General features: G+C 35.6%; 2 protein-coding genes and 1 long non-coding RNA gene across 3 annotated transcripts; 1 reads left to right on the top strand and 2 right to left on the bottom strand.

The window, feature by feature from the left end:
• Positions 1–36,088: 36,088 nt before the first annotated feature.
• On the bottom strand, positions 36,089–37,343 carry LOC110693144. The gene is made up of 2 exons (XR_002505560.1): positions 36,902–37,343; positions 36,089–36,277 (listed from the first exon to the last, which is right to left on the bottom strand). It is a non-coding gene; the product is annotated as an uncharacterized LOC110693144 (long non-coding RNA).
• Positions 37,344–48,734: 11,391 nt separating this feature from the next.
• LOC110729705 lies at positions 48,735–50,021 on the bottom strand. Its single transcript, XM_021909519.1, has 3 exons — positions 49,746–50,021; positions 49,356–49,667; positions 48,735–48,953 (listed from the first exon to the last, which is right to left on the bottom strand). The coding sequence occupies exons 1-3, from the start codon at positions 50,019–50,021 to the stop codon at positions 48,735–48,737; spliced, it is 807 nt and encodes a 268-aa protein (XP_021765211.1).
• A 12,948-nt stretch (positions 50,022–62,969) lies between these two features.
• Positions 62,970–66,291, top strand: LOC110718978 (transcription factor MYB62-like). Its single transcript, XM_021897918.1, has 3 exons — positions 62,970–63,463; positions 63,864–63,993; positions 65,330–66,291. The coding sequence occupies exons 1-3, from the start codon at positions 63,286–63,288 to the stop codon at positions 65,904–65,906; spliced, it is 885 nt and encodes a 294-aa protein (XP_021753610.1). The 5' UTR covers positions 62,970–63,285; the 3' UTR covers positions 65,907–66,291.
• Positions 66,292–72,089: the final 5,798 nt, after the last annotated feature.

The raw sequence follows: 72,089 nt of genomic DNA, 5'->3' as shown, positions 1-72,089 counted from the left end.
AACAAAACATCCCACGGCTGGGAATATTTGACGAGCAATTAAGCCTTGGCAACCGGGGTAAATTGGCGAAGAGAGCTGCACCTACAACCGGATTTAATTTGATGGAGAAAGCTTCCCTTTGCTTGATTCACGAGAATGAGCTCTTCAAATGATGACAAGCGGGTATGAGATCTCCAAAAAGCTTTCAGCTCGAGAAATGGGTTTGCTCTGATCACACATGCGGCTTTCTATGCCGTCCGACCCTTGCTTAGGTAGGCTGCCGCTTGAGCAAGCTTACAATCGAGCTCTTGCTAGCTCACTTTACAGCCGGCTTTGAGGATGAACAAAGCAGCCCCATGCGGCCCTCCAATGAAGATTGTCCGCCTCTCGTACCATAACAAACTCATGCAAATAATTAGGCTTGGCAATGATGAGTATAACAGCCATTGCAAAGAACTTAATTGAAGAACAAAGCCCCTTCAGCCGCCTGACATTTCAAGCCGTTTGAGTGATTGTATACCGAATAACCGAGCTCAGGAAATGAATTTGCTTACTGATTACACAGATAGCTATTTTTGTTGTTTGTACAAGAGCTCAGCTCCTGCATTAGGATGAGTATGTCTGTTATGGCACGCGGATATTCCCACAAGGTGACTTAGCTTACTCATCTCGTGCCGGTTGACCCCTTTGATGATATATTCATTCAAATATAATTCTTGGTGTTCGATCAACATGGAGGAGCCTTAGCTTAATCATAAGATAGCGCTTGCATGGGCTTTGATGCCGCATGACTGGTGTCATAGCAGCTTGAGGCCAAGAACTCAAGTTTTCTAATAACTTTTTTTTTTTTTTTTTTTTTTTTTTTTTGTAATCATAATAATGATTGTTTTTTGCATAAATCAATCATAATCATAATAATGAATATTATGATTAATAATGATGATGTTGATCAGACCAGCCGGAGGTATCAATGAACAAGGCAGCCCTTCATCAAGCTCAATGAGCCAAGGATACCTTCGGACTTAATGAAGAACGAGGCAGCCCCTACGGCTGTGGTTGAGAATGAACTAAGCAGCCCACAGCCGGGCCTAATAGAGGCACAAAGCAGCCGTGCAGGCTAGCTTAGTTGGTGAGTAAGGCTGCCCTTACAGCCGGGATAAATTGAAGCGTAATGCAGCCATGGCAGCCGTTTTATCGATGAACCGTTCATGGCTCTGACCGGCAGCCACCGTTGTGAGCAATCACCGGCTAACAACATTGGAGCAAAACTGACCCATGCCACCTGCATTTGGCTGCCGCCTGAACTTACTTTCAATCGGGCTCTTACTATCAAGCGCAACCCGGCTGACACCATTGAGGCATTGATAATGGTAACCGGCTGTTATGATACGAGTCGGCATATTCGCCGCTTGTATCTTATGCTTATAAGAGAGTTGTTGGATGACAATAGGTACCAAGCAACCCCGGCTCACGCACATGAACCAACCGACTTGACATTGGAGCCGCTTGAGTACGGCTGGGCATGGTACCGCCTGATCGTTGTACCCCAAGGAATCTCTTGAATGATTGCCAGTTGAGATAGTGATGTTCCACGTACATGAAAGAGCGACTTTTGCTCTCACAAATAAGTGCTCATATAGCCGCCTATCTCCACTTATGCATGTGAGCTTCAAGATATGGTATTAAATAAATACCGCCTGAGTCGACTATAAAGCCGCCTATATCATTCTCTTGAGGCAATGCAAGAGTAGAATATGGAGTTTAATAAATTAAACTTGAGGGCTGTCAAAAATTTGGGTGTGGAAATGCATGAGTACACTTGCCGCATGCATATACCCCACTAATTACAAGAGTTTTCTCTTGAAAAGCAATTGTATAATATTATGAAAATAATAATACAATTGGTGTGATGTTGATAGTATCAAACTATCAATCAAAGATAGCATGAAGGCCGGTTGTATGATCCGGCTGTACGCACTTGTAGCTCAATGCCAGCTTGTTGATTACATAGGCCGGTTGCAGTACTTGTGTAAAATACCAGCCGTATGTATATTATTGTTACTCATGAGAATAACTAAAGGCAAACTCAATATAATAGCAGCAGAGCAGCTCAATGGTGTCGCTTGATCGATCGGTCTAAGTGCCGGTAGTTAATACCGCTTGAATCGACTATAGAGCCGTTTGCGTTTGCTGCACTTACCCACACATGCGACATTCACCATCTTCATGATCATCCGGCCATCAAGTGCCATCTGACCCCATTGATAACAACAACACTCATAGCCGCCTATGCTATTTTATAGCCAACTTCCGACTGTTTTTCTGCAAAAACTATTATATATTGCTAGGCCACCTCCTTTTTCTTAATTAGGATGCTTCCTAATTCAGAGATAAGCTTACTACAACAAGCATTTATTCATGCCGCTTGAGTAGAGCTTAAACTTGTTCTCACCTTTATAATTATAAAAGTAAGACTTTTATAATTATAATATAAGTAATATGAATATAAAATTGTGGTTTGGTGGGCATGTACTCATGCGGCACATGAGAATGCCGTTTGGCAGCTACTTGAGTGTAAAAAGATTGCCACTTGTATTTATACAAGTTGCGGCTTCCTCATCATTCATGGATAATGAAGAAGGATTGCTCAGGTTTTGCCGCATGCATTTGATAGTGCTTAACAACACTATTGGTTTAATTAAAAAACCTACTCTTTTATTTATCTTTTTTACAATAGATAAATAAGCTTGTTCCATTAGTTGTCAAAACTAGTGGAATCTATAGATAGAGTAGAATGTCGGCTGTATGCATCCGGCTGCGTAGCATGCGGCCAACTCATTAAATGAGTTGGTTTAAAATAGTGGAGTTGGCCAATTTAGCCGTCTCAGTCCTAATGAATCATCCCCCAACTTAGATCAAACGACATTACATTTGAACCCTCAATTGTAAGAATAAAAAATGCATGACTTAGTCTGACAGGCCTTTTTGGCCGCCTGACTCTCGACATTCAGCCTCATGACGCCTGTTGTACTTGACATCTGGCCTCATGACGCCTGCTGCCTCCCGAAGGAGGCTCCCCTCTTGAGTCGGTGATCCACAACCGTTGTGTCATTACTGATGTGTCTCCCCACAGACGGCGCCAAATGTTTTGGGGTTTTTTGTACGTACCCGAATGGAGGGTGTGTACGTCCCTCGGGAGACAGATCCGCAATGTAACACTCGAACGGCCCGGACACCTGCAAAACAACGGACCCCGGGGGGGCCGGAGGTCCGCCTCCGACGATCAAGTCAGTGATCGAAATAATGTATTTTAGAGAGAGAAGGGAGAGTAATTGTGGGGGGGCATTGCCCTTGGAGAGAGAATTGGATCCCTTGAAACTGATGTAAAGATCAGTATTTATAGAGCATTGGGATATGTGCCTCTTAGGTTATTTAACCTAAGTAGATTGGCTTCCCATCATTTTACGGTTTCTAGGGTTGTGTGCTTAGAGCCCATTTTCACCCTTCTATCATTGAGTGACACGTGTCATGCTCTAATTGGCTCATTGAGCGCTGAGCTTGCGGACAGGTGTCGAGGTGGCATTGGTCCACATAAAGGGGGTATTTTTACCCCAAACACACCCTGCTTCACATTTACTACCGCTTTAATTTTTTATTTTATTTTACTATCACCCAAATCCCAAAATTTTAGATATCACTACCATTTGCCTGATGCCAATACTATTTCCGTTAGTGGAGCCCATCCACCGTCCAACCACTTCACCGCCACCGCTCCATCTTCAACCACCCTTATTGTCACCATCCAATCTCCATTTCCCATCAACGTCAGCGCCCAAAGAAGGCAACGGCAGCCGCGACCTCCACAAGCACCCCACGATAGTCGTGAACTCCACCAGCAGCCCACCTCCTTCCCAAATGCCACCAACATCTCTTCACCTTCACACAACCACCAACAATGCACCCATCCTTCCACCACGCGAACAGCCGCAATCACCTCGCCACCAATCCCCCCAACCGAAAACGACCCCGGTCCCCTTCCGCCAACCTGAATCGACCCCCTCCCCTTCTCCCACCCAAAAACCGCTACCAATAACCTAAACCCATTCCGCAAAACCAACAAAATTAGGTTTTTAGGGTTTCGTTTTCACCCGTTTATGGTGGTTTCGGGCAGCGTGGAGTTTGGGAAATGGTGGAGGTGGTGGTTTTGGTGGGTGGTGGTTTGGGTTCGTGGGTGGTGGTGGTTTGGGTTTGGGGGTTAGGGTGGTGTCGTGGTGGTGGTATAGGGCGTCGCCGGGTTTTGGGGGTTACGTTGGTGTCGGTGTTGGTGGTCTAGGGGTTCGCCGGCGTCAGGGGAATGTTTGGGCACCGACAAGGGGAAGGGGTAAGGTGGTTGTTTGGTGGTTTCGGTGGTTGGGGATTTTTTTAATTTATTTTTAAGTTTTTTTTTAAAATAAATTAAATTATTATTTAATGAAATATTGGGCCCCATTTAACGGAACCTTAACGGAATTCGTTAAGTGGTAGTGATTTCTAACAAACACTGAATTAGGTGGTAGTAACATAAAAAAAAAAAAAAAAAAAGTTAAAGCGGTAGTAAATGTGAAGCAGCAGGGTGCTTTCGCTGGTAGCAAATGTGAAAACAACCTAAAAAAAATTAAAAAAAAAATTCATAGTTCATATACATAAATTATAATACATGAAAACTATAATACAACAATATTTAACATAGCAACCCAGGGCATCGCCCGAGTTATTAAACTATTAGTGTTTGAGACAACTCTAACAAGTATCCACATAAACTACGATTTTCTTATGTATAAATCACTAACATTAGTAAGAATGGAAGTATACATTTTTTTTTTGGAAAATAGAAGTTTCTCACAAAGATACGTTTATCTCTTCCATCAATGTAAATAAGAAGTGGAAAAGCAACTAAAAAAATCTATTTTATCCCGTTCTTTATAGTTGCAACACTCTCCTAAAATGAAAATGTCATTAACTCATTATAGCTGCAACACACCATAAAAGGAAGATTTTTCCGTTGAAAATTGTATTGTTACATTTATTTAAAACACATGGCCCACTTGATTATAATCCTATAAACCTATTAACCTCATTTTAAGTGTATTATATCATGTGAGGTCCACTTTTCTTAAATACCGTGATAAAGTCTGTGATGCAACTATAAAGAAACGAAGGAAGTATTTTGGTAGATAATGGGACAGTTGGCATGTACTAGTATCCACTTAACAAATTAAGCGTGGAGTGAAAAAAATTCAGAACTGCTTCCCATTTAAATGTGCAATGGGAAGCCCCCCAAGCTCAAGCGATTCAAAACCGCTTCCAATTAGGGGCTTTGAACAGCTTGTCATTAACGTTTTTCTACTAGTGTATGCTCCTTTAGTGAGACGGTTGGTGACCACTTAACAATCTAATTCAACGATCACCTTGTCACAACTAAAAGTTTTGCTCAATTTCAAAGCCAACAACATCGCTTTAGCTTCAGCGACTTCTATTTTCCACCAAGTCTTCTATCTTATACACGGAGAAAACATCACTTTACCTAGAAAATCTCAAGCCACAATCCCAACCCAACCCATCCTTCATAAGTTAAAGACACGTCGGTGTTGATTTTAATCCAACTTTCATCAGGGGGCACCCAAATCTTCGCAATGGGGTGTGAGGAAATAACATGAGAGGCGAAAATTGACTTCTTGTACTTCTCATTTTTCCTCCACCCAATTTTGAACACGAGCAACCAACACTAATTTTGAAGTAGTTTTGTCTTGGAACACTTTCACATTCCTGTCAAGTCAAATGCCTCATATGTCAAATAACCACCAAGGATTTTCTTCTCAGCTGAAACTTCATTTAACTTTCAACTAAATCACATGCTAAATACATTCAGCTCGCTGCAGTTAATGTCAGACCATAACCCCTGTACTCTGCCCCTCTAAATTTCTAATGTTTTTATATAACATTTGTGCTAACTTTAGTACTTTTAAGTTTGTGAATGCATCGGATATTTGAAATAAAATATGAAACGTTACGTGAAACAAATTACAGACTAAAATATGTTACATGGAATTAAACAAATTACAGGATGAAATTGTATATCAATTACTCATGAAATTGTGTTATATTTATTAAGTGATATTGTTATGTGGGTTGACTTTACATAAGTTAACTAAAACATAAAATAAATTTAATTATTCAGATTCATGAGTCTAGGTTTAGTCCTGAGTTGGGGTTTGGGTCTAGAATTAGGCTAGAGTTGGGGTTATGGTCTAAACTTAGGCTTAGGTTTGGGTTTGGGTCTAGACTTAGGCCTTGGTCGGGGTTTGGACTTAGGCTTGGGTCTAGGTATGGTCTAGTTTGGACTTAGGCTTGGGTATACTAGATCAGGATCTGGACGTAGGCTTGGGTCTACTAGGTCTAGGTCTATACTTAGGCTTGGGTCTGTGTCTGGATTTGTGTCTAGGCCTTCTTCTGGTTTTGGGTTAGGGACTAGGCCTAGGTCTGGGTTTGAGTCTAGACCTGGGTCTAGGTCATGATCTAGGCCTGATGCCATCAACGAAAGCGCGCAGGTATACATTCTTATCTTTGTAAATTTTTGTGATTTTATTAGTGATTTGATGTTGGTAATATTCTTGTTTAATTTGTCATCAATAGTTTGATTGTTGTTGGTAATTTTTTTATTTGAATTATTGTTAGTTTATTTTATTTAAGGGTATTTCTCATTTGTAACTATAAAGAATTGTAAATTATATATGGTAGCAAAATTTCTCATTTGTAGCCATTATCTAAGTCTTGGTTTAGGCCTGGGTCTAGGGTTAGGCTTGACTCAGGGTCCGGGCTAGGCCTATGCCTGAGCATGAGTCTAAATAAGGTGTGGGTCAGAGCCTAGGTTTGTGCTTATACCTTGCTTTGGTTTTGGGTCTTTGTCCGAGTTTGGGCCTAGACTTGGGTCTGGGTCAGGAAAAGGGTCTAGGGCTGATATTGTCGATGAAAGAGCGTGCATGTATACATTCTTGTCTCTTTGTCATTATTGGTGATTTTTTTGTGATTTGTTTTTGGTAATATTCAGGTTTGATTTGTCATCAATACTTTGATTTGTTATTGTTAAATTTCTGGTTTGAATTATTGTTAGATTAGTTTATATATGTGCGATTTTTTAATTTTCTATTATCGGTGATTTTCAATTATTCTTTGTGGGTTGTACTTAGAGTTCCTGAATAATATAGCATTAGTTTTACATAACCATTTCATATGATAGTTATCCACTAGATCCCATTCAAGGTCTATAGTGGTTTCTTTTTACTAGTATAATATTTAAGATGTTAACCTAGCTGAAAATATTGAAACTGGAAGTATTGAAATACTACTGGTGCGAAATGCAATATTTTAAGGATAGATGTTTGAAGTGAGTCATGCCAATATAGCCATAAATCTGCCAAGATTGTGAGAAATCTATGGAAGAAAAGTTTATAAACCTCTTGTATTATCGAGACACATTAAATGAGCCTGAATCATTAAAATATTAATCCCCTTCTCAAGTATCGGATTATCACAGCAGGTGGATTAGAAATATTAGAGGTGAGAACAATATTCCCAAGTCAAAATCAGGATTTAGCTTAGGTTGACTTCATCTTTGTTATTACTTTAAGAAACCCTGAGTTGTGCATTATGAACAAGATATCAATCTAATTGTGTATGAACAAAATTGTGTAATACATCTTTTGCATAATTTAATTAAGTAATTGATTAAACTTTTCTGTGTGTTTTGGGCTGTAAACCTTAATAATGTGAGGGATAATGACACCACAAATCTTGAGAAGACCATCAAAGTTCCTTGGCAGAGAAGGGCGACTTTGAAGACACCATCACCATTGTCTGAGTCTAGGTTATGGCCTAGATTTGGGTCTAGACTTAGGCTTGGGTTAGGTTCTAAGTTTGATATTGTCGATGAAAGGGCGTGCACGTATATAATCTTGTCTCTTTTCAATTTTTGGTGATTTTTTTGGTGATTTGTAGTTGGTAATATTCTAGTTTGATTTTTCATCAACACTTTGATTTGTGTTGGTAATTTTCTGGTTTGAATTGTTGTTATTTTAATTTCATTTTAAGTGCAATTTATTAATTTTATATTATTGGTGGCTTTTAATTATTCTTTGTGGGTTACATAAAGAGTTCTTGAATAAAGCATTAATTATGTGTAGTCATTTAACTCATAGGATGATATTGTCATTTTCTAGGTTTTTTAATTAAACTTTATGGCGTGATTTGGATTGCAGTCTTTTCTGGCATGTAAGGGGTGATGGTATTAGTGGTTTGGAGTGGGATCCTGTGTAAAACTATTCTACTTCATCATATGATTCTTCTAATACTTTTTTGATTTAAATTGTTGATAATTTTTTGGTTTGAATTGTTGTTAGTTTAGTTTTAATTATATTTGTGATTTTTAATCTTTAGTTATTTGTGATTTTTTAATAATATTCTTTATGTTGCACTCAAAGTTCCTGAATAATGAATAGGGCATTAGTTTTGGATAACCAACTGGCCCAAAGGATAATAACAAAACCAACTAATTTTCTTGTTCTACACATATAAATATAACACATATGTTGTTTCATGTAATTTGTTAATTTATAAATAGTTGTAATTTAAATTTGATTTAATTTGAACACACATATATAAAATGCTAGATTCATCCCTTGAGTAGATGATGTGCAAATTTTGATATTTTTTAGTTTGTCTGACTGTATACATGAATGGGAAGTATAAATAGATTTTTCAATTTATTTTCTCTTTGAAAATTTTTAGGTTATATTTAAACTTTGTGGTCTTTTATTTTAGGTAAACATTATTGAATTAGTTCATCATATCAACATAACATAGTTTAGTGAAGAGGTTTTAGTAGATTAAGAAATAATTTTTTCATGAACTATTATAATCGTGTAAAATGTATGTTTAATAATTTCCTTAACTAGGGTTTATTATGTGTTGAAAATGCTGCTTAATTTTAATAATTAGGTTTATTAGATTGTAATGGTAGATGCTTGGGTGCGAAATTAAGATCGATGGTTTGCCCTTCTATCTCCGTTGTCATCACTGCCCTTCAAGACACCGTTTCAGGAAAAGAAGCGTATAGACAATTTGAATTTGTCCCCGACAAATCGCGTTGGCCACCATAACAATGCTCTTTATGGTTTGTTTCCATTTTCTATTAAACCCTAGTTTTAAAATTTCCCCATTTCATCAATGTAAGTGATCTTATTTTCTGCAATTAATTCAGAGGTAATACTAAACCAAATTATCTACAATTGAATGCTAGTACTTTTATCTCATCTTTTTCATTGAGTGTTTTTGTTTATGGTGTCGATTTTTGCATTATCATTATACTTGTTTTTTTTTTGGAATATAATCGTTTAATTACAAATTTGTCTATGCTTTATAATCAATTGTTTTTTCAATAGATTATTGAAGTATATTTTCACTATTAATTTGGGTAAATGTTGAGTTTTTAGGAGTCACAATAGTGAACCTAGAATTGTTCTTCCATTGCTAATATAGTGGTTTTATTATTATTGATTTTGGGCAAATGTCAAAGACTTTATAGCAAGACTCATATAGTTGTATGTTTATATATATTAATGCTGCTAAAATCTAGACTCCAAACTAGTTATATCTAATACTTATGGAGTATTTGTAAAACAACACCTTATTGTCCTTTTATAGGTTTTCTAAGGATATAATGGTGTGATTGAAAAAGCAGTCTGATTCCCATCTTATGATCCTACTAATGACCTACTAGAACCACCCATTAAATCATCTGGTATTCGTTGCGCCGAGAGGTACTCTTTGTAATTCTCTTATGCTTCTATGAGCTGGTTAAATTTTATCTGCCCAATTGGTTTTCAAATGTTTATATTTTTATTTGTTGTCATTGATGTGAATGCTATCATATCTGTACACTTGTCCAGGCTATATGTCTATACTCTAACTCTTTCTGTTTGATTGTTGTGTGTAATGAGTATAGCTGCTACATTGCTTATCTCAATTATAAATCCTTACTTTTGTAGTATGAATGAAGTTCCTTGATCTTTCTACGACCTACATCCTTAACTGTCTTATAACATCCTTAATTGTCTTATAACATCCTTAATCCTCCATTTCATTAGTTTATTGAAAGGTTCCAAGATTTCTCATTGATTTTTCTATTTACTTTGATATTATGTGACACATATACTGTAAATTTCGTAGTTTGTCTTAAGTCTTTACTACTTGCACTGATCTTATGCAAGTACAGATTAATTAGTATGAAGAAAAGATAATTGTGGTGTTGTAAAATTTGAGGAAATATTGGTATGTAACAGAATGAAAAAAATAGCTAATGATTATCATTGGGGTGACATCAAACTATCATAGGGTGGAATATTAAACTAGCTATATATATTTGTGCAAAGCTTGTAAGATTAGGTGGTATATCACTATTGATGACACACTAAGGAGGTTCCAGGTGGTATACCAGCTTTAAGGTCATTTTACTATGTGGTTCCGAGTTTAAGGAATGAGTTTATTGCTAGTATATGGTTGGCAATGGTACCAATGGAGCAGTTATTATTTTTCTTAGCCCACAAAGCATACAATCGAGACCCCCTTTCATCAAGTCTGAGTTACATGTTCGCTTTAATAATAACTTGGTGTTCTTGACTGGTATAGTTGTATGTGTGTATTAATGTTGTTTTAATCTACACTCCAAATTAGTACTTTATTGTTCCAAATCACTTATTACTAGTTATATCTAATCACTATTTGTAAAACAACACCTTATTTGTCCCTTTATAGGTTTTCAAAGGATATAATGGTGTGATTAAAAAGCAGTCCAGTCCCATCTTATGATCCTACGTACTGGTGACCTATTAGAACCACTCATGAATCCATTTGGTATACGAGTGCAGAGCTACTCTTTGTAATTTTCTTATGTTCTTATTAATTGGTTAAATTTTACCTCACAAATTTGTCCTGAGTTGCTTATTCTCTTTTAAGTTTTAATTGACTAACTTATTTGCATAATTTATATCATTGGACAGATTTTGACGTCTACAAGTTATACTATTAATGTATGGAGTATATGCTATAATGTATGGAGTTTATGCTTGTAAAATTCTGTAAACTACTACTTATTAATTATTTCAATAAGTTCATAGTTGTAGATTATTTCTAACAAGTTTCTGTACTTGTACTGTTCATGTTGTAATTTAATAATTGTAAACTTCAATATTAAGTTTATGTAAGTTTCTTTACAGGATTCCTTTTGTAATTTACTTTTTTTTTTTGCCAATTATAGTATGGTAATTAAATTCAAATAATTATATTTCAAAATTTATTACCCGTGATAAATATATCATGGGAATTTTTTTTTAAAAAAAAGAAAGAAAGAAAGAGACTTGTTATGTAACACAACATGTCTCTTTGGTACCCACCAAAGAGACCTGTCCTGTTACACAACAGGTCTGTTTTTCTCCTTAAATTGGTATTATAATTACGCTCAAAGAGACCTGTTGTTCCACTTATTAGGTCTCTAAGTAATCACAAAGAAACCTATTCTATTGAACAGGTCTCTTTACCAAAGAGACCTGTGAGCTAGAGACCTCCTCTAAGAAGGTCTCTTAGGCCTATTTTAACAGGTCTCTTAGGCATTTTTTGTAGTAGTGCCCTAACATGTTACTAAGCAATAAAAATCAAAATTTAGCCCTAACATGATACTAGGAAGATCAAAACGCCCTAACATAACATTAGGAATCATAACAACAACCTAAGCATGATTTCTATATCATAATAACAATGTAAACAATTAAAGCACTTACTTGGATGCCTCGTACCTCTTTCTAATAAAAAAATACACACGTTAGTAACTTCAAGGAAAATAATAAAATCAAAGAATTAAATTAAATAATAAAAAGAGATTTGGGACCAAACCCTCTGAAATTAAACCTTTCACGTCTAGGACGAAGGCAACTTCGAATATGGCTAGGTGTAGCTAGATCTTGCGAGTGCGGAATTTTGTATTTTGAGAAAACCTAGTTTAGAAAAGAAAGAGAAAGAGTAATTAAGAATTTCTCGATGAGAGTTGGTGAATTAAAACGGAGTTTTAGAAGGCTATTTATAGAGAAAATCAGTCAAAAAGATAAAAAAATCGAAACAGAGTTCTGACGCGCAAAACAAGGTTAGCACCAGACGCTGACATTAGCGCTAGGCGCTAACGCTAGCGCCAGGCGCCAAGCTTAGCGTCAGGCGCTAATGCTGGCGTTTGGCGCTAACTTAATTATTGACGCGTTTTCTAAAATCAGATAGAAATTGCCGTACAGGAGGATAAAATCGTATTTTCCTCAAAAACATTCTTTTATTCTGATTAAAACTCTAAAAAGTCAACAAAAGTCAATTTATCAATGCTAATTGAATTAGGAATCAAAAGAACCTTCTAGAAGAATCTAGAAGACTAAAACCATTCCTAATCACATTAGGAATGATAAATCCATATTAGGCCCTCCTCTAGATCAGGGCCGCCTATAAGGCTCAAACCAGGCCCGGTTTAGTAATTTGGCCATAACTTCCTCAATATTCATTGGAATTGGGATTATAATATATCGTCGGAAAGCTCTTTTCAAACCCTATCCAACTACACTACTATTGGACCCATATCATTGACCAACCAAAATGGATTCGCTGTTTTCTTAAAATAGGTTTTCAAAAATAGAGAGAAGAGAAAAGAAATTAAAACTATCCGCAACACTAGACTTTCTACACTTTCAATTCATTCGATTATGATTCGACGTGAAAGGTACTCATCACTCGGTTTGGTTTTGGGGAGACACAAATGGGTTTCTACATAAACCCCCACTTTGACTAAGTTTGGAGAAACGCAAGTTTCGAAAACAAAAGTCAAAGTATCGATAGGGACAGAGAATGATTCAGAACGTTCTGCGATCCTAAATCATTCTTTCAACGCCGATACCTGCAAACTAGCGTTAGTTAAACAAATAAAAGATTTAAGAAACGCGTATCTTGCACCGTCGAGCACACGTCTCTGAAGTATCCGATTTGCTGCTGTATTACTGTTTTGATGACCTCCTGCAAGCTAGAGAATGTCATCCCGCTTGAAGACTGCTACGCTTGTAACTACCTTCAATTTTCGTCTTGATAATCTTCCGCAAGCCAAGGAACACTATCGAAGATTGCTTCGCTTGAAACGATCCTCTTCCGCTTTGTGACCATCTTCTACATCTTAGGGAACACGATTGAAGACAACTTCGCTTGAAATCACCTTCAGTTGTTTGTGACAACTCTCTGCAAGCTAGGTAATGCTGCCGAAGATATCCTCGCTTGAAGCTACCCTCATTTATTGCGATAATACTCCAAAGAAAATTATCGAAGACCTCCGCTTGTCGATCTTTAAAAGCTCGCTTGAACTTTGTTTCCGCTATGCCTATATATCGGCGCTTCTGCTGCTTTTGAACCTATATGTCGGTGCCTTTCGCTGAATGAACCAATATGTCGGTGCCTTTCTGAATGAACCAGTATGTCGATGCCTTTTGCGATGAGCCAATAGTTAGGTGCTTTAAGCTAAGTGAGACGATCTTTCATCAGGTCGATCACTTTATGTAATCAAGGCGATTACTAAAAATCGTGTCAAATTTCTTAGAGGGGCTAACTGGCATACCAAGGAACCCAAAACACATTACACAAGGTTGGAACAACCATACTGAGTGGCTGAACGTTCTGGCGTTGCTGAAATAATGTTGGCACCGCATATCTGGCTGTAACGCCAGACGCTGGAGCTAGCGCCAAGCGCTAAAGCTTATCGACTGACGCCAAGGTCTGACGCTTGGCGCTAGAGTCGGTTTTCCTTAAATACCCTTCTCTTCTTCAGTTCTGCTGCTGTTGTTCGCGTTTCTTACTCGAGAATTCTCATAACTTCAATTCACTCGTTCTTTCTCGTTTCTCAACAAAATTTGCTCAAATTTCTTGCAAATCAAAGCTTATTCCATCCATTTTCCCGATCTATGTAAGTTTCCTCCAAACTCACACCGGTTTTAACAAATTTTGCATGTGTTTATCCACGAATTTCTTGAAAATTCGAATTTAGAATTGCTTAATTCTCTTTGTTTATCAAATTTTATGCCATGAAATTGCTTGATTATGTTTATATATTGCCTTGGGAGTAATTTGAGACTTGTTTGACTCAATTTGGTGAAGAAATGAACAAATCACCATTTTGAGCCTCTTACGGTCGAGAAGACAATGTAGCTTGTTCTTGATGTTTTTGCTAGCAATTCTTGTTCAATTCGTCATAATAATTACTATAGTATTGCCAGAAATTGTTTGATTGCTTGAAAATGTCGTGTATGATCTGTTTTAGTACTACGTACTCTGTTTTTTTTTTTTTTTGCTAACATAGTATCATGCGGTTAGGCAAACCTTAGATACCATAGAACCTTAATTTATGATGATTCTGCACAATGTAGCATGGCTAGACAGCGAGGCTCTAGTTCACGGTCCCGAGACGTTCGACGGGAGCATGAGCCCGTAGAGGACGATGCTGAACTGTCCACTTCGCTCGGCCAACTCCCTGAGTGGGATGAGCGGACCTTATACTTTTCTCTGGTCCACAATATCTCTAAGAGGGTGAGACGGGACATCACAGTTAGGAGGACACGATGTCATGGTTCCGGTTGTGACGGCTTGGGCGACCTGTACAAGATATACATCGCTAGAGACGATCAGACGAGACTTCTACTGGAGTCTTGCGGACTTACTGCACTATTCGAGACCTCCGAGGCCATGATTGCCTCTAGCGGGGGTCACCATGTAGTCCGTGCTCTGGTGGAGTTCTTTTAGGACACCACCAACACTTTCCACTTCCCCTAGGGTGAGATGATGGTCACTCCTACCAACTTCAGTCTCATCACGGGACTGGAGTTTAGCTTTGTGACACTGCCATTCGATAGCGGGATCGACGTCTTTTCTCCTGAGGTCGAGGAGTTGTTGGGTTCGATTGCTATTCGGGCTTGAGCTGAGGTAGAGTCGACTCAGTTAAGTGCTAGGGGGATTCGCCGCTCGACCCTAGCAGCGGCTTTCGATGATGGTGCGACTACCCGAGAGCAGCAGGTGCGCATCTTTGCACTTATCTTGCTGTCAGGGACATTCTCCCCTGACAAGGGTAGTAGGGCGTTGCTTTACTACCTTCCTGCCGTCCGTGATCTACACCAGATCGGGACTTACGACTGGGCCAGCTTGGCCTATGCTGATTTCATCCGAGCGTTGCGGGACTCGTGTCGGCATCAGTCCTTCGCGGGGAACGTTGCTTTATCTGGCTTTTGGAGGGTCGTAGAGGTATACTTTATCCCCTATAAAGTTTAGTTCTACATTTTAGTTAGCACTTGCTGATAACTTTTGCTTCTTGTAGATCTGGTTCTACGAGTAGTTCCCCTCAGCTGCGTCGGCGAGTGCGTCGCCGCGCAGGCTTCCAGTTAGTGATTCTTGGGGCAGCCGCCGTGTGGGGATGTCCACTGCCTATGTCCGAGATTGGATCATCTCGGTATGATTCTTTTCTTATTTGATCATTTTGTGATGCCTTAGCCAGCTTCTTGTCTGATAGACGCTCTTTGTGGGAGTCTGAGGTGTTGTACCGACCGTGGGTCGACTTGGCAGTTCCTGGGCTAGCCGCGCAGTATTCTGTTGAGCGTCGCTATTTCTTAGGGACCTACGGAGCGACTGCGTATCTTGGAGAGAGGGTTGCTATTCAGCATTCCTCAGATACCTTTGTCGTTCCTCCTCCTCCACCACGTCACATGTTTAACGCCACGAGATTGGTGAGCATGTCAGAGGGAGCTGGTACCCCTTGGCGATCTTACACGATCCCTGGGCGATGTTATGGGGTAGAGCTACTGCCATTGTTAGCTCCAGTTCATGTACTTGCTGAGGATGTGGCGGTACGATTTTCAGCTTTTACCTTTCTTTAAGCAGCCCCCAAGTGATGCTTTACTGATTTTGTTTTGCTATGTCAGGATGATCCTGCTAAGTTCGTGCCACCCCGTATGTCTATCCACTATCAAGGGACATATGGGCCGATTGAGGAGATGATTCCCCCGGCTCCTGAGGGCGAGCGCTTTGTGGAGCGATCGATTCCTCGTCACCAGACTCGAGTAAGCTTGTTTATTTGCAAATTTTGTCCATATATGTTATGTATGTTTACTGACTTATTTCTTTGACAATTCTAACGCGAGGTGGTCTCGTCGATGGCACGATGCATAGATGCCTTCCAGAGCCAGCTTGTCCAGATGAGGAACGTGGCTACCTGCCGTCGAGACGACGCTGTTCAGGAGGTAGCTTCCCTTCTTATGTTTTTGTATTACCGCTTCTATTTTTCATGTTTCTGATTTTATTTTCTCTCGCAGGGTCAGCCCATTCCTTCTCGTACCCGCACGAGACATGAGGTGCGGAGGGATCCGGCGAGGTCTAGCTCAAGGCGTCGCGGCACTGGTTCGGGAGGTCGGGGCGGTCATTCCGAGGCTGCTCGCACCGAGGCGGTAGAGGGCTCTGGCTCTTCATCTGATGGTACACATGCTGCGCCGGTAGGCCAGGGAGAGGCTACCTCAGCTCTTAGAGGTGGTGGGATGTACGAGGTTGGCTCGTCATCGCATCAGCCTCCGCAGCCTCAGCCTCAGGTTGATCTTTGGTGGACGGGTCCTGTGCTGAGTTTTCCTCTTCCCGAGGAGACTGGAGCTGGAGCCGGAGCTGGTGGAGAGGTTACTCCTCGTACGACGCAGTTTTATGAGATGATGGGTGTATGTCCCTCGGCGTCGTAGTTTGGTCCTGTGCTTTTTATTATTTTATTTTGACTTTGTATAGAACTTTGCCTTTTATTTAGACTCATTATTTAGACATGTTTGTATATACATACTATTATGAGTTTATTTATCGTGTTTTTTTTTTATTATTGTTATGTGCATGTTTGTGTGTGAAGAGAATTGTGAAAAATAATTTTGCGCAAAAAAAAAAATCCGTCATTTTAATTATTGATGGGGGGTATCCGACTTTCTCCCCCAAAAAAGAAAAAATGAAAAATAAAAGTCGAATAAAAAATATTGGATTTATAAAAACATGGAAGTTAGTCTAAATAAAATCCGAAAAATAATATAATTAATATAATAGTTATATTAATAAATGAATTTTTAGAAAAAGATAAGGAAACCGTAAAGTCATTAGCAGACTCGAATCAAGTCAAAAACGCGGTTTTTTTGGAAAGCTCGTACGATGAGACATATTAGCGCCAGCTGGCGCAACGCGTTTTGGTGTAGCGCCAGGCGCTACACTTAGCGTTTGGCGCCAGGCTCAGGCGTCAGGCGCCAATAGTTGGCGTCTGGAGCTAATGAGCGTTGACTCTGAATCCTTCCTGGATTAAAACTGTTCCGATTTTGTGTATAAATAGCCCCTTGCCCAGCCGATTTTCTTCACAGTTTCAGCTAATAAAACTTTTCTTAGTTTTTAGAAAAATAACATCATGTCTCTAGTCTCTAAAAGTTTTACCAACTACACTCATGAATGGTGTCGGTCTCTTAATGCCAAGGAGAGAAAAGAGTTAGATGTGTTTCACTTGGGGGGTATTTATGGTGTCAAAGGGGTAGATCTTGATTCAGATTTTATTCATACCGCTCTACAATATTGGGATGTAGATACTCATTGCTTTAGAATAGGGTATGATGAAATTAGCCCTTTGCCGGAGGAATTTGGTGCTATTTTAGGCTTCCCTGCGCTAGATTTTGTAGTAATCCCTAGAATAAACGAATATTATTATAAGGATTTTGAACGCTTCTTCAATTTAAAAGACAGAGATCTATCAAAAATAGTAGATAGTAGCATAGTTAATTTGAAAGAATTTGCTCGGCATTATTTTGATAGACCTTATTCTGAATCTTTCCATGTTTATAGAAGAAGGGCTTTCCTGTTTTGCATGCTTAATCAATTTTTTCTTACTAGTGGTAAAAATAATGAGGGTCCATCAATTATATCCACTATTTTAGAACAAATTGAATCTGGGAGAAATCCAATGCCTTTAATAGTTGAAGAGACTATGCTTAGTCTTGATGAATTAAAGAAAAATCCAAAAGCACCTTTTTGGGGCTCTCCAATTTTATTACAGGTAGAAAAATAATATTTTTAATTACAGAAATCAAAAATATATTTTTGTATAGTAATAATAATTTATTTGCATTGCAATTTTTACAGATGTGGCTAATGGAAAGACTGGAATTAATTAGCCCTCCGGACAACATTGAGAAGTATACTCCAAAGTGCTTCGTGAGGAGGAAGAAATGCTTCTCTAAGATGGGGCGCCATGAATGGAAGAAGGTCTTAGAGTCTTGTAATTTTTCCATCAAGTGGGTCATCCTTTGGTGGAAAATAGAAAAGATGTTAGTGTCAACAAGCAACCATTCTGTCGTCTTCCAAGCTTGTCCCGTATGACTTTTTATTATCCCTGCAAGGTAAAAAGACAATACGAGCTACTTCAAACAATTCCTTCCGGTGATCTTCGTCGTCCCTACGAGTTCCCTGCCTCTCAGGAAGTAGACAAATTTGATGATTATTGGAGTGTTAGACCTTTATGGGAAGTAATTACCCAAAAGGTTCCTCCTTCCTTGCCCAATGATGTGAAAAAGTGGCTTCTGAAGAAACCTTCAAAGGACGCGAGGAAAAATCAGAGTAAAACTGATGTGAAGAGCCGTCTAGGTGACAAGGTAATTCCTGTTAAGGAACGCTTGGGTGAAAGGATCGAGTTCAAAACACCTATAATGCCTAAGAAGAAGATTAGTGCAAAAGATAAAGGAAAAAGGAAAGCTGACACCACAGAAAAGAAAGCTTAGGTAGAAAAGAAGCATGAGGTCCTAGATGAGGAGGAAACTATTTACTCCAAGATTGAATGTAGGTCCTCTAAAGGATGCCTACTAGCTAAGGTTAAGGATGAGGAAGATGATGCAGACAAGAATTGGAAAAGGGCTAAGAAACAGAAAGAAGATTAAGAGCATTGCTTAATTTTCAATTATTAGACTTAGTTTTTAAATTTAAAGTTAATTTATTTAAGCTTTATTTTAATTCCACCAATAATGTAATTTAGTTATTAATGAAATTCCAGCTTTTTAATTAAATTATTTACTTTAAATTTATTTTATTAAAGTAACGAAAACCGAAGAATTAATTTTCCAGAAATTTTTTCGAGTACGGAAGTCGAAAATTTTCCGAAAAACACCGAAATATTCCCAGACATTTAACTGTAAATTGGCGCCACAATTCTACGACTGGCGCCAGCTGCGGAAGTCTGGCGTCAGGCGACAGATGCCGTCGTCTGGCGCTATCGTTCATCGGCTGGCGCCAGAATCTTATCCGTGACGCCGATGTTTCGTCGATCTTCTGTTGAATTTTTTATTAAGCATGGGATGCAAGATTTTAAAAAATAAAGTGGCCGCACCCGTTAAGGGTTGCCTACGTATCCTCTCTTAAGGAATCCAGCCATACGTAGCTCTCTTGAGTATCCTACTCAAGTAATTATGGGTTGTATTTCTTAAGTTAGTCAAGATTTATCATGTTCGAGAACTCATTGCCATTCATGTCAGTTAATTTTGCTGCACCCCCTGACAGGATTGTTTTGACAATGTAGGGTCCAGACAAATTAGGTCTGAATTTTCCCCTTGGATCTAAAACTTTTTTCTTTAAAGCTTTTAACACCAAGTCTCCTACTTTGATGTTTCGTGCCTTGACCTTCTTATTAAAATTCCTAGCCATATGAGTTTGGTAACACTGAGTATGATGTAGAGCTTCTAGTCGTTTTTCGTCGAGTAGAATTAGCTCTTCATATCTTGCCCTAGTACATTCAACTTCATCGAGTTTTCTCTCTAATGCAATGCGTAGAGATGGAATCTCTAGTTCGACAGGTTGTACGGCATCCATTCCATAAACCAAGGAAAATGGCGTATTTCCTGTTGATGTGAGAATTGACGTACGGTAACCCCACAAAGCAAAGTGAAGTTTGTCAGGCCAATCCTTGTAATTTTCCGTCATTTTCTCGATGATAGTGTTTATATTTTTATTAGCTGCTTCGACTGCTCCATTTACTTGAGGCCTATAGGGGAAGAATGATGATGTTGAATGCCATATTTTTGTAGCAATTCTTCACATTCGGCTTGAAATTGAGTTCCATTGTCACTTATCATTTCATGTGGGACTCCATATCAACAAATAATATTTCTCTCGATAAAGAGTGCTACATGTTTTGCAGTGAGTTTAGCGTATGATTGCGCTTTGACCCACTTTGTGAAGTAATCAATTGCCACTAGGATATATTCGTGACCTCCTGTTCCTGGGGGAGTGATTTTGCCGATGATGTCAATTCCCCATGTAGAGAACGGCCATGGCGACGTGTAGGTGTAGAGAAAGGATGGAGGAACATGTTGTAAATTGGCATAGATTTGGCACTTACGACATCTTTTTACGTATTGATGGAAATCCCTATTCATTGTAGTCCAGTAATATCCTTCTCGCATTATCTTTTGGACTAACATTTTGCCATTTATATGAGTTCCACAAATTCCTTCGAGGACTATCCTCATTGCTCTTTGGGCGTCCTTTTTTCCTACACATAAGAGAGCTCGACCCTTAGGTACCCTTTTATGTAGCTCGTTGTCTATGAGTACGTATTGGGAAGCCAATAGCCTTAATGCTCGTTTTGCTCTTTTGTCAGCATGGGGAGGGTATTCTCCTTTGGTGACATAATTGAGTATATCCGTATACCACGGTTCTTCTTCTTCTTCGTCTTGGATTACTTCATCATCTTCTATAGCTTGAATATATGCTGGTTTGTGCGTTTTTTCTATAGTTAGAGGCATTTGCTCGATATCGGTAGGAATCCTAACCATTGAGGCCAGTCTTGCCAAGCCATCAGCAAATTGATTTTCTTCTCTAGGTAGATATGTGTATTCTACCTTTTCTAACTAATTAGTAAGGGTTTCCAGATAGGTTTGGTAAGGGGCTAGACTTTCGCTCCTTACTTTCCACCTTTTAGAGATTTGATTGATGATCAATGAAGAGTCTCCGAATATCCGTAACTTTTTTACTCCCAATGCCAAAGTTGTTTCAAGGCCTACCACACATGCTTCGTATTCAGCAGCGTTGTTGGTAACGTCAAAATCAAGCTTTATGGAGATTGGAACATGCTCTTCTTTAGGGGATACTAGCAATACTCCAACGCCACATCCATTTTGGTTTGAGGCTCCGTCGAAGTTGTATTAGTATCGAGTATTCTATTAAAATTTAATAATATATTTAAATATATATATATAAATATATTATTATAACAATAAAATTTATTATTAAAATTTAACAATATATTTAAATATATATATATATTTTTAATAAAAACAATATATTTAAATATATATATATATATTATTTATATATATATTTAAATATATTATTATAACAATAATGTTTTGAGTAGGTATGAGGTAGATTTAATGAAAGATGTGATAATTTAATATATTTAAAATTTAACAATATATTTAAATATATATATATATTATTTATATATATATATTTAAATATATTATTATAACAATATATTTAAATATATTAAATATATTAATATTTTAAATATATTATTTATATTAAAAATATATATTTAATATATTAAATATATATTAAATATATATTATATATTTAAATATATTTAATATATTTAATATTTTAAATATATTAATATTTTAAATATATATTTAATATATTAAATATATATTAAATATATATTTTTAATATAAATAATATATTTAAAATATTAATATATTTAATATATTTAAATATATTGTTATAATAATATATTTAAATATATATAAAAATAATATATATATATATATATTTAAATATATTGTTTATATTAAAAATATATATATATATATTTAAATATATTGTTAAATTTTAAATAGTGGATCTAATCGGGAGACTACGAAGACGGTATGTAATAACATGTAATGTCTTAACTTTGTTGTGGCCCATACCAAGGCGAGGCACAATTTCTCAAGTGGTGTATAACATGCTTCATATTCGAGCATTTTCTTGCTTAAATAGTAGATCGCGTTTTCTTTGCCTTCTACTCTTGTGCTAGCATAGCTCCCATTGTCTCTTTGGTAACTGTTAAATACAGCCTAAGAGGTATTCTCGAAAGTTTTGGTGCTAATATGGGAGGATTTGCGAGATATGATTTGATCTTTTCAAAGGCTTTTTGACACTCGTCATCCCATATTACTGGTACATTCTTCTTAAACTTTTTAAAGATTGGTTCACATATCGTCGTTAATTTAGATATGAACCTACTTATGTATTGCAACCGGCCAATAAATCCTCGAATCTGCTTCTCGATTTTGGGCGGTGGCGTTGACATGATTGCCTTGATCTTGGTTGGGTCTATCTCTATTCCTCTAGAGCTTATGACATAACCCAAAAGCTTGCTTGAGGTGACTCCAAAAGCACACTTAGATGGGTTCAACCTCATATTGTATTTTCTTAGCCTTTCAAAAAATTTCCTTAAGCTACTTGATGGCCTTGGCGATCTTTTGATTTTACAATCATGTCATCCACATATACTTTCACTTCTTTATGCATCATGTCATGGAGTAAGGCAGTCGCTGCACATTGGTAAGTAGCACCCGCGTTTTTTAACCCGAATGGCATTACCGTGTAGCAGTAAGTACCCTATGGTGTTATGAAGGTTGTTTTCTCCATGTCTTCTTCTGCCATGAGAATCTGATTGTAGCCTGCGTATCCATCCATGAACGAGAGAAGTGCGTGATTTGTTGTGTTATCCACCAAAATATCGATGTGTGGTAAAGGGAAGTCGTCCTTTGGACTTGCCTTAGTTAGATCTCGATAGTCGACACACATTCTTACCCTTCTATCTTTTTTCGGAACTGGGACAACGTTGGCGACCCATTCGTGGTATTTGGATACCTTGATGAAACCTGCAGTTATTTATTTTTGAACTTCTTCTTTTATTTTAAGAGCTACGTCGGGTTTCATTCGACGTAACTTTTGTTTTACAGGTTTCATTTCCGGAATTAGTGGTATAGTGAGTTGAGCAATTTCTCTATTAATGCCTGGCATATCTTCGTATGACTAATGAAATACATCGATGAATTCTGTAAGAAAGTTAATTAAATCAGTTCTTTCTTGTTCATTAAGTGTTAGTCCGATTTTAACTTCTCTTTTATTGGTTGAATCATTTGAGAAATCAACCGTCTCAGTTTCTTCAATTATCGGTGTTTTTTTTCAAGTGTTTCCATTGCTTTAATAAGTTCTTTGTCTTTTTCATTGTTAGTTAAGCAATGCTCGTCATCTTGGGTTAAAGAAGAACACAAGGAGTAAGGAGAAGAAATCGTATTATTATACTCTAAGATCATTACATCAAAGAGTGATATGTCCTCAAGGACTAGATCACTAACTATTCTAGGAGAAGAGATAGAAGGGGAAGGTGCTACAACTAAAGACCTAGATGACTCTATAGGGAGAGACTCTAACTCTGACTCTGACTCAGACAACTCTTCGAACATCGGTCCTTGCCCTTCGTGATGGAGATCTTCCTTCCACTTAGAGTAGTCACCTTGACGGTCTTGCGCCACCCTTGTAGTGATCCTTCCGCTGGAGTGATTAGCTTCGAGGGATCGAAGTTTTCACTTTGTAGGACTGTTTGAACGAGCGAGGAGTTATCCTCTTTGTATGTCGGCTCATCCTTTTTGTGCCCAAATAATAATCCCATGACATTAAAGTCAAAGCATGGGGGTGCTTTCTCCTTATGGACAGGAGTTGGGATTTCGTGTATGAAATAGAAATCTAAGAAGATTTCGAATCCCGGTTGCCTTATGCCGTTTACGACAAATGGCTCAGGAAATTTGTAGCATGGATAGTCTTCTCCTTCTTTTATGAATTGACCATTAAGTGTGAGAGGGTACTGATCCATTGGGATTGCTTTCTTTTGAATGCGAGCGTCCCTACGGCCTTCGACTTTTCCTGGGCTCGCTTAAGATCTTTCCGAGTTGGTTCGAAACCAAGTTCGAAAGTATCTAATTTAGGGAGGCCAGGTGACTCCAGCGGTTTTTCTATTCCTTTATTTTTTCCTAGGGTCATCCCAGGAAAATGTCCTTACCTTTTCAGAATAGCATTCACGATCAGGTTGGAATGGGGGTCGTGGCAGAGAGGGGTCCTTTCATCCTCCTGGATTAAGGAGACCTCTTCTTTAAAGCCCCACAAATCTTCATCGTCTTCATCATGCTCCACATTAATTATTGGATTCTCTATAGACTTGATTCTCATAGGCGAAGCATCGATGGTAATAGGAATTCCAACAACTATAGCTTCACTTGTTGGTGGAGAGATGAGGGGACGACCTTTAGGTCATGAAGCCAAGGGCGTCCCAAAAATAGATTGAATGATGCTTTAATATGTACTACTTGGAAAGTAGTAGCGTGTTCTATCGCTCCCGCCGTTACATTCATGGTAATTTTACCAAGAGCTTGATGACGAGTGTTGTCGTAGGCTCTTATTCCTTGCGTTGACGGGGTTAAGTCTTCATCCCTTATGCCTAGCATCCTCGCAGTTCTAAGTGGACAGACATTAATGGCTGATCCATTGTCTACAAGAGTCATAGGGACGTTCATTCTCTTTCAAACCACTGTGAGGTTTAATGCCTTATAGTTTTTGTCACCTTCTGGGGGTAAATCCTTGTGGGAAAAGGTGGTCAAATTGATGGGACTAGGGAGATCACTCGTGAGGAAGTTAGCCAACCCCTCAGGAGTGGTGTCAAAATCTATCCCTATTTTGTCCAAGGCGTTCATTACAGCCAACCTATGTTCTCGAGACGTTGCCAGAAGCTTCCATACGTTCATTTCAACTTTTGTTTTCTTAAATTGTTTGACGATGTCATTATCTTCAATGATAGGTATGGGAACTTGTTGTGTGGTTAGCATGGGTTGTGTCAAAACAGGAGGTTGCATTCTCCCGGATTTTGTGAGGACGTCTATTGATGAATCTTCTTCAACCCAAAAGTCATCCATGGCATATGACACCGAAGGTGGAGGTCCTACCATGCCTTTTAAGTAGACGTCTTCTTCGTCACTGTCCCATACTCCATTAATTTTTACATCCTCTTCTTGTGGAACTTGGACTAGCTTTTTATCATCGATCATTTTCTGGATTAAATCCTTGAATTTAAAGCAGTTTTTGATAGTGTGACCCCCTGATTGATGATATGGATAGTAATATCTATCTGTCCTTTTCAAAGATTCAAATGGTCTCGGTTCGAGAGGTTTGATCTCGCCACTCTCGGAGAGCATTTTGAACATTTGTATATATGGGATCCCAATTGGAGTGTAGAGTCTATTACTCTTCTTGGGTTTATCGGTGACTTGTAAAGGAAAACGTTTCGCCTCATAAGTCGTTCCCATGGGTGTGAGCTCTCTCTTAGGTTCATTTTTCGGGAGTGGAACCTCGTCATATTTCTTCTGAAGTTCTTTTATAACCTTGAGGGCTTTACGTAGCAAGTGTGAACCTTCCATCATAGTTAGTGCAAGTATTGTAAGTCCTCTTTAATGGCTAATTCTGGAAAGTTATCCATGGCGTCGAAAAAGATCTCCTCCTCTTCTTCGATGGCATGGATTTCTTTAACAGGTTTGATGAGAGACGAGGGATCAACCTCGTTTTCCTCATCAGAGATGACCAAGGAGTGAGCAAGAGGTGCATTATCAATACTTGGCTTTTTGCTGGCAAGGGGCAACGACAGTTTGTTGTTGTCGATTAAGTCTTGGATAGCTTCTTTAAGCTTCCAACAGTTCTCGGTAAGATGGCCCCTACCTTGGTGATACTTTCCATGTGCATTGGGGTTCCAGTTAGCCATTCTTTTTTCGATTGGTGGGTCCCCAAATGGCCTAATAGGAGTTATAAGACCTTTTGCATTTAATCGGTCAAATGCGGTGTCATAACTCATGCCAATAGGAGTAAAGTTCCTCCTAAATGGTTTCTTTTGTCCTTGATTATTCATAGCAAGGACTTCACCTAGGTTAAAAGTGCTAACATTGTTTGAGTGGGTGGTTTTGGAAGAAGAAGGATTGTCGTTCTTCTTTCCTTTCCAGCCACTGTTGGAGTTATTGTTGGCAGCTTTCAACTTAGCCAGGCCGTCTTCAATATTGATTCCAATGTCGTAGACGGCCTTGAAGGTATGGAGATTATTCTGATATTTGAGATGCTTGGAGTATTTTTCTTGATGGTTTTTGATGAATAACCTTACGGACTCTTTTTCACTTGGCACCTCAATCATCTTAGCTGAGGTTTCTCTCCATTTGTTAAAGAAGGAGGTGAAGCCTTCATTCTCCTTCTGCTTGAGGATTTCAAGTTCCCTATGGTCAGTCTCAACTTGAATGTTACATTTGTATCTATCAACGAAAGCGTTTGTTATGGACTCCCAGGTGGAGATTTTTTCTTTCTCGAGAGAAAAGAACCATTGCTGGAAAAAGGTTTCGAGATATAGTGAGAACAGAGAGGGGAACACCTTCTTATCGATACCCTTAATACTCATTATTGTTTCGAAGGCTCTTAAATGAAAATAAGGATTATCGGTTGCCTTGAATTTCGGGATGTCGTTGGCATTGAACTTCTGTGGAAGAAGATCCTTGTCCACCGAGACCCCTTGTGAGCTAATCCCTTGAAACTTGTAGTCGCTTGATAGCTTGCTTAGACTCTCTTGCATGAGGTCCATCTGTTGTTGTTTCACGGGATCATCGATCTTGAGGGTTAGGATTTTTAGTGCCTCAGTCACGGTAACCAGTTGGTTCCTGAGCTCATTGACTCCTTCTTGTGTTGCCATTGCTGTTCTAGCTTTCCTCTTACGAGCGATGGGTTTGTCAAAAGTTGGACTTGTACAAAAAGATTATCTTTGATTAACCGCCCTTCCTTTCTTGCCCACGTGCTGTGATTTAAACAGTTTTTTTTTAATTACTTGACTCAAATCGACCTTGACTTTACGGTTTTAAAGAGGAAAAAAAATAAGTGCATATTTTCGGCAAAAATAAGGTATATATTTTTAGGAATCAAGTATGGTATTTAAATTGGAGGATTAATATGCGACTTACCCCCCTAAAAAAATGACGGAAAAAAACGCGCATACAAGACTTTCTTAGACATGGTCAAAGTATGTGTATTGGTGTGTGCGTTGAGTGTAAGTGACATGCTTGGACTTTTGTGTAAAACCATGGTACTTGGTGCCTAGACTAAATTAATGACTTAACAAGGTATTATTAACAGTAAAAATTAACCGAATTACTTAGCCAACTGGTTAATTAGACACAAAGTGATGACTCGAGCAATAAACCGAACTGTCGTCAAAACGACAGGACTAGCGCCTCTCTTTGCAGTGTAGCGCCAGACGACAGAACTGTCGCCAGGCGCCACACTCCACAGAGTGGAGCTACAGTTCAAAATTTGGCGCCATTGCTGGAGCGTCGATCTGAAACTGTCTTCGGTATTATTGATTAACAGGCGTATGCCCAAAGTCGTACTAAGTCAATTCTGGTTAAAATATTAGACTTTATTTACTCTAATTAATTAATTAATTAGGCAAAGTTCTTTTAGTCAGTAATTTATTTAATCTTAGCACAAGTCAAACAAACGGTTAAGAAAAACACATACCATATGCACAACAAATAATGCACAATTAGTCAAGTAGGCACGATATGATGCAATGAGTTTGCAACCTAACCATGGCTCTAGTTCTCTAAAGTTTGGGATATGGGTTAGTCAATAGAGGGTCCATGGTTAATTGTCCAGATGCACCGCGCGGAAGCCTAACCGTGAAGGGTTGGCACGAGTGGATGGGACACCGCGAATTTAGAAAAAATTCGCTTCCATGGTTTGGTGAATTCAACATTCTCAGATATACCCTTTGTTGCTCAGAGCGTTCAATCAGGTAGATGGAGCATGAATTCCCAGAGGGTTATGTCCATATGTAGAACACATATGGGTTTCAGAAAAGTGAGAAAGACTCAATCAGGAAGTAGGATCGAGCAAACAGAGGCTTGCGCCAGCTTTTGGCTTTAGCGCCTAGCGACAGGGCTGTCGTCTGGCGCTAAAGTCAAAATATTGGCGCTAATTTCTTTTTGTTGACGCTAATTCCTACATGGCTCAGCAGCTTTCTGTGCTCGATAAAATTTTCCAGTTTCGCGCAGTGTTATTTAGATCCTAGTTATGAAAGATATTCCTCAAATTTCCTACGTGTAAAAATCCTATGTTTTAACTCATTACGGATGGTCTTTCCAATGAGATCTTTTTTATGCATATGACAATAATGTTAATCAAAATTACGCACATGAAATACTTAGAACATTTCGAGTCTTATCCACTCATTCTAAATCATTGCTGAAATAAATTTCAGGAATTAAAATAGAAATCCTCCCCAGTGGAGTCGCCAAAAACTTTAGGGAATATTTCAAGCGTTACCCCAAACTTGAACCCCACTGTGATCATACACCAAAGTACGGTGGCGTCCAAAGAGAAAGAAGATAGAGCAAAAGAGTCGCCAACAAGTTTTTTAAGGAACTTGTAAACCGTTCACGAGGTGAAGGTTACACCCCTTAACGATCCAGGAGATCGTCAACTCCAATAGGTCTTGAACCATGACTGGTAGTTCGGGAATGAAGGTACAAATCCAACCTAAAAGAGATTGAACCTGCCCTAATAATAGGCGTCTACTTTATTCTGATCGTATTCATGTGCGCTTTCTGACTAACATGCAATCAATATGATTAACCCTAAACCTGTTTAATCTATGTTGGTTGAATATTAATGCAAAAATAAAACTATTATTGGCGATCACTTGAATTATAATCAAATTAACCCTAAACAAGATTATTAATTATCTTATATAAGCGTTATTACAAGTACAAATTCCCTTTAAACATGCATAAAAAGGTGTGATCAAGCAATAAAAATAAATATCAAGCAACAATAATAATAATGAATAATAATAATAAAAAACATCATATTATAATCATATTTATCATAATCATGTTAAAGCATAATAATAGCAAGATCCTAGGCATGATACTAACAAGATTAGTAACAAGCCCTAGCATGTCACTAAGCAATAAAAATCAAAACTTTAGCCCTAACATGATACTAGGAAGATCAAAACGCCCTAACATAACATTAGGAATCATAACAACAACTTAAGCATGATTTCTATATCATAATAACAATGTAAACAATTAAAGCACTTACTTGGATGCCTCGTACCTCTTTCTAATAACAAAATACACACGTTAGTAACTTCAAGGAAAATAATAAAAGCAAAGAATTAAATTAAATAATAAAAAGAGATTTGGGACCAAACCCTCATAAATTAAACCTTTCACGTCTAGGGCGAAGGTAACTTCGAATATGGATAGGTGTATCTAGATCTTGCGAGTGCGGAATTTTGTATTTTGAGAAAAGCTAGTTTAGAAAAGAAAGAGAAAGAGTAATCAACAATTTCTTGATTAGAGTTGGTGAATGAAAACGGAGTTTTAGAAGGCTATTTATAGAGAAAATCAGTCAAAAAGATAAAAAAAACAAAACAGAGTTATGACGCGCAAAACGAGGTTAGCGCCAGACGATGACATTAGCGCCAGGCGCTAACGTTAGTGCCAGGCGCCAAGCTTAGCGTCAAGCGCTAATGCTGGCGTTTGGCGGTAATTTAATTATTGACGCGTTTTCTAAAATCAGATAGAAATTGTCGTACAGAAGGATAAAATCGTATTTTCCTCAAAAACATTCTTTTATTCTGATTAAAACTCTAAAAAGTCAACAAAAGTCAATTTATCAATGCTAATTGAATTAGGAATGAAAAGAACCTTCTAGAAAAATCTAGAAGACTAAAACCATTCCTAATCGCATTAGAAATGATAAATCCATATTAGGCCCTCCTCTAGATCATTGGGCCGCCTATAAGGCTCAAACCAGGCCAGTTTAGTAATTTGGCCATAACTTTCTCAATATTCATCGGGGGCTTATAATATATCGTCGGAAAGCTCTTTTCAAGCCCTATCCAACTACACTACTATTGGACCCATGTCATGGGCCATTCAAACTGGATTGGCTGTTTTCTTAAAATAGGTTTTCAAAAACAAATAGAAGAGAAAAGAAATTAAAACTATCCGCAACACTAGACTTTTCACACTTTCACTTCATTCGATTATGATTCGACGTGAAAAGTACTTATCACTGGGTTTGGTTTGGGGGAGACACAAACGGGTGTCTACACTAGTGTACTGAGCAAGGTACACCAATAAAGTACATAGTGCTTACACATAAAGAACACAATGCTTTTAAATCTTTGAGATGGAATGTAAAGAACAAATAATTAGAGTGAAAAGAACATACCGTTAAAAGGTGAAGAACATTACAATTTTTTAGCATAGATTTTAAATAAGTTAAAGATAATTACCTCTTTATCTTTTTAGTTTGTATCTTAGGGTAAATCTTTTTAAGAAAATTACTTTCTAACAATAATTATCCTCTACGAGATTTTTTTTCTTAATCATAAGTCAAGATTTAATTTTCAAATTTTTAAATTTAAAATTTCATTTTCAAAATTTTATCATGCTAGTTAAAATTTAAATAATGTTCTTTTCATAATACTATCATGTTCATTATTATTATTATTCTTATATTCATTTTTAATTTGGTATGTTCATATGTATAACTTGTAATGTTCTTTGTATAATTTAACAACGTTCTTTTTCCATATGTACATTATTATATCATATAATGATATTTTTTAAATATTCTAATAAATTGTTTTAAATGTCCATGTTCTTTGATGATAAGGTTAATGTACTTGTTATTCATTACATGATAGTATCATGTTCTTTATCAATATCATGGAGGTTATTTCTTAATATTATGGATGCTCAGCTCTTTAAATCTAAATGTCCATCATTATCCCAAAAACTTCTCATTAACCTTCATAATCCTGATTACGAATTAAAAAAGAAATAAAAACATAATTATTAGATTTTCTAAATTAATATAAAAAAATGTAAATTATTCTAAGAACATAAAAGAACACTTATATGTTGTTTCAAAAGGAAAAAAAATATTACGTAAAAAGAACATACTTCATATAATTTAAAACCTAAGAAACATTTAAAATCTACATATACAATAAAGAATATAATTGGTAATGTAAGGAAAATATTATTCAAACTAAAAGAACATATATTAATCCAACTCAAAAGTACATATTTCATTCCATTTAAAAAGATAAATATGGATCAAACAAATAAAAGAACCTTCATTATAGTTTGAAGAGCATCATCTTCGCCCTTTGAAAATAACACAAATTTACAAAAAAAAAAATGCAAATACTAAATATTATTGAAAACTAGATACTTTCAATAACGAATTTGTTAACCATAATCAATGAACAAATATAAATAATCATCAAAAAACCATAAAAATAATGAAATTAAAATTAAAAAAATAATAATAATCTAAATACCTTTTAATTGGGTCGTCATCATGAATTCCTCATGAATCTCACCTTTATTCTCAAAAACATCATTCTTATATACATTAAGAAGAGATATTCAATCATAATTGTGGTGAAATTCACCACGCACTATCATTTTTCTCTATGTAAATTTCTCTCTGGATCTAATTTGAGTGAATTAGGTTCTTATGTGTAATTTATTCTTGACTTTCTTCTGATTTCGAATGCAATTGTGAGTTGTATGCTGAATTTTATCTAATGAATTTGCGCGTTTGTCTATTATAATAGTTTTAATATATGAGAATTTTATCTAATTAAATTTGGGGATTTTGAGTATTTATAATCTATATGCATCAGTATGTAATTCATTAGTTAAATCTGAATGTACTTGTGTGTGATTTATATTTCTAAAAATTAGTGGAATTTTATCATCACGTGGCTGAATTGTTGACTGTTAGAGGTTGAATTGGTGATGTTGTAGTCGGTCTTTGGTGACGAATTGGTGAAGCAATTGGTGGCTGCGCTATGTGGGTGTCTAATAGAGTTGTGGCTGCTGATGTTGCGGTTTGACTGTTGTGGTGGTTATTGCGATAGCTGGTCATGTGACTTGGCGGAGGTTGGTTGTGGATTTGGAGGGTATGAGGTGGATGAACCACATAGATGGCTAGGCGAATTAAGGTGGCTGGTGGTTGTTGTGGGAAAGCGTAGCTACTTTGTGTTGTTGGGTTGTGCTGAAGTAGGTGAGTGGGGGTGAATACTTGCAGGTTGCAGTAGAGTTACAAGGTTGTTATTGTTGCTTGTTGGTGTTATGTAAGTTAGCTGATGGTGGAGTGAAGGCTTAGGTTGTTAGGGGCAAGAACAAAGGAGGGGGGCAACAACCTTGTGATGTAAAAGAGCATATGATAGTGGTTTCGCTCAAAATATTATTGTATATAATGACCTTAACATCATGAAAATGTTGTCAAAATTTGATATAGTTACCTTATTTTTGTATACAATGACCTTAGCATCATAAAAATGTTGTAAAATTTGTTTCAATAACCTTATTTTTGTATATAGCGATCTTTTTGGAAATGTTGTTAAAATTGATGTAGTTACCTTATTTTTATATATAGTAACCTTTATTTTTGTATATAGTGATCTTTATGCAAATGGTGTCAAAAAACTCTAAGTCGATATAGTTACCTTATTTCTGTAAATGGTGACCTTTATGTAAATGTTATTAAAATTGATATAATTACCTTATTTTTGTATATAATGACCTTTGTGTAAATATCATCAAAATTGATATAGTTACGTTATTTTAGGAAAAATTTAACATTTGCTATCGGCGAAAGCACCTTGTTTCACATTTACTACCGGTTTTTTTTTTAATTTTATTTTACTACCACCCAAAATCCAAAGCTATAAATATCACTACCTTTAGCCTTGTGTCGTTACCATTTTCGTTAGTGGGGCCTAACCATCGTCCAACCACCTCACTGCCATCTTTCAGCCACCGCTCCATCTTAACCACCCTCATTGCCACCATCCAACCTCCGTTTCCTCATCAATGTCGGCGCGTAAATGATCCTCCGGCGCCGGCGACCTCACCCATCCATTTCCCCTATCAACGTTGCCCCAAAACCACCATGACCAACTTCTTACCATTTTGGAGCTTGGTCATTATTTCTAATCTGCTCTTCAGATAATTTCACTTCTTCAGCCTCAAATTGCAACACTTCCAATCTTCAAACAACATCTTAAACATCATTACCTTCCTTACTCAACTCACACCCTTCATTCTTGTTTTCATCAACTCCATAATTTCTCTCTCCTACCTCAATTTCTCTCTCATCCAACCATTTCCCACCTTGAACCACCCTAGAAATGGACCCACCCACTTCAGATTTCTACCCCGAATTGAACCCGCCCACCTCAAATTCCGACTAAAGACCCGATTCTTTGACAGCAAAAACCCGATTTTTAGACACCCAATTGAATTTAATACCATTAGATAGCCAGAAATTTGATGTAGAAGGGGTATATCAGCTTGTTTTTTGGGGTTTTCGCTTAAGGGAATTACAGTGCAATCATCTTTTTCTCGGTAGCGTTGCGAGTTATTCTGCTTCTTATTTCCCCTTTCCCCAAAACGACGTCTTTCCCCCAACTAGAAACGGCCTATATCCCCTTTCCCCAACCTTAATCGACCCCCCTCCCCTTCCCCCACTCAAAAACCAACACCAACGGGTTTTAGGGTTTCGAATTCACACGTTTAAGGTGGTTTCGGGCAGCATGGACTTTGGGAAATGGTGGTAGTGGAGTTCGTCGGTGTCGGGGGACCGTTTAGGCGTCGGCACGAACGATTAAAGCCAGCCCATGAAGGGAGATGGTGGCTGGGAGTTTAAAAAAAAAACAATTTTTTTTTTAAATTTTTTTTAATAAATTAAATTATTATCTAATGAAATAATGGGTCCCACTTAACGGAATCCTAACAGATTCCGTTAAGTGGTAGTGATATCTATAACTTTGGGTTTTTGGTGTGTAGACACCCAAATGTGTCTCCCCAAAACCAAACCTAGTGATGAATATCTTTCACGACATTTAATTATCAAACGAAGTGAAAGTGTGAAAATTCTGGTGATGCGGTTGTTTTTATTAAAATATCTCTCTTTCTGTATTTGAAAATGTGCTTTATTTATGAATATAACCAGTCCAATTTAGTTTGGTCCATGATAAGGGCCCAATAATAGTGTAGTTGGATTGGGCTCGAAAAGAGATTTCCAACGATATATTATAAGCCCAATTCCGATGAATAATGAGGAAGTTGTATATGGCCAAAATACTAAATTGGGTCCAAAATGAATTTTATATGCAGCCCAATGAGCTAGAGGAGTGCCTATTAATTATTATTCCTAATTTTATTAGGATTGATTTTAATCTTATAGAATAATCTAGAAGGTTCTTTTAATTCTAATGGAATTAGGATTAATAATTATTATTTTAAAGAGTTTTATTTGGAATAAAATAAGTGTTTTATGATAAATCTGATCTTAAAATTGTTTAACGCGGATTCTAATTGCTTAATCATATTAAGAAAAGGATTACGTACAAAGCGCACTTTATCTATTTTTTAATTAGCACCGGACGACAGAGTCTGTCGCCTGGCGCTGGTGCCTGTCGTCTAGCGACAGGTGCCAGTTTTATTCTGTATAGAACTTGAAGTATTTTCTATCGTTTCAGACTATTTTTTCTATAAATAGGGTCCTTGACCCCCGTTTTTATTCATTCACAATCAACAATCATCTAATTCTATTATCTTCTCTCTAAAAGCTTAGAAGCTTATTTTCTCTCTATTCTTTTTCTAAACCTTTCCTTCACACAAAATTCCGCATTCATTAGTTCGTTCTAGGCACACCTAGCCAATTTTGAAGTTGTCTTAGCCCTAAACGTGAAAGGTTGATAATTTTTTAGGGTTTAGTCCTAAATCTCTATTTCAATTATTTAATTTAATTGTCTGATTTATTATTTTCCTTGAAGTTACTAACGCGTATATTTTGTCATGCTTTATATTATTATTTTAATTCCTAGTATCATGTTAGGATGTCTTTATAATTCCTAGTATCATATTTAGGGTATTAAATAATATTTCTAATATCATATATGTTTCTAGTATCATGCTTAGGTTGCTTTCTATTTCTAATATTATGTTAGTATCATGTTAGGATTAAAGCTTTGATCTTTAATGCTTAATGACATGCTAGGGTTTGTTATTAATCTTGTTAATATATGTCTAAGATCTTGCTAATATTATTATGCTTTATTGAGAATATTATTAATATGATGATGATTATTTGTTATCATGTTGCTTAATATTATTGTTGTTATTGCTTGATCACGTCTTTTATGCATGTTTAAAGGAAATTTGTACTAGTAATCACTCTTAATAAGATAATTAATAATCTTGTTTAGGCTAATATGATTATAATTCAAGTGATCGCCAATAATAGATTTGCTTGTGCATTAATATTCAACCAACATAGATTAAACATGTTTAGGGTTAATATATTGATTGTATGTTAGTCAGAAATCGCACATGAATATGAGAAAAATAAAGTAAAGGCCTATTTTTAAGACAGGTTCAATATCTTTTAGGTTGGATTTGTACCTTCACTACTACAAAAAAGGCCAAAGAGACCCGTCCAAAAAGGCCAAAGAGACTGCTTTAGAGACGGCTTCTAGCTACACGGCCTCTTTGGCAAAGTAAATGCTTTGATAGAAGCGGTCTCTAGAACAAAAAAATTAAGACTGCTTATTATTGAAAGGCGATCTCTAGAATGGTGTTAGGCAGTCTCTTTTTTCGGAAAACTGAGACCGCCTATTGAACTTAGGCAGTCTCTAATTTTGTAAAACAGAGATCGCTTATCTGACTTCACAGGTCTCTTGGTGTCATAAAAAAATTAAAAAAAATTATTTAATTGTTGAAACGTAAATTAAAATTACATTTCATCAAAATAAATAATTGATTTTTATACATGTAAAATTATCATCTTAATTTTATACCTGATACAGAGTACAAACTTATACAAAACCCGTAATTATTAAAAAAAAAATCCTTAATCCTCTTCATCGTGAATTTTAACAAGTCATTCGTGTAGATCTTTGTCTTTAGCTTCGAATATGAAGCGGTCAAAATGATTTCTGCAATTAACTTAACATATATGAATTAGCTTTACCCAAAAAAACTGTACATATATAACTACATCGTGCAATCCAAATCCAGATTTACTTAAGCAAATTCAAAAGTCCAAAATTTCAGAATCAAACACAAAACCCAGATTTTAAATGACGGAGTACCCTAAAAAAAAACTACTCTTTATATCCCAATTGAATTGCTAATTATATCATTGAAAAAACTTGCAGAAAATGAAAGAAAAAGCATAACTAAACAAAAAAAAAAATTACAACAAATTCACTGAAATTAATCCTCTTTAACTAATGAAATAAATTGTGAAATGAGATCCAAATTTCACTTTCTATATACTCTTCCATGTGGTAGTTTGCTCAAAGTGAAAATGGAGTTTGCTTAAAAAATTAATCTCCAAAATTTAAAACCAATTCACCAAATAACTTACAGAAACAAAATTCAGAAAAATTACCCAAAATATCAAATCAAAAATCAACTCATTCAAAAAATAATTAAAGGGAAAGAAAAGATTTGAAAGTTTGCTCAAAGTGAAAATGGATTTTGCTTACAAAATTAATCTAAATTACCCAAATATTAAAGGGAAAGAAAAGATGAAGAGGGGAGAGAGAAAGACAAACCTTTGAACCAAAAGAGAATGTACCGATTCTTTGAAGCAGGGGAATGACAAGCTGGCGATGCTGCGTGCATGTGATAAGTGGTGATGAGTGTGCGGCGGCGAAGATGTTTGCGGTATTAGGGCTAAGATGAGGATAGAGAATGGGTGAAGAAGTGTGAGTGTGAGTAATGGAAGTGCAAAGGGGGGAGATGGTTGCGGAAGAGAAGGAATAAGAAGCTAAGGTTGGAGGCTGGAAGCAAGGTAGGGTTTCGTTTTCAAGGAGGAGAGAGATAAAAAAATTCTATAAAGGAGTGGGTTGGGCCGTTGGGGTAAAGGAAATTAAAGAGAAAATGATAAAGAAAAAAAATTGTAGCGTGAAAAGCTGGAAAAAAAAAAGCAAGAGACCGCCTAACTTGAATAGGCGGTCTAAGGTGTTCGGTCTAGAGACCGATTTTTTAAGAACACATGTCTCTCCATTTTTATATAAAAAAATAATAAAAATTAAGAGAGACCGGTTATCTTTCATAAAGGGTCTTTATTAAGTTTCAAGAGACCCGTTATTTGTGATATTGGGTCTCTTTAAACAAAGATACCCGTTATTGAAATAAACAGTCTCTTATCTTGGGTCTCTTTGGCCATTTTTGTAGTAGTGCTTCATCCTCGAATATCCAGTCATGGTTCCAGACCACTATGGAGTTAGCGATCTCATGGATCGTGAAGGGATGTAACTTTCACCCCGTGAACGGTTTACAAGTTCCCAAAACTTGTTAGCGACTCTTTTACTCTAGCTTCCTTCCCTTTAGACGCCACCATGCTTAAGTGTATGATCACTGTGGGGCTCAAGTGTGAGATACTTTAAATATTCCCTACAGGGTGGTAGTAAAATAAAATAAAAAATTAAACCAGTAGTAAATGTGAAGCAAGGTGCTTTCGTTGGTAGCAAATGTCAAATTTTCCTTATTTTTATGTATAGTGACTCTATGTAAATTTCGTCAATTTAGATAAAGTTACCTTAATTTAGTATGTAGTGACCTTTAAAAAGTTTAATTGATTATATGTAAGGTTGGAAAGATCTTAGGGCTTTTGAACCGTATGATCTTTTGTGCTAATATAATGAATGGTTGGGATTTGTTGTTTTCAGCATGAGGCTTGTTTTCAGCGGAATATATATATATATATATATATATATATATATATATATATATATATATGTACATATATGTATATATGTACATATATGTATATATGTACATATATGTATATACACATATATACACATATATATGTATACATATATACATATATGTATATGTATATATACCATGGTGAACCGTGTCGCCCGCCATGCCCATGCCTATTTTTAAAAAGTTTGTTCACGGCACGCCCCACACCTGGGCCGCCATGCCGAGCCGTGCCGCTGGTGGACTCGTGCCGGGCTCGTGTCGCCCGCGTGCCAGCACGCCCCATGCCCACCTTTAACTTTACTCATAAAATGAACTCTCTTATTTATAGAGAACACTCACTCATAAAATAGGATTTTAGTCACAAAGATAAACATTAAAAGTTAGGATAAATTATACTGTGTTTATTCCTTTTAACAAATACCGAGTTAAAATGATTCATCGTAGAAAATCATTAGCAAAATCCGTAACAAAGATAAAGTTTAGAAAAAAGATAAGTAAATAAAAACACAAAGTCTTATATGTGGCTGGCCATATCGTATGGCTAGTCACTACAGGGGTCACTTCGCTAATGTATAGTAATGGGGGTTACTTGGTCAATGTTTAAGGCGTTACTTCGTCATTGTTATAGAGTTACTAGGTCAGTGTTATAGGGGTTTCTCGGTCGGTATTATTGGGTTACTTAATCAATGTATAGGGGTTACTTTAAGTGGCCACACGGTGTGACGGGCAGCAACAAGACGGACTGAATAAAAATAAAAAAAAAATTGTATGTGGCTGACCACAATTTTTATTATTATTTTTTTATATTATTAAATACCACTACTCTTCTCTCTCCTCTTTTCTTAGCTTCTTCTCCAAGCCAAACCACACATCACCAACAACCATATCTCTACTCTACCCATTTTCTCTCTCCTCTTTTCTTTAGCTTCTTCTTCAAGCCAAACCACACATCACCAACAACCATATCTCTAGTCCACCCATTTTCTCTCTCTTCTTTGCCAAATTGTTGCAATTAAAGCCCGAAATTGTAGAAATTGGGTGTTAAATTCTTGTGGAAAATTGTGATTAATCATCCTGAAGTTCATATACAACATTTGAAATAGTGAATCGATGAGAACCAAAGAAATTTGTGCTCATTTTTTTTGTGGAATCTTAGGTCGAACATTCTACGTCAAAAATTGTAGGGTGTTACTGGTTTGGTCAGGGGTTGCATGTAGGGTGTTACTGGTTTGGTCAGGGGTTACTTATACGATGTTACTTGTTTTGATCAAGGGTTACTTGTAGGGTGTTACTAATTAGGTCAGGGGTTACTTGTAGGGTGTTATTGGTTTCGGTCGAGGGTTACTTGTAGGGTTTTACTGGTTTGGTATGGGCCTACAAGCAACCCTTGAATAAGTAACTAATAACCACTGAAAAAGTAATTCAAATAAGTAACCTTTGAAGTAACTCATATAAGTAACCCCTGAATAAGTAACTCATACAAGCAACCCTTGAATAAGTAACTCATACAATTAACCTTGAATTAACATATACAAGTAATCCCTGGAAAAAAAAAATACAAGTAACCCCTGAAAAAAAATACAAGTAATTCTTGAAAAAAAATACAAGTAACCCCTTGTAGGGAATATTTCAAGCATTACCCCAAACTTGAGCCCCACTGTGATCATACACTTAAGCATGGTGGCGTCCAAAGGGAAGGAAGCTAGAGCAAAAGAGTCGCCAACAAGTTTTAGGAACTTGTAAATCGTTCACAAGGTGAAGGTTACACCCCTTAACGACCCAAGATATCGTTAACTCCAATAGGTCTGGAACCAAGACTGGAAGTTCAGGGATGAAGGTACAAATTCAATCTAAAAGAGAAAGAACTCGCCCTAATAATAGGCCTCTACTTTATTCTTCTCGTATTCATGTGCGCTTTCTGACTAACATGCAATCAATAGGTTTACCCTAAAACTGTTTATCTATGTTGGTTGAATATTAATGCACAAACAAAACTATTATTGGTGATCACTTGAATTATAATCAAATTAACCCAAACCAGATTATTAATTATCTTATTAAGCGTGATTACAAACACCAAAATCCCTTTAAACATGCATAAAAGTGGTGATCAAGCAATAATAATAAAAGCATATCAAGAAACATAATAATAATAATAATAATAATAATAATAATAATAATAATAATAATAATAATAATAATAATAATAACAATCATAATCATAATCATAATCATAATCATGTTAAAGAATAATAATAGCAAGATCATAGGCATGATACTAACAAGATTAATAACAAACCCTAGCATGTCACTAAAGAATAAATATCAAAGTTTTAGCCCTAACATGATACTAACATGCTATTAGGAAAGAAAATAGGAAGCATCACAGAAATCATAATTGATATAATTAAGAAACTTATTGTTACCCTAAACATCATACTAAGAAAAGTATCCTAACATGATACTAGGAATCAAAATAACAACCTAAAGATGATTTCTGTATCATATCAATAAAAACAATTAAAGCACTTACTTGGATGTCTCTACCTCTTTCTAATGAAAAATTACACGCGTTAGTAAACTTCAAGGAAAAATATAAATCAAAACAATTAAATAAAATAAAATAATTGAAAGAGAGATTTGGGACCAAACCCTTAGAAATATCAAACCTTTTACGTCTAGGGCGAAGGCAATTTCGAACTTGACTAGGTGTGTCTAGTGCTTGTGAATGCGGAATTTTGTTTGTAAAAAGTTGGTTTACAAAAAGAGAGAGAGAATATCAAGAATTTCTTGATGAGAGTTGGTGAGAATTAATGAAGGTCTAAGGACGATATTTATAATGAAAACAGTCCGGATTTGATAAAAACGAATCAGAGTTCGAAAAGGAATAAAACACGCCTCTGTCGCCGCAACAGCCCTTGTACTCTGTCGCCGCCGACAGGGTATGTCGCTAGGCGACTGCCTGGCGTTCGGCGCTGCAGGAGATTTTTCCACACGTTTTCTATTGTTTCATAATATTAAATCGTAAAACTCCGTATGAGGGGTAAAATCGTAATTTCACTTAAAACACTTCTTTTATTCCAAATAAAACTCATAAAACTTAATTATCAATCCTAATCCCATTAGGATTTAAAAGAACCTTCTAGAAGATTCTAAAAAAATATAATTGATCCTAATTGCATTAGGAATGATCATTCATAATAGGCCCTTCTCTAGATCATTGGGCCGCATATAAAGATCAAACTGGGCCTAGTTTAGTAATTTGGCCATAACTTCCTCATTATTCATCGGAATTGGGCTTATAATATACCGTTGGAAAGCTCTTTTCAAGCCCTATCCAACTACACTATTATTGGACCCTTGTTATGTACCAAACTAAACTGGATTGGATATTTTCATAAAATAGAGTAGGTTTTCGAAAACAAAAAGAGTGATTTTTAATAAAAAAAAACTAACCGCAACACTAGACTTTCCACACTTTCACTTTGTTCGATTATGATTCGATGCGACAGGTATTCATCATTGGGTTTGGTTTTGGAGAAGTCAAAGTAGCGATAGGAACATAGAATGATTTAGAACGTTTTGCGATCCCAAATCATTCTTGTAACGCCGATACCTGCAAACTATCATAAGTTAAAACAGATAAGAGAGTTTAAGAAACGCGTACCTAGCACCGTCGAGCACACGTCTCTGGGGGTAACCGATTTGTTGCATTGTTGTTGTGACAACCTTCCACAAGCTAAGGAACGTTATCCTGCTGTTTTTGACGATCTTCCTCAAGCTATATGATACCGCCTGAAGACTGCTACGCTTGTAACCGCCTCCATTTCTGCTGTGATAGTCTTCTGCAATCTAGAGAATACTATCGAAGATTGCTTCGCTTGAAACGATCTTCTACCGCCTTGTGACCACCTTTCGCAAGCTAGGGAACATGATCGAAGATAACTTCGCTTGAAATCACCTGCAGTTGTTTGTGGCAACCCTCCGCAAGTAGGGAACGCTGTCAAAGATATCTTCTCTTGAAGTCATCTCCAGTGTTTGTGACAACCCTCCGCAAGCTAGGGAACGTTGTTGAAGATATCTTCGCTTGAAGTCATCTCCAGTGGTTGCGATAATATTCCGAATAAAATTACCGAAGATCAACGATTGTCGATCCTTAAAAGCTCGCTTGAACTTTACTTCCGCTATGCTAGTACGTTGGCACTTTTGCTGCTTGTGAACCATTATGTCGGTGCCTCTGCTGTTTATGAACCATTACGTCGGTGCCTTTAATGAGCCAGTGCTTAGGCGCTTTAAGCGAAGTGAGACGATCAATTATCAGGTCGATCACTTCTGTGATTGTAACCTAAACTGCTGCACGAGGTCCACATAACCATATTACGGGGCCACACACTTTGTCGCCGCACCAGCGCCTGCTGGAAGGACTTGTCGCCAGGCGACAATTTCGTCGTCTGGCGCTGCACTCGGGATTTTCAAATAAATCCTTTTTCCTTATGTTGCTGCTGTTCAGTGCATGGTTTCCCTCCGAACCTTTAACTTGGTTGTTTCCTTTCAACCAAATCTGCTCAAATTAAAGCTCTTCATCTCTAATTTGTAAGTTTTTCTTAACCCCCTCTTATCCCTAGAAGAATCTCATGCATTTATATTCGCGGTTTTTCGAAAAAAAAATCCGAGAATATTCTTACTCGTTTGCTCTTTGGATTGTACCAGCGTTTATATTTTTTACTATAGGACTTTGCTTATCTTTTTAATTATCTTAGGACTGTCCTAAGGCTTAATTAAGACGTAATGTGTCTTTAACACATACGATTTGTCATGACTTGACTCAAAGTGCTTGACACATGTGTTAGGCTAAACTCCAGATAATATGACACGACATAACTCAACATACATGACTCGTGTGTGCATTATAGTGTGATCGCACGACTCAAAAAAGCAAAAAATTTCTGTCATTTTTTGTGGAGGGTACCGACTTTCTCCCAAAAAATAAAGACACGAAAAAGAAGAAGCGAAGTTTTTGAATGCATGTTGAATGAGCTTAGCCAAGTATATGCGTTTGATGCTATCTTTCAAGGTGCAAAGGTTAATTCATCCTAGGCTATCCTAGTTGACAAAATAATGAAAGTATGTAGGTAACTTAGGCACGGAGGCTAAGCACTTCATACTTCGTGATGCGATAATGATTACAAGTGATGAGTTATTTTGATATGAAAAGGCATGCAGCAACGTCGTGTTAAGATTTCATGACAGAGGGTTCCTAAGGGGAAGTCTATTTGGTCATGTATCTGTGCAGTGTGTGAAAGTGACACTAAGGTTAGGCTGCAAGGGCTAAGTGTGTGGAAAAATATATTGAAAAGAGTCAAATAATGGTGACTCTTAGGCTGGGTAAGCTAATGATGTAAGGATCAAGCCCCCAAGTCTAGCTCTAAATGAAAAGGGGTGAGCATTGGAAATTCCTAAATATGATATGAATGCATTTTATTACGGCCGCAGCTCGATGTGAAGTAGCCTACGTATCCGTTAGGAATCAGGCTTGAGGCTTTTAACTCTTTTTTAGCTCTCTTTCTTTTTTTTCTTTTGCATTTATTTTATTTTTATAAGTGTGAGCAATCTCGATCATGCGGTCTATCACTCACTTGGCTTTCATGTTTCTTTGGCACGGTACCAAGCACTCGATAAGAAACACAATCTGAGACATGTTCATATTAAAGACATTGGAACACTTGCCCTTTTGTACACTTTATTATTTATATTTTATTTATTTTTCTCTTTTGAAATCACTCAAGATTTTTTTAAAAAAAATTGCATAAGATGCACACTGTCCCATCCAAGGCTAGGTAGATGTGGGTTGAAGAAAGAAAAGTCAATCGTTATATGAGGCTCAAAGTGGTCTAGAAAGGATTGTATATTTGAAAGGGTAAAGATGATATGATGGTCTACAAGGGTTGCCTCAAATCATTGGTATACCCTATGCTTAGTTTGGCTCTTTTTTTTTTTTTTTTTTTTTTTTTTTATGCAATGCAATGCAATGATCATATGCAAGGAAAGAAATGCTCATTTTATTAAAAGGGGAAAAAGAAAAAAATATACAAAGTAAATTTAAAGAGAATAAAAGGTGTCTATGCTAGACTTATTGGGGAAAGGAAAAGAAGAAATAGAAAAGAGATCACGAAATCTTGTCGTTGAAGCTTGCCTCTTGTCCCTCACCTTATCATCACTAGTCCTTGCCGACTGGAGGTATTGGAAGCCCGTTATTGTCGACCGAATATTGGATTGCTTCCTTTAGCTTCCAACAACTCTCAATAGTATGACCCCTACCTTGATGGTCCTTGCAATGTACATTTGGGTTCCAACTAGGCAATCTCTTCTCAGGTGGGGGATCTTGAATGGGTCCAATAAGAGTAATGAGTCCCTTGGCATGGAGTTGATCGAAAGCAGCATCGTAGCTAATTCCAATAGGGGTGAAATCCTTTCTTATTTGCTTTCTAAATCCTCGATTATCCATGGCTAAGATTTCATTAAGGCCGAAAGTACCAACATTGTTACTAGAGTAGGTGTTTTCGGAAGAATAAGGATAATCATTCTTCTTTCATTTCCAACCACTGTTGTTATCGTTACATATCTTGGCCTTTTTGTTGCTTGGAGGAACATGGAGGAGACTTGAATTAATGAGGGCTTGAACGCGATCTTTGAGGATGAATCGTCCTTCGGCAGTGTGATCATGGTATATATGGTGTCGATAATGAGAATGTTGTTCGATAACCATTATCCAATCTCTTAATCCTTCTATTGCACCCATAAGCGTGACAACGGTATTTCGTAATTCCTGAACATCCTCTTCTAGACTTGATTAGCTTTCACTAGTATTACTTAAGAAAATTTATTTTTCGCCGGCCATTGTTACAACCCTTTTCGTGAAAAGTGATGTTGTATCAAAAGTGTTGTCTTGGTTAAGTGCTCTTCTCTCCTTGATCAAGTGCTGAGGAAAAGGAAGTTAGGAGTAAGTTTTCTCTCTTTTTTTTATTTATTTTGACTTAAGCTCTATTCAACATGGAAGAGAATGGGAATAGATTGGACCCCCTCACTCGAAAGACGGAAAATGACTCATGCATGAACCTAAGACATGGTCATGGTTACATAGGCAAAGTGTGTGCTAAGACTAGTGAGTGTGGGTGACATGTTAAGACTTTTTTATTACCATGAGACTAAGTGCTTAGACTTAATTTACGACTAAATAAGGTTACTGCCATTAACAAAATTTCCAAAATGTTTAAATAGACTCGTCGTGATGACTCAAGCAAAGAACTGAACTATCGCCGCACCCTGCAATGCAGCGCCAGACGACAGAGTTGTCGCACGGCGTTGCAGCCCAAAATTTGCGCCATTACTAGAACATTAATCTGGGACTGCTTTCAGTATTTTTACTCTACGGGGACAGGCCTAAAGTCGTACTAGGTTATTTTTTATTAATTTATTAAATTTTAATTACTCAAATTAATTAATTAATTAATTAGGCAAATTCTTTTAGTCATTAATCAGTTAATTTAGACTTAAACACAAGTCAAACAAACGGTTAGGAAAAACACATAAAGTATGCACAACAAATAATGCACAAGTAGTCAAGTAGGCACAATATGATGCAATGAGTTTGCAACCTGACCATGGCTCTAGTTCTCTAAAGTCCGGGATATGGGTTTAGTTAAAGAGGGTCCATGGTTATGAGTCCAAATGCACCGCGCGGAAGCCTTACCGTTGGAAGGGTTGGCGCGTGTGGATAGGACCCCACGAGTTAAACTCGCTTCCATGGTTTGGTGAATTCAACATTCTCGGATGTACCCTTTGTTGCTCAGAGCATTCAATCAGGTAGATGGAGCATGAATTCCTAGAGGGTTATGTCCATATGTAGAACGCATATAGGTTTCAAAAAAGAGAGAAAAACTCAATCAGGAAATAGAATCGAGCCAATAGTGCTAGAACTAGTCAAAACAAGAAGGCAGATTTCTGGCTCGGTATTGGAAGAACACGGCGCCAGACAACAGAGTCTGTCGCTAGGATATAAGCTCTATCGCCAGACGACAACATGGCGACAGAGCCATATCTTCATCGACAAGCTTTGTTTTCTAGACGCTAGTTCCTACATGCCTCAGCAGCTTTCTATGTTCTTAAAATTTTCCAGTTTTCGCAGTATTATTTCGATTCTAGTTGTGAAAGATATTTCTCAAATTTCCTACGCGTAAAAATCCTATGTTTTTGACTCATTACGGATGGTCTTTCCAATGAGAACCTTTTTTAATGCATATGACAATAATGTTAATCAAAATTACGCACATGAAATACTTAGAACTTTTTTAGTCTCATCCACTCATTCAAAATAATTGCCAAAATAAATTTTAGGCATTAAAATAGAAATCGTCCCCAGTGGAGTCGCCAAAAACTGTAGGGAATATTTCAAGAATTACCCCAAACTTGAACCCCACTGTGATCATACACTTAAGCATGGTGGCGTCCAAGATATTCTGAGGGATGTCCACCCTGAGTGGTTCGCTGACAACTAATCCTGCAGCGTATAACCTTTCTTCACCCTTAATCAAGTTTATTTGCTTTTGTAGTTGTTAATATGTTGCATGTGTTGTGTGGTATGAGTCCCTGTATCAATGTTGTGTTTTTTTGGTTGATAATATTCTCTGTATTGGGTGGTTCCTCTTTATGATTTTTTTGGTTGTTACGTGCTGCCTTTTATGTTGGTTTGACAATGGCCAGGGGAATGTTATGTTGATGAGTGATGAGGGGTGTTTGTGTTGAATATGTTGCCTTATGGTATTATGAGTCCCTACTATGTTCTCAATGACATGTTAATGAGAGAACACTATGTTTGTCTGTTTGGTATGCAACCCCCCTTATGAGTGATGGTATTTTGACTTGGTTATGGTGTTGAAATATGTTGCCTTATGGTTTTTTGAGTCCCTACTATGTTCTCAATGACATGTTAATGAAAGAGCTCTATGTTTGTATGTTTGGTATTGGTTTGTTGTGTGATTGAGTCCCCCCTAGTTAATGTCCCTTTGTGCCTGACTAGATAAAGCCAAATGATGAAGGGAATCTTTTGAATCATAGTTGCTAGTGCTAGATTTGCTCCACCTATGGTCATATGGCCTTGGTGTTGAGGTAACTACATTAAGCAACTGTTTGGTATATGCATACCCTTGCTGATGGTTAAACAATACTTGTTCTTTACAAAACCAACATTCATATCATGATACCAAATGGTTAAACAGTACACCCATGATTTCAAAATAAAGAGCCCCTAACATTACATGACTAGACCTGGCAAATGGGTCATTCGGGTCGGGTATGGGTCTGGTCATTTCAGGTCGGGTCAAGTTCGGGTCATTTCGGGTTTCGGGTTGACTTCGGGTCGACTGATAATCGGGTCGGGTCGGGTATCGGGTCAACAGTTCGGGTCGAGTTCGGGTCGGGTCAATTTTCGGGTCGAGTCAGTTCGGGTCAGGTCAATTTTCGGGTCCAATTTCTAGGTCAACTTCGAGTCGGGTCAACTTCTAGTCGAGTCATATTCGGGTGATTCATTGGGTTAAATTCAACTCTGTATATATTTATTTATTTTTTGACGAAAAACTCTCTATATTTATTAAGGCTATTTTTTCATGGATTATAGTAATTGTTTGACTTTTATTAACTTTTTTTTTTGTTTTTTTTAGAACTTTAGGCTAAGAATCACTTTCAGGATCTCCTAAAACTAAGAAGAACTAATTGAGTTATACCTCACTCTCTTATTGATCTTAGTTTTAATACGTACTCTTATTATCATTGTCATTGTTGTAATAATTTCTTTGAATTATTCTTGTACTCCCTTCGTCCCAAATCTCTTAACGATTTGACATTTTACACTATTCACACATCTCACTTTGACCATCTTCTTTAGCTATTATATGAAAGTCAATGTAGTCATGTAAGATGTTTTTGGGTCTATTTTAATGTATAATTTCCTAATATAAATTTTTTATACTACCTCCGTTAACTTTTATTTGTAACTTTGGGGTATTATTTGTGAGATATAAAATATTCCAAAATTGCAAATAAAAGTTAACGGAGGTAGTAACTTATATAATTATTTACTAAAAGAAGTTAAAGGTCGGGTCATTTTCGGGTCAGATCAACTTCGGGTCTCGGGTCAACTTCGGGTCGGGTCATTTCGGGTCTCGGGTCAACTTCGGGTCGGGTCGTTTCGGGTCTCGGGTCAACTTTGGGTCGGGTCATCTCGGGTCGGGTCGTTTCGGGTTAATTCATTTCGGGTTTCGGGTCAAGGTCGGGTCAGTTCCACTTCGGGTCGGGTATGAGTCGGGTCGGGTTAATTCGGGTTTTGGGTCAATTTTGGTTCACTGGTTTCGGGTCATGGGTCGGGTCATTCGGGTCGGGTCATCGGGTCTGGGTTAGGATTGTCAGGTCTATACATGATTGCCTTACATGTCTTTAATGTGATTGATCAAAATACAAATAACCTAAGCATTAAGTACATAACTACAACAAAAGAAAGTCACAGAATAATAACACACAATACTTCTTACCAAAGTCTTCAAAATACTGTGAAGGTTATGTGTGGCAGTCAGTGTACACAAGTTAGGCTCCTTGTATTGTCATTTCTTCGGTCAGCATCTACTTCCATGTGTGCTTCTTCCTCTGATCTGCTGCATGTGTTGTTGGGATAAACATGGTGTCTAGATAAGTCACAACTTGATGAATCAGCTCCCTTGGAACATGTAGGTGTTTGGGAAGCACCCCTAATCTGTACAACTTCTTCTTCTTCATATGAGGTGGAGAGAAGTTATTGCCTCCTTGCTTTTCTAGTACTCCCTCCGTCCCTTTTTTACATTCCTGTTTGTAAAATTACAAGGGAATTAAGGAACTAAGAATAAAACAAATAACAACAAAACAAAAAAATGGGAAGTACAAAACATTAAATGATGTCTTTGAGTAAACAAAGATAGATTAATATTTAATGATGCCATGTCATCAATCCTTTGCAAAAATAAAAAAAGGACCAATAACATAGTCCTATTGGAAAATTAAGAACCAATCATATTCATCTAGATTTAGGCACAAGGATTCTGAATTTTTTTAGGGGGAAATAAGGGTGAGCATTAATTATAAAACAGAAAAAGAGGGATAATTTGGAATATTTGGAAAAAAATACTTACTAAAAAAGAAAATGAGGAATGTGATTTTGGAATACCCAAAAAGGAAAGTAAGAATGTAAAAAAGGGACGTAAGGTGTACCTTTATCATCACTGACTGTAGTGTTAGCCATATATACTTGTTGGCCTTAGCCTCAAATACATTGTATGCATTGATGACCTCTTTGATTAAGTCATCCAAAGTTGTTGGGAAGGCTTGGTATTGGAGGGATTGAATGACTTTGAACAACCCTAGGTCTAACACATTCAAGTCAGGAGACAGTGCTGGTCGGTACACCATTTCAATATTGAAACCATTTGCATGACAATCAGCAATAAATTCCTCATCTTTAGGAATTTGATGAGGCCTTGCATTATCCCATTGAATTTTGACATTTTTAGGTACATTCTGTGGCTATTGTTGATGTATTGAAGGGATGATGTGTTTCATTAGCATTTCTCTGATTGCTTCTTTGTTGATATTCTGTACAACCTTAGTCTCCAATGTTCCAGCTTCTCTGTTTTTGCTCTTTTTCTTTGCCAACTGTTTCTTGACAAGTGGAAATATACCATACTTTCCATCATGTAATAGAGTCCCATCTCTTGCATACAATGGTTTCCCTATCATTGCTATGAACATGGCCTTCACCTTAAACCTCTTTAACTGTTGACACCTGTAGGGATCTTCCTCTTTTGGAAGCAGATAGAACTTTCTGGTTTCTGGGTTCAAGTAAAACCATTTCTCATCAATGTGAATGACTTCTTGCATGCAACAAACTTTGGGTCTCCTTAAGTTGGAATTGGATTTATGTGACTTAAAACCCACTTTAACCTTGCCACTTTATGGTTGGATGTTAATGTAAGATGGTTTGTGCTTGTGTGAGTCCTAAGTCTTCCTTTCTTCCTTAATCTGTGAATTGTTGAATGTGAAACATTCAGTGCTCCAGCATAGCTGCTCTCTATTTTCCTCTTGTATAATGGGACAGATTGTAACCATTCATCTCTTTGGGTTTGGGACTAGTTCTGCCAAGTTTTTTTTACTTGACATCAATGACATTCCCCTAGGCCATTTGCTTCTTAGTGTCTGCATATAACCTAGACATTGTTGATCTATGAATGTCAAATTTTCTTGCTTGTTGTGATAAAAAATTCCCCTTGAAATTTCACCTACCTCCTTGCATCTGTAACAGAATGGCATCCATGATTTGCCTATTCTGTTCTATGGTGAGGTCTCTCCTCTTCTCTCCTTGCTGGATTGTTTGCTGATTGTTTAAAATCTGAGAGTATGCCTATTCTGCAGCATATTCATCCTCTGAATCACTACTTGAATGTGATGAATCACTGGATATTGGTTGTTGTTCTTCACCTAGTAATTGTTCTATTGAAAAAAATTCTTCAATATCAATATCCATTGACAAATACTACCTTGTTCTGACCCAGGTCTTGCAATGGTAATGAAGTGGAGGATGCAACTTTTTGGACAACTCAAACTGAACCAGCTTTTGGAAGATTTCAAAATGAAGATGTTGCCCCTAATTTAGCACTAATTAGATTTAGGAATGTAGGTTGTGGGTAATTATGGTAGGTTTAGAACTTGCATAGTGCTAACTTTTGGAATTTTAAGGTGAAATGTATTCATTAGGAGGGAGTAGAAAATGGTAATGTAATGAATTTATGAATTGCTGGTTGTCTTTTGAACAATCTATACCCACATTTGCTTGTGAAAAGTAAGTGGAGGGAAAAAAATTGATATGGAAAACTAAGTTTTTAAAATTTGGTGAAATTTTGGGAGGGAAAAGTATAACCTCCTAAAATCACCCCATGTGAATGATATGAAAATAAAGGTTGTCCCTTTTACTTCCCTCCTTTTTAAAACTTAATCACATGGGATTAAGGGTCTATTCTCATAGACTGAACTCAGCTGAACTGAACTGAACTGAACTGAACTAAACTTAACTGAACTGAATTAAACTAAACTGAAATGAATATTTTATAAGAGAAGGAAATTAGGAGCTGAACTGAATTGAGCTGAAAATAAACGTAATGAGAACATGCCCTAAGTTATGCTTTACTCCCTTAAAAGTTTTGACTTGGGAAATGTGCAACCCCCCTTTGTTGCAAGAAATAAGAAACGGAGGGAGTAATTGAATGCTGAATTTTGTAAGCTACTGGGGTCGAACTCCAGACCAATTGGAACAAAATGGTAGCACGGAACCAATTTAGCCAAATCAATATATTGTATTATACTACAACTTGAATTATATATAATCATTTAAGATTATGGGTCAGGCCATGGCCTTGGCAGGCCACCCCTAGGTCCTCTTATGAATGCACACATTGACACACCCATCTCCCACCCATTGCCACTGCCACTATCTAGCCACTTGTCAGCGGCCGCGTGACCACCTCCCCTTCCATCCCCCGGCACCGGCGACCCTCCCCCACCCATTCCCCGATAGAGAAACGCAAAATCAGTTACAGAAAATGGAAAAGGCACTTAAATCATTTGGGGATAAAAAACATATACAACCCATCAACTACCTTTCAAACATATTGGCTAATGAAAAGGGGGAGATTTTCTTTTAATTATTTGTTGAGAAATTAGGGAAGTTCCTCATAGTTGTCTGGCTGGATGAAGATGCAGTGGTAGACGACAACAATCCTATTTCAACTATTCTGATCAATATTGTCTAATATCTGATACTTATAAACCAATATCTAACTATAATAATCTAATTTTTGACACTTTTAATCTAATATATAATAATTATAATCTAGTTTTTGACAATTACAATCTAATATCTGATAATTATAATTTAATTTCTGACTATTAATCTAATTTTTGACAATTAAAACCTAATATCTGACACTTATAATCTATTATATGATAATTATAATCATATATCCGACCATTATTATCTAAATCCTGACACTTTTAATCTAAAAGCTGATATTTATAACTTAATATTTTAGCATTATTATCTAATTTCTGACATTTATTTTTTTCTGTTTGTATGACCGGACTCACGTGAGTCTGTTCTACACAATACTTTTTATACTCATATCATAAAAATAGTCAAAGTAACCTATATGTAATTATTGATTTACTAAATTGTACTCATATCAAAGTAACAAACTAACATGTCAACTTAGGCCCCGTTTTTTAAAGCTGCTCTGCTCTGCCCTGCCCTTCTTACAAATAATAAATATTGAATAATAATAATAATAATAATAATAATAATAATGAAAAATTGAAAAGAATAATCCCACCTTTCGCCCATCTGTTCAAAATAATCTCACCTTTTTGAATTCCAGAAATAATCCCACCTTAACACCCCAGGCCATCTGCTCAAAATGAACCTTTTTACCTACAACCGTTTAAACAGGTAAATTTTTGTTTTGTTTTTTTTTTAATAAATAAAACAAAGGAAAAAGAAAAAAAAAATCCCTAATACCCTAACCCAGCCCACCCCACCATACCATTGGCACCGCCTATCCCCCACCATTTTCCACCTCCCCCTCTTCATTCAACCACCATGACCATCACCACTAAACTGACCACCTTCCCAGTTCCCACCATCACCACCATCCCACGATGCAGGCCTAGCCCAGCCACCTGAGCTACGCCCACCTGACATGCAGCGTTGCCCCACCACCTGAGCCAAGCCCACCTAACCCAAGATTTCAACCGCCATTAATTCCGTTTTGTCAAGCTCCGAGGTTTAATCCCCACCCCAAATTGTCAGAGAAGAGGCTGCCATGTCCAATTCCCCTCTTAATCTTCTAATCGAAACCCACCTGAATTGGAAACTTTGTTCGAATCAGAGTTTCTCGGCAACCATGTCCATGTCCGGCCAGAACTCGATCAACGTTGCCATGGGCCCGATGACGAATTACTTCACACAACAAGAGGTGGGAATCGGGAAAGGGGAAGTGGAAGGAGAAGGGAGAAGGGGATGGAATTGGAGAAGGGGAAGTAGAAAGGGGAACGGAGAAGGGGATCTGAGAAGGGGAGGGAATCGGAGAAGGGGATGGAATCAAGGAGGGAGGTTGGTCCGGCTTTTCTACCGACGATTAGTCTAGCTTTTCTGGCGTCAGAGGGTTGTGATGGTGGTGATAAAGAGGCGGCGGCAGCGGGTTGTGATGGTGGTGATGGTGGCGATGAAGTGGGTGGTCGTGGGACTGGGAGTTTTTTTTATTATTATTTTTAATTGTTTTTTTTTAATTATTTAAAATTAGGACCAATTAGAAGGTGACAAGTGTCAAGTCACCTTCTAAAACAGGTTACTAATTTCATAAACCGGTAAAAGGTTTATTTTGGGAAGATGGAGTTACAAGGTGGGATTATTTCTAGAATTCGAAAAGGTAGGTTTATTTTGAGCAGATAAAAGGTGGGATTATTTTTTTCAATTTTTCCTAATAATAAATATATTTAATATTTAATAATAAATATAATAGTAATTATAATAATAATAATAATTATTATTATTAACAACAATAATAATAATAATAAGCGGGACAAATATGGGGCACGTTGCAGGGCTATTGGCTATGGTTTTCTTCCTTTCTCCTTTTCTCCGTTAGGGGAATTAGAGAAGGATGCTATTGCGTTGCTGAAGCGGGTTTAGGCGTTCGCTAAGACTCAGGATATTGGTGCTCGTGCAGCTGCTCACATCTTCATTAGGATCGGGTTCACTATAGATAGTGGGGTGGGGGCCCAGATTGTATCTCGGCTCCCTATCAATTTCTTGTAAATTGATTGAATTTGTAGGTTTAGATAATAATAATAATAATAATAATAATAATAATAATAATAATAATAATAATAATGTTCGAGATACCCTAGTTGATGTTTGCTATCGTTCTGGTATTTCAGCAAGGAAAGACGTTGACATTGGGTTGTCTGGAGGGAACGACGAGGCCCTCAAACCTGCTGATGTGTTACTTTATTCTTGGAATCGTGGTCCCGATGTCTGTGTAGATTTGACAGGATCTTCTCCTTTGACACAGTCAGGGCTATCTGACTTTATTCCTGGACGGGTTGTGGCTGATGCAGCTCATCGGAAGCGGGTTAAGTATGAGGCTTATTGTCAGGCGATTGGATATGGGTTCATTCCCTTCTCCTTTTCTTCTTTTGGTGAATTAGAGAAGGAGGCTGTTGCGTTGCTTAAGCGAATTCAAAGGTTCTCGACGACGCAAGACATTGGAGCCCGTGCTACAACTCATATTTTTACTAGGGTAGACTTTGCTATAACTAGAGGAGTGGAGGCCCATATTGTATCTCGGCTTCCCATTAATTTATTGTAGGTTGTATGACTTTTTGTTTTTAAGATAATAATAATAATAATAATAATAATAATAATAATAATAATAATAATAATAATAATAATAATAATAATAATAATAATAATAAAATCTGTTCTGCTCTGCCCAGCAGCTCAAAAGAACGGGGCCTTACTTGACGGAGAGGGAAAAAAAACAGATATCAATCAAATTATCTCTTTTATTTATTTATTTATTTATTTTGTGGTTTCCGGTGGTGTTTTGGAAATTCAAATTCAAAGATGACAATCTACTGATCTAGCACCCAACTCATTCCTACTCTTTTCCAACTCATAAAGTAATTGGGTATTTTTCTAGAGACTGAGCCCACAAAATATAGTTTTGGGCCGGGTATAGGAGAGGGGTTGAAAGGGTCATAGTGAAAAGGAGGATCACATTCATGCACTAAAGATTGACTCTAATACTCATCATTTAGCATATGCTATATGATAAGACTAGATTAGAGCACAAACTGGCATCATTATCATCAAAAGTGGGACTAAAAATGCTAGCAATGATGTTGGCTCGGTGTAACTTTGTAAAATTGAGACTGAAATGATTGTTTTTATGATATACATATGTTTCATCAATAAGTTTTCTTTTTAACTATACAAGACGGGTTGTTTATCTATAGTTTATTCAAATTATAAGTATTATGAATTGCTACTTGGCCTAATGTGATCTCTAGCTAGCGCAGTTTGTTGCTAAACAAAACTCAACAATTGAGGTTGTATACCAATAGGCTACGATTTAACACTAAGGAGCATGCATGAAGAGTAGGGTTTTAGTAAAGTCTCATAACACACTAGGGATCACCTAATCTAACAAACCCTTAATCCTAAGTGACTACCCACAAATAAACATATAAGCTACACTAATCACAAACATAACATACTAACAGGTAGAGACTAATTAACAAAGATGAAATATATGAAGAGCATCACTGGAAAAGGAAAAGAGAACGTCGAACAAACAACATAGATAAACATTCGGGAGGGGGTTGAGTGATGAGAGTGAGGATAGCTCAAGTGGTTAGAGCTTTCCTCCCAATTCGAGAAGATCCTGGATCGATTCTCATCCCGACCCCGCCCTTATTGCTCTTTGAACACCGAAAAAAAAAAAACAAACGTTGAGTGATATACATGGACATATGTACTTCATTCATTCCGTTTATATCATGCCCTTGTAAATCTATGCCTTCAACATTACTTTGGTTGATCATACTTTAATTTTGTTTCCGGATGGAATCTTCTTTCCTATACACCATGTAAGTCTCCATGGGTATACCTACAAGATCAAAATCCTAAAAATATTACAAAAAAAACTAAAGTACATGGAAGATTTATAATTCTAAATTCTACTTGAGACTAAACAAAATTAAGGCAATTTATACTCTCTATACACCCATAAAATTAGGGGTATAAATACCAATGATCAGAAAGTTCAATCAGGTGCAATAAAATCTAATTAATCAGATCCAGTTAAGTCCGTCCAATCATACCCTTTGATTAGATCATTTTGAATGATATACGAACTTATACTCCCTCTACACTCAACAAATATTTATATTTGAATTTTGCTAAATTTTATGTTTAAATTTTGGAGAACATGTAAATCAGATATGGAGGGGAAATGGTTGTTGGTTGCAATGGCAACATTATTACCTCCGTTAATTTTTACTCACTCCGTCCCAAAAAGAACGACTCATTTGACCAAAACTTTGTCCCAAAAAGAATGACCCATTTACATTAAAACACCACCAATTTGCAACAATATTTGTGCAAAATTAGCTTCCCCATATAAAAATTTTATTTTCCATGTTATTTTATTACTTTCTCTCTCTATTTTTTTTTTACAAACCCCATGTAAATTTATCTTTCCAATATACTTTTACTTCTTTTTACTTAACTTCCTTAATACCCGCGTAATCAATCCAAATGGGTCGTTCTTTTTGGGACGGAGGGAGTAGTTGCATATACTTTCTCAATTTAATAAATAGAATTGTAACAAGGGCAATTAATGTTTTTCTTTTTCAAAGCACGATATAAACCTTTAATGTCTTTAATTTAATAATCCTATTTGCTTTTTTCAAATACCATTAATATCAATTTTTTTTATCAAAATTCCCTCCAATTGCAACAATATTTGTGCAAATTTAATTTTTCCATATAAATTTTGTTTTCCAATGTACATTTATTACTTTCTCTTTTTACTATTTTACATACCCAATGTAAATTTATCTTTTCAATGTAATTTTACTACTTTTATTTAAGTTTCTTAATTCCTGTGTTTTTTGTCCATAAGGGACTATCATTTGGGGACGAAGGGAGTATATACAATGGTAAAATTAAAAATAAATAATATTATACAAGTATATACATCATTGATCAAGAAAATTCTATTAGGACTCCAACCCAGAAGTATAAATCACAATATGTGATCGAAAAAGAGTACATAAATAATATCAAAAGTATAAATGTTGCAATATTTGTAAAACAAGATAATCGAAATTGTAAAACTTGTTTGGAAACGACCTGATAAACAAGAGAGTGTTAATATTATTAACAGATCAAGGGAGAAGTATTAATGAATTTTAAGAATTTGTGGACGAAGTATTCAGCTAGAATTTTTAGCATCTTATGGCGCTTAAATATCATACATTGCTCTTTCAATCGCCTTGTATATATGGGCAGTGGTCATACACTATTGTTTGTAATATTTGCTAAAATAAAGATTGGTTGTGATTGACAAGGTGTTTGTACTTTTGAATTTTGACATATAAGTTTGTGGCTTCAATCCAAGTGGAGCTTACAAGGTGAATGTGTGTGATGTTAGTCCCCTACCACAAATTATCTCATCGTTTTTTTCTTCATGATGATAAACACAAAAAGTTCACTAGATGTAATATGTATACACTTTGATTGTAACACTATATTTGTAGGATAGTACAATGTCTCGCCCCACCCCATTAACATCCCTAGTTAACATAGAACTTTGATAATAAAAATTACTCTTAATCTTTAATTTTCTATATACGATATACTCTAATCTTTCAGGATAAGTAGATTAATTAGTGGATTGGGTTTCATTATTACTACCTCAAGCACGAACTAGAATAGAGTTTGAGTGGGATTAAATGAACCATATCCATGAGAATGAGTAGTGGATGGGAATTGATTGAATATTATTTGGTTGTTGTTGTCACCCAATTTCTCTTAATCTTTGATCGGAGGATAATAATAACCCAAAATATAAGCCGATGATTTATAGCAAGAAATTTATACTCCCTTTACCTCAAAAAAAAAAATAATAATAAAAATAAAAATAAAAAAAATTTATACTCCCTCCGTCCTATAATTTTGTGTCTACATTCCTTTTTAGGTGTCCCAAAATGTTGTGCCTATTTGTTTCAAAAAAAAAGTTGTGCCTATTTCTAAAAATAGCATATAATTATTACTTTTTATTTTTCTGATACAAAATACTCTATATGCATATACCCAACAAATGATCACTTTTTATTTTTTCATACAATACTCTCTACTTTTTATTATTCGCATACAATATTCTCTATTTTTTTTTAATAGAATATTCTCCTACTTCCATTATTCTCCTTAATTATCGTATTTTTTTTAAAATATAAATGATATTATGGAACGAAAGGAGTATCATATATTTATGCGCCACTGTAGCACCTATATATCCTTTGATGGGAATTTATTGGGCGTACTAAATCCTTCTCATGGATGATAAAGAGAGGTAGTCTATTCATTATCATAGCATGCATGCTAGTAACAAGTCTAATTAACCCAAGTTTCAGAGTGTGGTCCAATTAGGTAACATTTCCTTGTATCACCAAAACAATTGAGTATCAAAACAACTGTATTGAGTAATCCAATCCAAATTCGATACTAACAATTTATTTATCACCTCTCTAAGATTTTTTTTTTCTTTTAAGTGAATCTGAATTGAAATCAGTTGATCCAAATTGAAAAACAAGTCTAAAAAAAAGGGTCTAATTAAGGGTATGTTTTCATACGTTGAAATTCAGTTCAGTTCAGGTCAGTTCAGCTCAGCTCAGTTCAGTTCAGCTCCTAATTTCCTTCTCTTATAAAATATTCAGTTCAGTTCAGTTCAGCTCAATTCAGCCAATGAGAACAGAATCCAACACTGAACTAGAAACAACCTAATTAGTTAATGAACTATCCAAACCAATGTACATGATATGATTAGTTACCTCAGAGATTGAATGAAACTACCCTCCACGTACAATAAGGTAAATGCAGTAAACTTTCATTAAAATAACAGTAGTCATACATTCATTGATTCATAGAATAACTGCACTGACAAAAATTATATAGACTGAGAATTCTAGACCATAATCTCTGAAAAATTCCAGTATCTCACATACATTTGTAAGCAAAATAGATGAATTGAAGAAGAAAAAGGAGACAGACAACCTAGGAAAAGTCACTGCTAATGCTAAACAAACGGCTGCTTCTTTTTCCCTAGGAGCTAACACTAACAGGCATATTCTTGTCATTTCACCCACAAACAGATATGACGTACCATGTATGATTAAAAACTATATCATATATTATAATCATATTTATAATTATAATAATTATAATAATATCATTGTTAAGCATGCTTTTAATTGCCGCCCTAATAAGCTAACCAAGGTAGAACACGTTGTTATTTGTTTATCAATTATTTGGTATTTTGTGCAGTCAAGCACGTCTCTTTTTGCATGTGGTTATCAGGAAGCACAAGAAAATGTGACACCAAAAATGGAGGAATCATTTTGGAGTTATTTATTTTATTTATTTATTTATGTGTACTCTTAGTCATAGTCTCATTTCATAATTCATATGAATGATATGATATGATTTGATTATAAAACTCTCCACTTATACTATATTATAGCAACAAAATTTGACAAACTTTTGTATAATTGTAAGGATTAAGTTCAACTTGGGCTCCAATTATATTGATTGTGTTGTTGAACCTCTTGAATCTATAATTGATTAATGTATGTCATGTATGTATTGGGATGGAGTAGTCAAAATGATCTCATCTTTTCTACAAGTGGCAAACGATATACAAGTATTTGTTTACTCGCTCCTGATCCTTTCCATTTATGTTACACTCTCTGTTTTTGTTTTCTCGATGGACGTAATCTTTGATTGAGATGAGTCGGTTTGTGAAAGATGTTGAATCCATGAACAAATTTATATATGAGTGAAACTGTTTTTCCACATATTGAAAGAGTGTAAAAAGTAAAAGTGAGTATTGAGATGTGTATCTCACGTTGAGAAGAGATGTTGCATTTACTCTATAAGGTTAAAGGCTACTCGCTTCATTGCCATATGATTTTAAAATAGAACCTCTTTAAACTTATGAAGTTGGCAATTGTGACGGGTGTGGATCATGGCCATTCAACATGGTATCAGAGCCCGAGTTAGGTTTAGTTGTGATTTGGGTCAATATTATGGACAACTTAATAACAAAAAAAGTGTTAAGTCCATGAACAAACCCACATGTGAGTGAAACAATTGTCTCACTTAAGATAGTGTAAAAAAAAATAAGTATCGGGATATACCCCACATTATAGAAGAGAAGAAGTTATGTTTGGGTTGAATAATCCCAACTTTACCTCATTCACTGAAAATAATCACAACTTTTGATTTTTTTTTTTTAAAAAATAATAACCCTAACTCAGTAACCGGTGAATTTGGTATTAGTCCCAAGTGACTAGTAACCTTATATAAAGGTTTTTTTAAAAATTATTTAACGTACACATGTCACCACGTGAATGGTCAAAAAAATTTAAAATAAAATTAAAACAAACTAAAAAAAAAAAAATTTCTAACTTAATATTATTTTATTTTACCAATCACGTGTTGACACGTTTCCGATAACTTATTATAACAAGTTAAATGACCGATTGGGACCGCTAGAAGCAAATTCATGTTAAATTTTGGGTTTTTAAAAATAATCAAATGTCGAGATCAATTTCTTTAGTTGATACATTTCTATTATCACGCGAATTGTCAACGCATGTTTTTAACGTTTAATAACTTCAATTATCAACATTGTAAAATTATAAAAAGTAGATAAAGATGATTCAAACAAAATCACACACATATATACATGATTATATTTTATCGTATCTATAAATCACAAAAGCGAGTCAAAGTGTAGTGTGTGAATAATGTAAAAGTCAAGCGGTGTAAACTAAAAAAGGAGGAAGTAGTTGATATTTGATACTTAATTGATAGTTACTCTATTGTGTAAGTTGATCAAAAGTAGAATAAATTCAAGGAAATTTTAGAAAATAACACCACAAAAAAACATAAATTTTGATTATAACACCACCAAAAAACCAAAAAATTTGATTTCACCACCACTTTCTAACACCATCCAAAAAACCGTTAGTGAGCCCCACAAAGTACACGTGTCAGATATATATTGGATTAAAAAAAGGAAAAATAAAAAAAAACAAAAAAAAAAATGAAAAACCCTAAAATCCAAACCCAGCCACCGTACTCACCACCGGCGTCGGTTTCTCCTGCCCACCGCCGCTACTGGTTCGCCCAGTCGACCACCCTCGACCCCCGACCACCTGAACGACGCACCTCCCTAACCCTTAAACGTCGTACCCAGCTTGGCCTCACCCACAACTCCGATTTAATTCGAAATCTGGAAACGGGTTAGGGTTCAGATGAGGGTGGTTTTCGACGACGGTTTTGGGTAAGAGAGAGGATAATCGGCGACGATGATGGTGTGGGAGAGGATTTCGGCGACGTGGGTGGTTTTCGGGTTGTGTGGGAGTTGATTTCGTCAATGCCGGTGGTTTTTGGGTTGGTGCGGGTGAGAATTTCGGCGACGTGGGTGGTTTTCGAAGAGGGGGAAGGCAAAATACGGCAGCGTGGGTGGTTTCGCCGGTTTTGGTGGAGGCAAATGGGTGCCGGCGACCTGGGTTACGGTGTCGGCGGCTGAGGTAAGGTGGCGCCGGTGGTGGAGCTAGCTGTGTTAGGGATTTTCTTTTTTTTTTTTATTATTATTTTTTTTTCTTTTTATTAATTTAATTTTTTTAAATCTATAGGCTATTGACACGTGTCAAATTATGGCCCCACTAACGGATTTCATCCAAGAATGTGGTGAAATCAAATTTGTGAGTTTTTTTGTGGTGTTATAAGCAAAATTTTAAATTTTGTGGTGTTATAATCAAAATTTGTGTTTTTTTTGTGGTGTTATTTTCTAAAATTTCCTAAATTCAATTTAACTATTAATTTGAGCAAACTTGTTATAAGGTGGTAAATTTGACCAACTTAAAGGTAGAAGAGTCAAATCCCCCTATTTACCACAAATATCTCTCATAAAAAAAAATTAATTAATTAATTAAAAATAAATAATAATAATAATAATAATAATAATAATAATAATAAAACACATATTGCTAGTTTTATTCAAAAATAGCTCTTTCAGATTCAAATCCTTCATCTTAACCAAATATGCTCATTAAATCGAGGTTCATTTCAATCTTTTGCTTCAAACCTCTCCTATCCAAATACCCCCTTAAATTAAAGGGAGTATTGTACTACTCATTTTATGCTCTCCTTAATATGAAACGAATCTAATAAGACGCTTATTGAAATAATTTTTTTAATATACAATTTCTTATATATACATAATGCTCAGTTAAATTTTGATAAGATCATATGAAACAATAATTTAACAATAATAATAATAATAATAATAATAATAATAATCTCTCGTATAAAGTATTAAAGGAACTTATATCAAGTGAAGAGAATAATTCTTAAGCTGATTGTACCCCTAAAAAAAAGTCGCACATAAAAGAAGGTAGAGTGATTATAAGTGGAGTAACAAGTGTCCAAAAGTAAGCAAGTGTGCAAATGGGACTTTTTAAATATGAAGATCCTAAGAGGATGAAAGTGTAACAATTCAAAAATAAAGAAAAAGACATAATTTTCTAAAACAGAAAGGAATGAATGTACAATTGTGGAAAACAAAGAGTGTTAAGTTTTTTTTTTTTTTTTTTTTTTTTTTTGAAATAACAAAAGAGTGTTAAGTTATTGATGATAGAAGTCTAATTACTATGGAGTAGATAATTCAAGTATTTAGTAGCAAATACATACAATTCGTCAAAGAAGTAACAAAGTGAAAATACAATAGTTAACCCGGCACAAACAAATGTCAAACAATATTTAAGCTAATTTTACAAAGTGAAGATTTGGAGGAATTTTAGTAACAACGACTTGACTTAACAACATGATTATATTCTCAGTCACTCTATTAACCTAAGCAAGATGCTAATATAAAGAACATTTCCAGTTCAATGAAAGAATTTGTTTGATAAACATCTTATTGAGGTAAAATTAATGAGAGTACACACACTTACTAAAAAGTGATTATTCCATTTATAGAACAAAAGAAAAACCCAAAAAGAATACAATTAAATTTTAGAAGGAATTAATAACAAGGCAATAGCACGTGACACAAACTTGTACAAAGTATACTTTTCCAACCTTGTTCAATAGAATTTTCTCCTTTCTTTTTTTCTCTCTCTCTCTCTCTCTCTTTATATAAATGGTATGTAGCATTCAGTGCTATCACTGCTTTAACTGAGCTCAATCACCACCCCCAAATCTCAACCCCACCCTTAAAAAAAAAAAAAGAAAAAAAAAATGAAAAAAGAAATTTTAGGGGATGATATTCTTAATAATTGTGATAATAATAACATACAAGATCAAGAAAGTGAAGAACTAAGAAGAGGGCCTTGGACACTTGAAGAAGATAATTTGCTCATCCATTATGTTGCATGTCACGGTGAAGGTCGATGGAATTTATTGGCTAAATCAGCAGGTAATATACAAAACACTATCATTTTTCGACGGGATTTGATTTTAGGTCTTGAGTATTGCTGCTAGTGTATAATACTAAACTAGCGTAGTTGATAAAATAACTCCTTAAGTTGTTTTTGATTAATTTTAATACAAAGAGGTAAAAGCATAAATATTATGTTAAATCACTTATTTATCATAGTGTAATTTTTTCATGCATTTCTAAAACAACAGTTGTGTTAATTTAGGAAATTTGTTAACTGTTTATTTGCAAATTTAAAGGCTGCAAAAATATTACGGTATTACCCGTGATTGCATTTGTATGTTTATTTTTAAAAAAAATTTAATTTTTTTTTTTTAAGATTGTATGTTTATTAATTAGTAGTAATGAATTAATTAGAATATTCATTTTGTAATTGCAGGGTTGAAAAGAACCGGAAAAAGCTGTAGATTAAGATGGCTTAATTACTTGAAACCGGACATTAAGCGCGGTAATCTTAGTACACAAGAACAACTTTTGATCCTTGAACTTCACTCCAAATGGGGTAACAGGTAAGCTTTTTTCTTCAAGCATTGAATTGAAAATCAAATAAAGTTCCATATTACTCTGTTTTTTTTTTGTTTTTTTTTTTTTTATTACTCATAACGACATGCATTGGAGTTTTGGCTCACAAGATGATTAAAGGCACTAATTAATATGCTCGGATGTGTAATTAGGCCCTAATTATGACTTCCTAATCCCCTTCAGTTTGCTTTGTGGGAAAGAGTAACTAATAAATTATAAACGCTATAATGAAGAAAGTGTTCCAATTATTTGAACTTCATTATACTTATCAATCTTAACTATTAGATGTCATCTAGTTTCCTTGTTAAAATAATGGTCAATAGTGGTCCATTTAGGATTAAATTTCGTCTGCATTATTGACTTTTTGTCAAACTTATCATTGATAATAATAAAATAATATAATTGTACTTTGCTATAATAGCTTTCTAGCTTAGCTAGGTTAAAGGATAATCGTACATTGTTGCATTTTAGTTTTTAATACTAATTAATGAAATCACTTTGTTAAAACACTAATGAATTAGACTACTGATCTCACATGTCATTTGTTAGTTTAATTAGTTAAAACTTTGTTAACCCTATTTATGGCACTTAAATAAAGTGTACGTAGCAATATATGCATCATATATATTTAAATAGTGTAACTCACTCACACCTAGGAATATGTAAAACAGTATACCGATGTGAAGATACCAACTCAACCGAAAGTTAGTTTATTCCTCATATCTTGTGACTTGGGTTGCATGTCTATACCTCCTTCTTCCCGCTAAAATTGTTCCATAACCCTTAGTTTTCTTTTTTAAGATTTGATTCACTTAAAAGCATGCACTTTTTGTGCTGTTGCACATGGGTTGTAAATGGGGGAAAATATGTCATTAAGGAATGGACAAACTCAATAGAGCGAACTCAACAAGGCAAGCTTAATGAGATAGAGGGAGTATGAAGTACAAAGTATTCTTTTGATGGGTAAAATGTCTTAGCCATAATCATGATAATAACATATGCTATGTACATATCTTGCATTCAATTTAATCATATTTCTTTAATTTCCATGATGAGCCATTAAGACGTTTTCCTTTCGAAAAGTTTCGACAATTACTTGTAACATTTCGGCAACTAAAGAAAAAGCTTTGATGGTTATTGCTTTTACACCAAAAATGTACTTAAGTACTTAAAAACCTATATCGGGTGACCAAGACATTAAGTGGTCCAAATTCTTGACTTTTTTTATTTTATTTTAAATTTCATAGAGTTTTTAGTCTTGAAATGTACACAATCTTAACATATTGCTAAATTATCGTTAATTTGAGGATTATTTCTTGATAGATGGTCAAAAATAGCAGCACACCTACCAGGAAGAACAGATAACGAGATCAAAAACTATTGGCGAACGAGGGTGCAAAAACAGGCTAGACATCTCAATATGGAATCTAATAGCCAAAGTTTCATAGATGCAATTAGGTGTTTTTACATGCCTAGATTGGTGCAGAAAATGGAGCAGAATTCGACTGAACATACAACTCCGAATAATGCTGATCAATGTGATCAAGTCGCGGCTTCTTCACACATTGTACCATCATCAACAACCAAATTAGAGGACATCAACTTTGATAGCACTAAAGATACTTCAAGTTCAAACACCAGCCTATCAAGTGTCCCGGAATTTCAAGACCAACCAACTAATAGTAAAGGCAGCTCCTCTGTTGTACTAGATGATATTCATTGTGTGAATAGCTGTAACTATGACATGGACTTGGGTTCCATGTCAGCATCCGATATTCCGTTCTCCGGCTGCCACATGGATGGAAACGATTGGCTCGATAATGATATGGCAGGGGATGGCATGTGGGATTTGGATGAGTTGTGGCAGTTTAGGAAGTACGAAAAAGATGTGGGCATCTAAACATGAAAGAAATGGGCCCTTTTTCAAAAATGAATCATATCCAGCCCCCTTTTTTTTGACATAGGCTTCTGATAAGTATCTACTCCGTATTATGTACCCAGCTAAAAGTATATATTCGTGTTTTTATTTGTACGTAATATTTTATGTTTCTTTTAGGTAAGATACCCCTAAAGTAAGCTGGGTGAGAATCCATCCTCGGCCTTCCACTTTTCAACAGAACTAATACGAAGTATGTATGTAATAAGTAAATAGTAATGTATATATGATGTAATGTAATGTTGTTTTAGTTGTAGGTGCAGAAATAATCCATTTTTAGCGTGGTAAATTCTGTACCAAAAAAAGTGTTGATTAATAATAAGTAAAAAATAAGTATAATACTCGTACATCTTTTTCTGTTGTACTGTTTGTGATGACTTTGAGAGCATTATCAACAGCATAATGAAATGAAATGCAAATTGACCACATTGTAAGTAGAAGATCAAAGGAGTAGTCAGTTGATAGGAGTCATGACTAGATGATAATGACATACTTTGATAAATAAAAGGGTATGGGTGAATGGGTCAATGGTACAATTATTGAATCATAAGAAAATGACATTTTACTGGCTGATTTAATCAGAGAAGAGGTAGGGGGGGGGGGGGCCTTTTTAATATTCACATTGCAAGATAACCATAAATATGAATGGTTCTTTTCTATACTGTAAGAATGGCCAAACAACCTAAAAAGCCCAACATAATTGGTTTATATGATATTTTATCTATTCTTTATTGACATAATAATAATTATACTTGTACATTGCTCTCCCTCTATTTTCTTGTATTCTAGTCGTTATCTCTTTTAACCTTATGAAATCGTTGCACATAACCTGTAACAGAGGTAGTAGAGTAGTAAAAATGTTTTCCCCCAAAAAACTAATTTATATACGGAGTATGTAGTAAGAGATTTTTTTTCAATGTGCAAATAAATGTCAAATAATGGTTACACTTTATATTACCCTTCCTCCTCTTTATTTTGCTTCCATTGCATTTCCTTTTCAATATTATTAACTATTAAGTGCATTTATTTCTTGGTGATTGGTTTTGTTCCTATTCCCCCGCCCTAATTATTTACCCAAAAGTCATTTTATTACTTTGCACAGAGTAATATTTGGTTGGAATGAGTTGAGAAAAAATAAAAGTAGTGGGGCTAAATGTATCGTTCTTCTTTTGCTTTAGAATAATTGACATGGTTTGACATTTTACATTATTATAATACTAAATTTAATTTTTTTTTTTACTACTAATATAATTTAAAAACATATATTAAAATGCTTTTAAATAGGTTAATATATAGTGTTATACTACTTTTTTAATACAACCTCCATTTTCTCCCTCTTTTTCTTAACAACATGCAAAAAGCAATGATTAAGTTACAATGAAACAAAAGGAGTACATATAAATCAGTGAAAGTGATTGAGTTTAATAGGTCGATGTACATAATGGATAAATGGTAGAGGTTTGATGATCATTGCTAACGGGTGAACGAAGAGTGAAAGAAAAGTACCTTTTTTTTTTTTTAGAAAATGAAAGAAAAGTACATAGGTATTGACTATTGAGTAAGTTGAAATTGTCAATATATTAATGAATTTTGTGAGGAGCATAAGGTGACTCGTGCTCTACTGCTCTAGCTGCCGTCTCCCCCTTTCCCACCATTTTTCTAAAAATTTAAATTTTTAATAGAAAAAAAAAAAATTAAAGTTCATTTTGGTCACTTTGATATTATTAACTCCTACATTGTTGTTTAAAAAAATACTCCAATCCAGATATACTGTTAGAGATATAATATCATTAGTTTCAGAAAATATATGCGTGATAAGAGGTTTTTCAGTGCGGCAAGCTGCATGGTGCGGCAGGGGTTACTTACTTACTTATAGGGTGTTACTTGTATTTTAGAGTTATATGTAATTTGGGATTACTTATATAGGTTACTTGTAGGGGGTTACTTATAGGGTGTTACTTGTATTATGAGGTTACTTGTATGGGTTACTTATATCGTGGGGTTACTTGTATTCTGAGTAACTCCTACAAGTAACTCCAGACCAAAACCCCATACCAAACTAGTAACACCCTATAAAGTAACCCCTGACCAAAACCAGTAACACCCGTACAAGTAACCCAAAATACCAATAACACCTGCAACCCTGATAAAACCAGTAACACCTACAAGTAACCCCTTACCAAAATCAATAACACTAATACAACTAACCCCTGAATACAAGTAACACCTACAAGTAACCCCTGACAAAACCAGTAACATCTTACAAGTAACCTCTGACGTACCATGTGGCCAACCGCATACAAAAAATTGTAATGTGCGATATATTTTCCATATTAATCTTATAAGCAGAATAGTAAATTTAAGGTTTATTTTATGAGGTTTATTTTATGTTAAGATATTATTTAGAATACATATCTAAAGATTTATGGTTAGGCTAGTATATCTTTTAGGATATTATTTCCAATCTTTCTATTCTATATTCTCTCTGTTTTATCAGATACCCTAAATTGTAATTTACTAATAAGATAAGTTTTAACATGATTTAATTATTTCATATAATTTAATATGCAATGTGAATATTCAGTGCTTAGTCTACGAAAAAATCTTGTATTTATCTTTATGCATCATAGAGGGAATAGTTATTATACATTTATACTCTTGTAAAGTTGTAATACAAACATACTAGTTAAATTTAGGGTCTGTTCTCATTGAATGAAATGAGTTAAATTGAACTGAACTTATTAGAGTTGAATTGAAATGAATATTTTATGAGAGAAGGAAAATTAGGAACTGAATTGAACTGGACTTATTAGAACTGAACTGAAATGGAAATAATCTGATGACAACAGGCCCTTAATTAAATGATTTTCCATTCTTTTGATTTTATTAATTTGATGAAGCTTGAATATAGTTTTCTATTTGAACTTGTGTACTTGCATTAACTTTCTATGAAACAGCCTCTTAGAGTCTTAGCTTCCATTGTCAAAGAAAAAACTTCCGTATGTCGCGGCCATATAGGATGCTTATTTGTTTTGATAGCAAGATTAGATATTGAAATGACTTTTTTTATTTGTTAGGTGAAGAAGAGTCAACATATTTTCAATAAGACTGACTAAAAGTATTCTAAATTCAAAATTGGTCTAATTAGAACTTTAGAAGTAGAAAGAAGAAACATACAGACCCGAGGAAAGAACATTCTTGTCTTATAATATTGGCATATGGCCTAATGGTAAAGAAAAAACTCTCAAAACTTTAAAGAGGTTCAAAGTCCGCCATGAAAACCTTAGAATGGGGATTCCCTTACTCTTACCTCTAAAGCGTCATGAAAAACCACCCAATTGATGATATGGTGCTTGTTCTCTAGCTTACATGTTTGTAATTATAAAAAAAAACGATGTTTGATTAAGATATGGTGCTTGTGTAATTGTGTCATTGTGTGACATATATGTACATGAAGTAAGCACTGAACAACTAGCTTAACTTTTAATAACTAATATTATCAAATCTATACTAATCTTTATTGATTCCAAAACTGAGATGACTAATGCATAGAAATAGAAGACTTTACAAATTTGCATTGCAACTAGTTCAAAACAACATTCTTAAAGTTGGCAATATAAAACGGATGAGAACATTAGTACTAGTACTCTATGAATCTGATACTATCAAATGTCAATTTAATTTTGATCCACATGACCTTATGTTGTGTAATCAAGGTTCACACTTGGTGCCAGATATTTGCACCAAATAAATAAAGTACAATATGAAGATATATCTTAATCGGTACTATAAGTACTGTTTATATATTATAAATTTTTCCTAAGGCTTGAACATGCGACCTCAAATTTCAACAATAAAACCTTATTTAATGAGGTATGTCATATTACATGTTCTTTTTTCCAAAATAATTGTTAAATTAAAAAAGATTTGTTATAGTAAAATGATTCACCCATAATTTCATCATGCTATCATCCACAATAAATAATCCCTAATTGGTGTTCATGTTAGCTTGAGTAAATTCTATAAGTAATCTTAGATTTTGATACCTAACCAAAAGTCTTGGAAAAATTAGAGATAAAATCCTCCTTCACTTAAACTAAATTTAATACTTTAAGTAGAATTAAGGGAATGTTTGGATAGAGAAAGTGGAAGGAAAAGAAAGGGATAGAAGGGAAGGAGGGAATAATGAAGAAATTTTCCAATCTCTCCATTTAAAAAAGATCAATTTCTTACCTATTTGGCTATTCCCCCCTTCCCCCCTTTTGTTTTCCTCTCAATTATTATCCAAATAAAAGATTATTCATCTTTTTATTTTTCCTTTCCTTTATTTTCCTCTATTTTCTTTAATCCAAACAAAGTGTAAAGTTAATACTCCATAATTGATTGAAGGATTGTTGGGTGTGACGATAGTAAATTGACTACTTTGAGTTATCTATAACTGTCTATATATTTATATTGATACAATAATAATAAATGCATTAAAACTTTTTCTAATATAGAAATAGAAAATTGTCAATTCTTTCTTGATGATCAAAGTATAGTCATTGTTCATTGGATGTCACATAAAATAATATAAAAATAAAAAATAATAATAATAATAATAATAATAATAATAATAATAATAATAATAATAATAATAATAATAGCGTGAATCGTCTGAATTCTTGAGATCGTACAAGTCACAATTAAGACTGATTGATCGATGTCTCTAGTTGAAAGAGTTCTCAGCCATACGGACCCTATTACTGTACTTTCTTTACCACCGCCCCCTGCCCATTTATAAAGGTGGCTAGTACAAGAATGGTCCTATATTGCCAATACTTTTAGGTTGGACTATCAAATATTCTCACATAATTAAAGGATGACAATTAAATCGTTATGATTCTTCTAACAGATTTAAATTAGTCCATGTTCATGTTAATTTTGAAATTGGATTGTATTGTTTTAAAGGGCTACATTGATCATAATTTATTATGATTAATAGTTATATTAAAAGACATGTTGTCAGGTTAGTTTAGGATTTGGGGTAGAATTCAAATGCCGTGTTGGATAATTTGGAATGGATTGATTTTACTAGGTCTAAACATAATCTATTCTTATAAAAGCATTCAAAGTTGACAAATACATTGGAATTTCTTCATGGAATACCATTTTGAACTACAAAACAACAATAAGTAGAGATATTAAAAAAATGTTGACAAGTAAAGATGTGAGAGAAAAAATATATATATATATATACTTAGTGATAAAAAAAAAAAGTAATAGTGAGTTTGAGTGGAGTCTATGAGTAAAAAGAGAACTAATATTGTCGCAAAAGAAAAATGTAATACTTAATTAAATTATTATTTTTTTTTTAAAGAAAAGACCAGTCCCTGATTTCATACAAAACATCCATATTAAGAAATTGACTGCAACAAAGTGAGAAAGAATTTATTTTCAAAAAAAAAAAAAAAAAGTGAGAAAGAAATAAATTTGGTTTTTATCATACACATGGTACTGTTTCTCAATCACAATTGACACAAACGCTTGACAAAAAACAAGATTGTATATAAGCATTTACAAGAATAAGTAACCAATATCCAATATTTTAAGCATAATTTGGACTACCTGTTTCTCAATCACAATTGACACAAACGCTGCCAATGGGTAAAGCTCTTCCAACGATAAAATGTCAGGTTCAGGCATCAATGATGCCATGGTATGATTGAAAGTTCAGGTTAATCCTATGAGAAAGATGTTTCTTACTCCTCTTATTTTTCAAGGTAATACCTCTACCCTCGCAGTCTTTTAGGTATAGTATATGCAAACCAAACACTAAATGTAAGGGGAGAAAGATAAGAGATCCTAAACCTCAAGTGACTACAGTTCAAGGACGCTGATTACAAGGTGAATCCCCAACCAACTATATAAAACCTTTCCTACGGACTTACGTAGTAGTATGTACGCTTCTTCCTTGGGAGTACAACAGTTCTTGAACTGACTCAAAAACACAAATTTTCATCAAATATGCCTTTTAACCACATCCGGAAAAATGGCAGGGATTGAAAGTTTTTTCTCATTTGATCTAGAAGTTGGAGCAAATGCATTAGATTAATTCCAAGTACACTAATAGAAATGTTTCCTGCAGTTTCTCTAAGACATCTAGTA

This window comes from Chenopodium quinoa, unplaced genomic scaffold (assembly GCF_001683475.1).
Source record: "Chenopodium quinoa cultivar QQ74 unplaced genomic scaffold, ASM168347v1, whole genome shotgun sequence".
Lineage (NCBI taxonomy): Eukaryota > Viridiplantae > Streptophyta > Magnoliopsida > Caryophyllales > Amaranthaceae > Chenopodium > Chenopodium quinoa.
Note: the sequence above shows the minus strand (reverse complement) of the source record. Positions and strands in the feature narration are given on the sequence as shown.

Bases quoted from the DNA above. Each gene is read 5' to 3' on its own strand.
- LOC110729705 (XM_021909519.1), bottom strand. From the start codon at position 50,021: ATGCAAGAAGTCATTCACATTGATGAGAAATGGTTTTACTTGAACCCA. The intron at 49,668-49,745 runs GTTGTACAGAAT...CATCAACAATAG, and splicing joins CTGGAACATTGGAGACTAAG to CCACAGAATGTACCTAAAAA. The intron at 48,954-49,355 runs GTACACCTTACG...TTTTACAAACAG, and splicing joins TACAGTCAGTGATGATAAAG to GAATGTAAAAAAGGGACGGA.
- LOC110718978 (XM_021897918.1), top strand. From the start codon at position 63,286: ATGAAAAAAGAAATTTTAGGGGATGATATTCTTAATAATTGTGATAAT. The intron at 63,464-63,863 runs GTAATATACAAA...TTGTAATTGCAG, and splicing joins TTTATTGGCTAAATCAGCAG to GGTTGAAAAGAACCGGAAAA. The intron at 63,994-65,329 runs GTAAGCTTTTTT...ATTTCTTGATAG, and splicing joins CACTCCAAATGGGGTAACAG to ATGGTCAAAAATAGCAGCAC.